Below are 71,250 nucleotides of genomic sequence, written 5' to 3' on the forward strand. Positions count from 1 at the left end.
TATGTAGGTAATTAAAGTTAAATGAGGTCATTAGGATGAGGCCCTAATCCCATAGGACTGGTGCCCTTATAAGAAGTGGAAGAGACACCAGATAACTATTTCTCTCTGTCTCTCTCTGTCTCTCTCTCTCTGTATGCACAGAGAAAAGGCCATGTGAGAACACAGCAATAAGTTCCTATCTGCAAGCCAAGGAGACAGGCCTCACCACAAACCATCCCTGCCACCTTGATCTCCGACTTCCAGCCTCCAGAACTATAAGAAAATGCATTTCTGTGGTTTCAGCCATCCCAGTGTGGTACTCTGTTATGGCAGCCCAAGCAAGCTGACTAAAACAGGTCCCATCCCCACCCTGGGAAAAGGATGGTGGGGCTCTTAAACTTGCCTAAGGAAAGCCGAGGCAGCTCTTGTGCCGGCACTGGGACTGGCCCCGCTGCGGGGGCTGGAGGGAGTGGAGAACGAGGAGGGGGGCGTGCAAGTGAGTCTGCGCCGCGTGATGCGGAAGCTGCATGTGTGGGGAGCCTGCCCTGCCTGCCTTTGCTCCCCAGGGACAGGGGTGTGGCAAGGGGCAGGGTCTGAGATTGGGCTGGGGTGAGGCTGATTCCAGACCATTCCCTTTGGATGTCGGGAGCAAGGCCCGGTGTCTGTCTCTTTCTGCTGAGTGCCAGGACGACGCACACCCCTCCCCCGCCTCCAGCGGGGTCTCTTGGAAACTCTCTCCTTTCAGGATAGCCCCTGCCAGAGCTCCGTAACCCTAGGGAAAGGCCCAAGCTCCCCCCAGGCCCACCTGCCCCCTCCTGGTCACCATCAGGGAGAGAAGCAAGGAAAAGCCCCGTCCAAGAAGCTCCCACAAAAAATGAGAATCACTCACACAGCAAACGGCGCAAGACAGACTCCAGCCAGTGGCGCCCCGGGAGCTGCATCCACCCTCCATCCCACTGGGAGCTACTCCCCGACTCCCCTGTCCTGTAGGGTCCTTGGAGACCCAGCCATGGCGAGGGTGTGGTCAGCGGGGCCTTGGCTCAGGTCCAGCTCTGCCTGGTCGCTGGCAGGGATTCAAGGAGAAATCAAGTCCTCACGGGGTCAGGAAGGGCCTCCAGGCCTGGACCGTAGGGCCCAGCAGGCAGGTCCAGACAGAAGCGGGGGGACGGTGAGCTGCCAGCCTCCCTCACAGCCCTCACGCTGTCCTCCAGAGCCAGGTCCTGTCCTCCGCGGAGCACCAACAAGGAGGGGCCTTTATCCCCGGGGTCTCCAGCCCAGGAGCTGGGAAGGATGAGGTCTCCGGGGAATTGTCCAGGGTTCCAGAAAACCACCAAAGGCTGCTCCCTGTGTCACCGTGGCCAGAGTCCAGGGTCACCCGGGAGTCCTGGAGAGGCAGCCGGAGCAGGCACAGCACGTGAGGATGGGGGCCCAGCCTGCACCCCGGCTTCCCACAGCCGCACCTCTGAGGGGGCCCTTCAAAGACCCCCAGTCTCCCTCCTGTGCCACCAAGACTGAGACAGGGCGGCGTGAGGGCTTCGGATGCTCGTAACGCATGCAGAGGGTGCCCCGTCTTGGCAGGGCTCACATAAGGGGTGTAAAAGCAATAAAGGGGCCCTGGAGCCGGCCCACAGGCTTCACGGGCGGACAAGAAGCAAGCGTCCAGGTGGGCAGAAAGGGCCTTCAGTCCTCGGGAGGCTCGGCTTCCCTTTACAACAGTCCCGCTGAGGGGACCTCGGTACGCCTCTCCCCCAACACACACACGTACACACACAAGCGCGTGCGCGCGCACACACACACGTACACACACACATCCCTCCCAGGACGGGGAGCTCATTCCCTCACAGAGACTGTGATAAAGCACGTTCTTACATGAAGACCTGAGAGGGCGGGACCGCATCTCATGCTGACCTCCGGATCCTCAGCGTCTAGCCGGGAGAAGGCGCTTGGTCCGTGTTTGCGCTGGATAAAGGCATGTGCTGAAATCTCTGACGTGGACCCACCCGCCGTGCTCTTGATTCAGTCCCACCACCTCCACGAGACCACGCACAACGGCCGGAGTGTTTGGGCCAGACCTGGGTACCTGGGCCTGGATGGGGGGAGAATCAGCCTCCAAGAAACGAAGCGCAGCGGAACCCCTCCCTGACACCTACCCGGGCTTACCTGGCAGCGTGCAGCTCCCAGCTCCTACCCCACGCAGACCCTACAGGTCCATCCTGGAAGACAAAAGAGCCAACCACGACACGGGAGAAAAACGCACCCAGGCCCCTCCCCAGCCCGGGCCGGGCCGCGAGTCTCTGCTAACAAGAGGGCCCCGCCCCAGGAGCCAGGGAGGCCGGGCCCAGGCTCCGCGCCCCCTCCCTCCCTCCCTCCCAGCCCAGAACACCCCTGGCTCCCTTCAGCCGCCTCCCTGTTCCCTGCCGGCAGCGGAATGTGACCCCAGAGAAAGGGGAAACAGCTCGAGTGAGACAGGCAAACAGAGCCGGGAATCTGGAGATGTGGTCCCAGCTCTGGCATCCCGTGTAGCCGTGGGAAGTCTGTCCCCCTCTCTCTGAGTTGTGGAGCCCAGCCCGTCTGGACACTCACCCAAAGCACACAGTAATAACCCGTAGTTTGAAGCAGTGGATGGGACATAGGAAGTGCCCTTCTGCTCAGCCTCAGTTATCTTTATGGCCCCGCCCTCATCTCCCATTCTCTCTTCTGATGCCCCAGAAAAAGAAAAGCTTGGGGAGTCAGATGGTGGGCTGGGGCTCTTTGATGACTACCCCAGGTCTCCAGTCCACTAGCAGACCTGGGCCAGGAGAGTCAGGGGCCCTCTTGGCATATTTTCAGAGCTTGCTGTCAGCACCTGGACTTAGGGCATGGGTCCAGACCTGGAGATGTACTCAGACACTTACATGGCGAAACACATGCCATAGGGTCACAGTGCCAAGGTCCCCACTTGACTGCCAGGCAAAGGGGTCCTAGCCAAGTTTTATAAACATGATGACAGAGGGTCAGAACTGAGAAGGGAAGGGCCAGCCCAAATCACCAGGAGTCCCCAGTCTCCTTCTGACACCAGACCTACAGGTGCTCAAGATGAAGTCATTAAACTCGGTTCCTCAGAAGTTCCCGATGGTGGAGTTTGTAAAATTCTAGCCTTGATGCCAAAAGTGGGGTAGGAAAATTACTTTCTGGGGCCCCATAAAGCGGGGACAAGCTCTTTCTTTGTGGCACAGAAGTGAATGAGCCGCAGCACTGATTTCTCCCCCGACTTGGGGATTCGGGGATGCTGTACTTTCCTGTACGGACCAGGAGAGGGCAGGCTGGTAGGCTGTGGGCTGCTAAGTTTGAATACTTATCTGCAAGGCTGCTTCCCAGTGTGGTCCCGAAGAAAGCGGAAATCCCTTTCTTTCTCCTCTATCCCAGGAACCTGCTGCACTCTGTAAAGAGACCCTGCATTGCTCAGAGGAACATTGTTTAAACAAAAACCCTTTCCCCTCACCCTGTGGACCCAGAATCCCTGTTATGAATAAGGCAATAGGGCTTTCAAGGGGAACTTTAGCTCCTGCATCAAGCTGACAGCTGTCTAGGAGGGTATAAAGGGCTCTGAGGTCAAACAAAACATGGGTGAGATTATGGCTTCCAAACCCCACGTACCCGATGTATGACTCAAAGTTAATTATTCTCAAAGGCTTAGCCAGTGCCTGGCACACAGTGCATGTTCCAAAAATTATTTTCCCCAGTTAATGATTTAAACTTGGAGTAAATCTTTGTGTAACACTGATGTCCCAGAAATATGGGCCATGTTTATCCTTCAGGATTATATGTCTCCAGGGGCGGGGGGGTGTATACACCCCACTTAGGAGGCACGGATTAAATTTAAATCCCCTGTCTTAGTGAATGGATAAATAAACTGTAGTACACTCATATAATGAAATCTACTCACCAGTAAAAAGGAACAAACTATTGCTACCCACTATGACAAGGATAAACTTCGAAAATATTATACAGGGTGAAGGAAGCCCGGCCCAAGAGATCACATGCTGTATGAGTCCATTTATATGAAATGTCCAGAAAAGGCAAACCTATACAGACAGAAAGCAGATTACCAGCTGCCAGGGATTAGGAGTTGGCTGGGTTTAACAGTAAGTGGGGGTGAGGGATCTTACTGGGCCAGTGGAAATGTTCTAAAACTGATGTGTAGTGATGGGTACAGAACTTGGTAAATTTACGAAAAAGAAACATTGGATTGCGCACTTGAAATGGGTAAGTTACATGATATGCCTCCATGAAGTTAGACCAAAAAAGGGTGAATTACTGACACAGGTGATAACAGTATGAACCTCAAAAACATTATGCTGAGCAAAAAAAGCCAAGAACAAAAGATTCCCTAACAATGAGACGTTAGAGAAAATGTCAAATCTATAGGCATAGAAAGCAGGTCAGTGGTTTCCTGGGGCAGGGGCTGGGAGGGGATTGGCAGGGGGACATTTTAGGGTGATGAAAATGTTCCATATCTTGGTTGTCGTGGTGGCTACACAGGTGTATACAGTTATCGAAACACATTGATGCTTTAAATGGGTGTATTTTTACTGCACGTAAATTATACCTCAATATAGTTCGCTTTTCAAAACTCACTTAGATGTGATGACAGAGGGCAAGAATCAAGAAGGGTCAGATCGAAGGCCACACAGGGACCTGGTGGTGGGCTCCCAGCATCTCAGCTCTCACTAGCCCAGACAGACTCCACCCCACCCCTACTTCAAGCCAAGGTCGGGGGCCCCATCAGGAAAGCTTCGATCCAGGGATTGGACACCAGAGAATCCTAGAGGTCCCTCCTACTGCTGAAATCCACAAGGTCTCCTGTGCGTGTGGATTTCGTGGTGGACCTGACCACACAGCATGAGGCTGGTCTCCATCACCCCCAGGGGTGCACAGGAGAGGAAGGGTCACCTTGGTTACTCCTGTGATGCTGTTAGGGTCCTGGTGGCCACGTGAATGTGTCTGGTACCACATGGGTGGACAGGGAGATGCCTCCATCTGTCATTGAGAGAGAAAGAAAGAGGGATGGGGGGATAAAGCTGTAGCCATGGGCACATCGGACAATAGATGCCAGGGTCCTGTTCTGAAATCACAGCATTTGCCAAAACTGATCTCCTCGGGTGCAGATCAGAAGTGAAATGAGAAACCAGGAGGTGTCTTGGTGGGGCCCATGCCAACCAAAACATCCAAATGTGTTGGAAAGGACTTAGGCTTTACGGTGTGGCTTCCCATCCTGCTCTGCCACCTCTAGCAAATCCGCTGCTTCCCTGGGCTGGTCTTCTTATCCACGCAATGGGGATAACGATGGTGCCCACCACACAGGGCTGTTGTGAGGATTACATGAGATGATGACTATTATTTATTAGCTTGCATTCTCTTATGATCTCATATTATTATGACTACCGTTGTCCACAGTGCTCATTAATACCATCCATGGATACTCATTTTTTCCCCCTAAAATCTGCGCTGTTCCTGGTAACAGACGACCAGCTGCCAGGGAAACATGCATTTGGTTGCATTTTAGGATCCCTCTGGGTTTGGGGTTGTTTTTTATTTCCCTGACTCTGGAATAAAATAGCTGCTCAGAGGGCTGAGGTATAGGAAAGACGTTGGCCTAAATTGCTTTGGACGAGTGAGTGCTGAGACATAACGGAAGTTCCTGGGAATAAGCGGATGTGCAGGGCGCCTTGCAGGAGACTCGCACAGGAACAGGCTTCTGCGCATGCGCAGAAGGCACCGTTTCACAAAGTATTCAAATACAACCTACACAAAAGAGGAGCTTCAGTATTCACCTCTTCCTCAAGCAAGGGAACCCCGGAACTGCGGGTGGGGGATGCCTTTACCTGACAAAACAATGAGTGGGGTTTTTATTCCCATTTTACAGATGAGGAAACTGAGGTTCAGAGTCCAGTGCCTTGCTCCACGATTACCCATCTAGAAAATGATGCCTCTGGATTCTAACCAGGCCTGTTGAACCCCTAAGGGGCAGAAGGCTCCTGTTCAGATATGGGGGTGGGGGTTAAAGGAGAAAAGACCTGAGGAAGGGATGTGTCAAATGCAAACAATAGTCATCAGTGTTAGTGTTACTGTGAGGGAATCCGTGATGATTGCTAAACCATCTGGGTCAGTTTATTCCAGTGGCTTCTGTAGTCTTGAGGCAACTGATTATGTTCACTTTTAGGAGAGGAGGTGGCGTAGCGTAATAGGTGCACAGACACTTTTCACAGCCATACTAGTTCCAGGTTCAAATCCTGATTCTACAACTAACATGCTGTGTGACCCTGAGTTAGTCACTTCACCTCTCTGAGTCTCAGTTTCCCATCCATAATGCCCAATTCCCAGCCTTATCGTGGGGTCTCCAAGAGGCAGCACCCAGCAAGAGCCTTGGTAAACGGTTAATAAATGGTAGCTGGAGTCAGTTACCATTAATCATCTGCTCCATACCCCTGAGTACAGGATAGCTCAGCCCCTCCCTCCCCTCCATGACTCACCTGGTAGCTTCCAGAGGGGCCCACCTGGCACAACAAGGGAGCAAGGGACACCTGCCTCATCTGATCCAATCAGCCTGGAGAGGGAGGAGGAGACATGTCACCCTCAGCCGGCCTTTGCCTCTGCCCCTGAGTATCGCTGGCTATTGTTCCACGGAGCTCCAGCTGACAGATGAGCCAGGCCTCAGAGACACGGGGAAGGATCCTTTCCAAACAAAGGACTAGCCTGTAAGTTATTCACCAGCCCATTGAACCTGCACAACGGCCCCAATGCCCCAGAAACACTGCTGCTCGAACAGCCTGAGTTTCACCCAGGAGAGGAACCGACAGCCCCGTACAAATAAAAGCAAATAACGAAGTTTTCTCTACAAGATTCAGGGGCGGTAGAAGTGACCTGAGCTGATAGTTGATGCACTCAAGCAGCAATGTCTTTACTGCGTGTCGGGCACTTTGCACATGCTGGTTCAGAGCCTCACAACAGCCTTTTAAAGCAGGGATTATGATTCTCACTTGACAGATGAGGAGACTGAGGCTCAGAGAAAGGAAATTACTTCCTCCTGAAATTGACACCGTGTAGGTGGGGAGGAGGATTCACGCAGAGATCCGTGTAACTGGATGCCTTCTCTTTCTACCACACTGCAATGCATCCAGGAGGGACCAATTCAAAGAGCAGAATCCTGCCCTGGGTGGAAGCAGGGATCAGGTCCAGAGAAAGGATCTTCAACGCAGAGATGTTAAAAACAACTGGCAGGGGGCTTCCCTGGTGGCGCAGTTGTTGAGAGCCCGCCTGCCGATGCAGGGGACACGGGTTCGTGCCCTGTTACGGGAAGATCCCACATGCCGTGGAGCGGCTGCGCCTGTGAGCCAAGGCCGCTGAGCCTGTACGTCCGGAGCCTGTGCTCCGCAACGGGAGAGGCCACAGCAGTGAGAAGCCCGCGTACCGCAAAAAAAAAAAAAAAAAAAACTGGCAGGACCAATAATAAGGAAACACCAACTCGCTTACAATGATTTCTGCCAAGGGCATAAAAACAGAGAAACACCTCTGATGTAACGTTTTAAAAGCAGTATACATAGAGCACAATTTCAATTAGTATCTTCAGGAATAGAAAATATACTGCAGGGGAATATGTGAAAATAGTAAATACAGTAGTTATTCTTGGGTAACGACATTATGGAGTTTTCATCTCTTTTTTTTTCCAGTCGTTTGCAAATCTTCTACAGTTATCATGCATTCTATTAAACTTACTATGGTCATTTTAAAGATCACCAAAAAATTACATTTTTGAATTCATTTTGAATGCCAGCATAGAGAGTGTTTCTTCTAAAGTTCGTGGTACGAAGTTATGCTTCCTTTTGGGGAGCTCCGAAGACTTCACCGCTCTCCTCCCTGAAGGAGTAGAGAGATGGGCCAAAAATGCAGCAAGAAGGATATAGGGTAGATTTCAGAAACTTACTCAGTAGCAACGGTCATTAAATAATAAAATAGGTGGGCAAGGAAGGCATAGGAGATGTTACCCTGAAAATGCTTTCATCGTGAAATTAACCAAACTCAAAGCTAACCACTGCCCAAGTGTCCCCGAGGATACCTTTTTGCCCAGAGTGCTACATGGTTCTGGGCTGGGGTGAGGGGAGAGGTCTGATCCTCTGCACGATGAAGGGGAGGAGGGGATCCGAGTAAACATCCAGATGCCCAGCCCCACCCCAGTCCTGCTGACTCATCCCCCTGGCCACGTGGCCTGGACATCTGCGTATCCGAAGCAACGCCCCTAAAGTCTGAGAACCACTGTCCTCAGGTTTCCCAGTCTGTCAAGAGGAATTACTCATCCCTCCCCTCCCCCACCAGCCCAGGCAATCGCGAAGCTCCCAGGCGCTCCCAAATGGCACTGCGCTTTGGAAGGTAGAGCACCGTAGCCTGAATGAGCGTTTGGCTCTGGGCCTCACTCAGACTGAGGCTGGCACCGAGAAAAACAAAGCCGTTCTCTCCCCACCTCTCCCCGCACTACCACCTTCCCCCTCCCCGCCCCCGCTTCCCGCCGCGGCACTGCAGTGGGGTGTGCGCCCCAGCGATCCCGGAGCAGGGCAGCCACTGGTCTGGAGTCTGGGATGACGGTGAGGAATCTAGGCCCCTGGCCTCCCCTTTCGCTGCAGAGAAGCAATTTCTCTAGCCGAGCCTCCGGTGGGGGAGAGGAGAGATCTGACCCCCTCACTCCTAAATTCCCAGCCTCTCTAGAGAGTGTATTGGGGAGGAATAGGTGGGCAGCTGGTGGGTTCTGAGGTCTCCCCAGACCGTTTTAAGGATGTAACATAGGCTTTAGAGTTGGACATATCTAGATTCAAAATTACTGTCTGTGTGACCTTGGACGTGTAGCTAACCTTCTCCGGAGCTCAATTTCCTCATCTTTAAAATGGGGTTCTTACCATCTCCTGGGACTGTTGTGACAATGCATGCAACCAGCGTGTTGCTGGCATACGGAAAGCTCTCCATAAACTGACGTATTATTATTATCATTGTCAATATCATTATTCTGCTCAATGAAGAGGTTTTCCGACCCTCTCCATCCTTTTGGAAGCTGGACATCTGGAATTTGAGTCCCAGAAGTGGAGCATGGGCAGGTGCTGGGCGGGGGGTCGGGGTGGGGGGTTTGGTGTGAAACAACAGGGACTCAAGAACCCTGCTCCACCACCCCATCCCCCATCTCCAGTTCTGAGACCATTGAGGGTCCCTCCAAGGCTTGGCCAATTCCGGTGGGTGGAAAAGGTCCAGGGGGACCCCTCCTGTTCTGTCTGGTAGCGGGGGGAGGGGAGGGTCTTTGTTCCCCCTCAGATCATGACTGCAAGACTCCCATGGGCACTAGACTCCATTGCGAACCTCCCCACCTCTTCCCCTATGCCCCACCCAGGCCGGAGTCCTGGCTTCATTTGACAACTGCGGGCTGGAGAGGTTCTTCGTCCAACAAATGAGGGGCACTTCAGGCAGTGTTTGCCACCCCTGCACCCTGCCCGGGACCCCAAGCTCGGGGAAGTAGGCTGTTCCCAGCGTGCAGACAAGGACGCTTGGGAAGGGAGGGCTGTTAGAATGGGGCGGCGGCTTACCTCGGGTCCGCGGTCCTGCGGCGCCAGTGCAGAGGGCTCTTTGTGCCCCAGCTCACAGCGCAGAACTGGGGGAGCCCCTGCAAGCGCCTCCCATCGCAAACTCCTCCCCGCCCTCGTCCGCAGCCTCCCTCCCTCTGGTCCCCCGAGCGCAGCCGGCGTCGTCTTTGTAGCTGCTGCAGCGCCCATGAAATTTTAATGCGGGAGCGGCTGGCGGGCGGAGGCGCCCCCCCCCCCCCCCGGCCCTCGCCTCTGCCCTCCTCCCACCTCACCGCGCCTCTGCAACCCCCCCACCCTACCCTTTACTCCCTCCCGGGGGTCGGGGCCGGGGAGGCGGGGTGCGGCCGGGCGTGGGGGGAGCGCACGGCCACCCCCGCGGCCCAAAGGGACGAGCCGGGCAGCGCGCTCTGCCTCCAGCGTCCCAGCCAGCAGCGGTGCCATGGCAACGCTTGCCAGGCTGGACTCGACAGCGGAGCGCGAGCGCGCAGGGATGGAGAGGCGAGCGGCGCATGACTGCGGACACGGGGAGCAAAAGCCTGGAGCCGCGCATAGGACGAAGAGGCTGGTGCCGGAGTACCAGGTGCTTAACCAGCACGACTTGGGTGTATGCCTCTCAATTAACCCTGCACGTGGTTATGGTGGAGTCAAGATCCGAACCCATGTCTGAGACCTCATGGCCCGTGTTCGTGCCACTATACCGCTTGGCCTAACAGCTCCTATAGGTGTGGCTTTTTTTTTCCCCCCAAACTGCCCACTCCTTTGTACCTACTATTTTTCTAGAGTAGCAATGTTAGAAAATGGTCCTAGAGCAGTCGTTCTAGACCGGGTCCTAGACAGGCACCATTACATCACTAGGAATGGAGACACTCAGGCCTCTCCGCAGAGCGACTGGATCAAAAACGCTGGCGTGGCGGGCCCAGAGATCTGTGTTTTAACAAGCCCTCCGGGGGATGCCGATGCTTGAGAACTACTGTGACTAGACAATTCCAGTGGCCTCTACAACCAGGCTATCCTGGGGTTAGATTTCAGCTCTGTCCATGCCCCTTAGCGGATGACCCTAGGCAAGCATCACTCCCTTTCTGAGACTCAGTTTCCTAGTCCACAAAGTAGGGATAATAATGGAGTCCTCCTCATCGGGTTGTGCGGGTTAAATGCAGGAATACATGGTGGGAGGGGTGCTGAGCACAGAGCCTGGCACTTAGCAAGGGCTCAGAACATATTTTTATTCCTATAATACTATGACATCTCCTTTAATGTTCACCCCTCTGTGTATATTATTTATCGTCTCCTCTGCTCCGGAAAGGATATTAAGGCTCAGAGAGGCAACCGGAGCTGCCCAGGTCCCTGGTAAGGGATTCAGGTGGGATTTGAACCCACCATTTCAGGTTCCAAGTTTACTAGCTATTCACTCTACTACACACCTCTTGCTGGGACCCCCAGCTTTGATCTTCAGAAAATCCAGACCCAATTCAACAAACCTATAGCACATTTCCAGTGTGCACAGCCCAAGGCCATTGCAGGAACCACGAAGATCCCGGGGAGGCCAGAGATACTGCCTCCACCCGGACAGACCTGGCAGTCCTGCCAGAGAAGTAAGACTCACGTGGAACAGTAAGAGAACAGGCAAGATGGGGTCTGGTCACAGCATAGCCCGGAGTCCACAGCCAAACTGCTGTCATTACAGGTCTACGACTTTCCCCTCTATCACCAGACCACAAACAAAAAAGGAAATGGGGTTCAGCGTGACAGGTTCTAAATCAACACGAGGGATGCCTAGGGATCACTCCTTTCTTTGTGAAGTATTCCCAAACCACCTAGTTCATAATCAGTTCCCAAATCCTCCTGAGGATCCACCCATCATTTCCAATATCCATTTTGGGGGGAAAAAAATCAAGGCACTTGCCGCTCACAAATTTTCAATGCTTCTCCCGTTCTCTGGGGCTTCTCAGAGATGAACAATAATGATCCTGTGATCCTATTCCCAAGCATCTTCGGTTCTAGGGATATCTTTTCAAGGAGCGCAGTGGGAAGAAGAGAGGAGCAAAAAAATCATCAGAAGCTACTGTGGATTTGCTGCGAAGACACCGTGTCTAATACAGGTGGATTCAGCATGAATCATAAACTGAATGATGAAGGAGAGGGCAGACCCCTTGTCCAGCAGGTACCGAAACCAGTGAGGTGTGGTCCTGCCTGCTGCCCTCTGTCCCTGGGTCTCTAATTTCTTTATCACGGCTAGCTCAAACTGGTTCTCCTGAGGGATTCTGTTGGTCCGTTGCCTTTCCTCTGTCCACCTGCTGAGTACTTTTGCAGTGAACAAAACCTTCCCTTGAATTCTCCATTATCTTGGGAAGGGGAGGGACCCACGGTGGTCTCCGTCATCTTTATGCTCCAGGTACCGCTGCCGCCTCCTCTGGGATCCACGCCTCGTCTGATATCGAGAGCTGGCATCCTTCTTGTCTCTAACCCTCACCTTATCCTGCGGGTAGACCCATGACACGGCAGAGTACATCCCCAACATGGTAGATGTCATTCTCACCACAACTCACCAAGAGCCCCAACCTCCAGGGGACATTTACGGGGCTAACCTGGGCCCCGGGCAACCCACAAGTGGATAAGAGCCTCAGATGGCACCCCAAAGGGAAGTGGCAATGTCTTCTCTTCTGCCTCTCTTGCAAGTGGCTTGAGCTGCTTATAATGGAGTGCCGGTTGCCATGGCAACAGGAAGAGGCGCCACCGTTCTGGAGATCCATTTCAAAATAAAGTTTCCTCCTGTAAGCTGGACCGGGTGGTTACCTCACCTATTCCCATGAGGCTCTGCAAGCCTGCGTAGTCTTGGACTCATTATACCTGCACCCCCCACCCCGCAGCCCAAGATTCCCAAGGGAATTCTGACGCTGGTAACATGTCCAGGAGAGGGGACTCTGGTTTCTCTTTATCCCTAGAACAGCCCCTGGAGACATTCAGGTGGTCCAGGAGTCCAGGGTTCCAGTTACAACTCTGTCATCAGCCTGCCCGGTGCCTCTGAGTAGTCACTTACCCCACTGTGCCTCCTTTCAAAAGAGTTTTTTAATTTTTTGATTTTATTGAAGTATAGTTGATTTACAATGTTGTGTTAATTTTTGCTATACAGCAAAGTGACTCAGTTATAGATCTGTATATTCTTTTTCATATTCTTTTCTGTTTTGGATCATCACAGGATACTGAATATAGTTCCCTGTGCTATACAGCAGGACCTTGTTTCTCCATCCTATATATACTAGTTTGCATCTGCTAATCCCAAACTCCCAATCCATCCCTCCCCCACACCCACCTTGGCAACCACAGTCTGTTCTCTACGTCTGTGAGTCTGTTTCTGTTTCGTAGATAGGTTCATTTGTGTCGGAATTTAGATTCCACGCATAAGTGATATCATATGGTACGTGTCTTCCTCTTTCTGGCTTACTTCGCTTCGTATAATAATCTCTAGGTCCATCCATGTGGCTGCAAATGGCATTATTTCATTCATTTTAATGACTGAGTAGTATTCAACTGTATATATGTACCACATCTTCTTTATCCAGTCATCTGTCAAGGGACATTTAGGTTGTTTCTATGCCTTGGCTATTGTGAATAGTGCTGCTATGAACATAGGGGTGCATGTATCTTTTCGAATTATAGTTTTTTCCGGGTATATGCCCAGGAGTGGGATTGCTGTATCATGTGGCAACTCTATTTTTAGTTTTTTGAGTAACCTCCATATGCTGTTTTCCACAGCGGCTGCACCTAAAAAAAAAAATTAGGTGAATTTCACATAATGTAAAACCAACCACTTGAACACAAGCAGTTCAGTGGCAATTAGCACATTCCCAGTGTTGTGCAGCCACCATCTCTATCCAGTTCCAACACATGTTCATCCCCTCCCAATACTACCCCACACCCGCTAAGCAGTCATGCCCCTCTCCCCTCCCGCCAGGCCCTGGCAACCCTGAATCTGCTTTCCGTCTCTTATGGCTTTACCTATTCTGGTTATTTTCTATAAATGGAATCATATAACATGTGTTCTTTTGATTCCGGCTTATTTCACCAAGCATATTTTTGAGGTTTATCCACATTGTCACACATACCAGCACTGTGTTCCTTGTTATGGATGAATCGTATTCCATCATATGGATACAGGATATGTGTGTCCACCCATCCGTTGATGAACACGCGGGTTATTTCCACCTTTTGGCAACTGTGAATCATGCTGCTGTGAACGTGTGCGGACGAGGATTTGTCTGAGTCCCTCTTTTCAAGTCTTTGGGGTACATGCCTCTCTGTGCTTCATTTCCTTTTATACCCCCCTGACCCTGCACCTGGTCAGGGCATTCTGGAAAGGTGACAAGATGGGCTTCATCACCTTGTTACCTAAACGAATCACACAGACCCCCTCCGCCTCCCCAGCACCACCTCTCTTCCTGGCCACACCGGCCGTACCCTCTAAGGAAGGGCTCTGAGAAAAGCCAGATTTCATCTGCCCTCCAGCCAAGATATTAACCAAGCCTGTGTGCATCCTCGGGGCCTCAGGGGAGCTTCTCTCTGAGGGCTCTTCCCCGAGCCAGCAGCTTCCAGCTCACTCAGATAGAAATTTCATTTTGACTCATCCTCCCTGGGGGGAGGGTAGAGCTCCCTACATTCAGGGGAAGGTGCTTGTACAGCAGAGGAGAGGAGCCTTTGGTGTGGCCCCGAATAGCATATGCTTTTCAACAGTTCCCCCCCCCGTGACCTCTGCCTTCCCTTGTCATCACCTTCAGAAGCAATGAACTTAACCCCTGGCCCACTTACTTGACACTATTCAGAGGGCTTTACCCACATCCCCTGCCCCCGGCATTGTCTGAGGAAATGTCAACATCATCTCCATCAGATAAGGAGAGAGAGGCTCAGAGAGGGGGAGTGATTTACCCAAGGTCAGCCAGCTAGAAAGTGTTGAAGCTGAAATTCAAACTCAGCATTGTTTCCAAAAGCTGCGCTCAGATCTCTGAAAAAACCATCTGCATTCACGCTCACCCGATCCTTCCCCTAGGAAGGATGCAATGGCCCACAGTCAGCTCAGCCCCACCACCTTGCTGGGGTCTGTTTATTGTCCTGCCCTGGGCATGCACAGCAGCGGTTAATATCCGTCCAAGAAGCGCATCATTGGTTCAGGATCATTGCCATGGGCGAGTAGAGTTCATGTTTTCCAGTTTTATCTCTGTCCTACCCCCAGTGGCTGCCTTCCTGTGCAAAGGCCAGCAGTCCCACTAGATAAGGCATGGACAGGAGCATGAGCCTGGACTACCGTAGATACAGACTCCAAGACAAGGATTCAAGTGCGTGTAGTTTATTTGGGAGGTGATCCCAGGAAACACTGAGAGTGGAGTAAAGTAGTGAGACAAGGAAGGGAAAAAAGCCAGACGAGGTGGATTAGCGAGTGCATCACTCTGCTAGGGCTGTAACAGAATGCCACAGGTTAGGGGGCTTCAGCCACAGCCACTATTTTCTCACAGTTCTGGGCTTGCAGACAGCCAGCTTCTCCCTGTGTCCTCACCTGGCCGTTCCTCTGTGTGTACACCCCGGTGTTTCTTCCTCATCTTATAAGAACCCCAGCCCTGTTGGACTAGGGCCCCATCCTCTGACCTCATTTAACCTTCATGACCTCCATAAAGGCCCTGTCTCCAAATACAGTCACATTGGGGTCACATTCAATTCATCCTATGAATTTAGGGAGACATAATTCAGTCCATAACAAGAACCAAGTTGTTGTGGCAACTAGGACACAGTCCTGCTGGGGTCCCTCTAGGAGACTGGGTGGGACATGCCTGAGTTGTCCCACCTGAGGTCCAGGAAACCAGGGTACTTACTCACCAACTCTTACCTGTCATGGTTGAAGGATGCTCCCCAGGCATCAACCCCTTGCCCCCTCCAGGCTGCCCTTGGTGCAGACCAAACACATGCCCTTGGCCAGAGAAAACCGTCAGCAGGGAGTCACAGGGGCCTGCAGTACGAAGCCACTGGTGTGCCTGGGCACAGTGAGTGTCCAGGGGACATCCCATGGGGTCAATGGATCATGCAGACTCCCATCACCCACCGCGGCCCAATGTCACTCAGCAGAGCCCACCCTGGGCTCCAGGAATCCAAGGTCTCCCCAGTTTGAGGAGCTTCCACCCTCTATGTGCCAACCTGGCATAGGATGGTGAGTAACACAGAGTCCTGCCCTCTAGAAGCTCGCAGCCTAGTCAAGGAGAGGGCAGAAGTCACTGTGAGCAAACCATCACGGAAGAAGTTCAGGGAGCTTATGGGAATATACATTAGTGACCCAACTTGTCTTTGAAGTCAAAAGGCCTACTGAGTACCAGACGCTGTACCAGGGACTGAGAATTGAAAGTCACAAGAAGTATAACTATTCTTTTTCAGGACCTTTTCAGTTTCGAGTGGCAGAAATAAGTCCACCACTATAATGGTTTCAGGCACAGCTGGATCCAGGTGTCCAAACAACATTACCAGGCATCCATCTTTCTCCAGCAGTGGGGAGGCACTCACTAAAGACTGCCAGGCTCTCTGCCACTCGGGTCTTTGTCTTATTTCCTTTCTCTGCCTTCCTCTCAGCTCGGTTGGCAGCTAAGACATAGACGCGGGAGTCAGGCAGACTTGAGTTTGAATCTGCCCTTTACTCAGTATGCGACGTCCCTCTGGGTCTCAGTTTCCTCTTCTGTAAAATGGGCATAACACAACCTGTCTTGCAGGGCTTTCCAAAGAATAAGTGATTTGATTACAGAAAACACATGGCATGGTTATGGGATTAGTAAACATCCTCTCTCTCTGTCTGTCTCTCTCTCCCTTTCTCTCCCTTTCTCAGTTGGAAGGACCATTACAGACTATACAAGACTTGGAGTTCTTGGCCCTGGGAAATTATTATAAGTGGGTCTTACAAACACCACAGACACCAACCCTGTCTGCAGAGCGTATAAGTAGCAAGTCCTATCCACAAATCACTTGCTCTTTCACGTGTGTGTGTCCAAGCTGTTGGTTTAACTAAATGCCGGTTGACGTGGACCCCACACCACATTCACGGTCACTTTCTTTATCATCAGCAACCACAGGACCTGAAAGTGTACTCTCAAATTTATGGAGTCCACGATCAGTTTTCCTTTGAGGAAGAGACCACCGGACTGGCGAGGTCCGGGGCCTACTGGTGTCCCGCAGCGTCTTTGTTTACGGCGCCCAGAGCAAGGCCCAGACACCAGGCGGCCTTGCCCCCTCCCTCGCTCCTGTTCTGCGCAGACCTGCCTCTGTCCTCCTCGCTTTGTCCCCGGTGTGTGCGTGCTGTGTGGGCCTGCCTCCTTGCGTGGCTGTGCCCTGTGTCCCTGCTGCTCCTTTGTCTGGGTTTTTGTGTCCAGACAACAGAGAAGGAGGACAGCGTGTGTGCCATTCTCATCCATCCCATCTCGTGATCCATCTGCAAACAGAGCCCCTCCAGACGCCCCGCACCTGCTCCACAGCCGCTCCAGCAGGGGCTGCAGCCAGCCTCTCCTGCTGCTGTGGAGAGCAAGGCGTCGCCTGCAGCCTCCAGCACAGCCGCTGCCGCCCCATCCGCCCCGCCCCTCCATCCGCCCCGCCCCTCCCACCTCAGCTCTTTTGCGGTAAGGGCAGACGCTGGCAGAGCCAGAGATGGGGCCCAGAGGGAACTGGAAAGGGGGAGATGAGCCCGGCAGAGCCTCGCTCGCTCCCAGATGCAGTGCGCCCGCAGCCCCGTCAGTGCATCCTCTTGTCATTTCACCAAGTCCTCTTCACCCCACCAATTGCCACCAGGGTCTCTCCCTCCATCGTCCCCAGCTGGGACCTCCAGCTTCCAGGCCAGCGCCCTCCAATCTGTTCCCCCCACTCCAGCCGGAAGACTCTGGAAATGCAAAGCTGACGTCATCACTCCCCCTGCCCACAGCCCTTCAGGGTCTCAGGATGGAGAGGAAGCTCTTTACCTTTCCCAGCAAGGCCCTGCCTTGGCCGATTCCTGATCATGGCTCCGTGTCCATCCCTCACCAAGCTCCTCCTCCAGCCACGCACCGCCCGGCCGCCCCCAGCCCTGCCCGAGCATCCTTGTCTCCAGTGAAACCTTCTCCAGCCTCCTGGTCAAAGTCAAGGCCATTAGTTACACACACTCCATGACTGACCCACGTCCCGCTCCTTCAGGGCTGATTTCAGTTTGAGATTATACATTCATTTGCTTGTCTGTTGTGTACACGCGCGCGCACACACACACACACACCACGCACACACCGGCTCGCAAGATCCTTCATGGGAGGAACCTGCTGTTTTTCCACCATCGCATCACCAGAGCTTGGCCCAGGGTCTGACTCACAGGTGGCCCTCCATGTACGTTTGTCGGAAGTGCATCTGTGAACCTTGAAGTGTAAATGCTACACTTCTGGAATGCCTCTCAGAAACCATTTTATAGATGGACAAACAGAGACCCAGAGAAGGAAAATGACTTACCCAAGGCCTCTCTTCCAATGCAGCCACGCTAACGGTGTAATCGATGTCCCCAGGGTCCCCAGCTCCTTCTGTCTTCCAAAGATCACACTGTCCTTTAGAAGCCAGTCAAGCAGTTCAAGCACCTGCGCAGAAATGGCTGCAGAAATGCTGTCCCCTTTCCGGAACTGGTCTGGCTCTTGTGCGTTGGTGGTTGTGTCTTCATCTCTTGTTCCAAACACCTGCTCCTGTCGCCTTGAGCCTCTCTTCCTGTTTCCTACCCTTCCTGTAGCCTGTAATCCTCTCCCCACACTCAGGCGCAGTGTGAACCCCATCCTCATTGCTCCCCAGAGCAGAAGCAATGCAAAGCTCTTGGGGAAGAGACTAAGGAAATTCGGGGCAAATATATAACAGTTACTGAGCATTTACTGTGTTCCAGCTCGTGAGTTAAATGCTTTAAGTGCAATGGCTATAGCAGCCCAATGGCACCGGTACTGATATTATCCCCATTTTACAGATAAGGAAATTGAAGCTAAGGGACACAGTTAGAAGGTGTCTGAACCAAGATTCAGCCTCAACAGGCTGCATCCAGCTCCTGCTCTCATGGAGCCTCTTCCCCACCCTGGCCCCATTACACCTTCCTAGGCTCTCAGCGTTCCCCCCACCCCCAAGCCGCCGCTGGTATGGGACCAGAAGCACATACAGTCCTCCCCACCTCCCGTGGCTCCTTCTAACCCAGGCTTCTCACCCCCGCGCAGCCACGCTGCAGCCTTTCTGCAGGAAGAGTACATACTTTATTTATGAGATGTACCTGGACTCTCTGCAAATCAGCTGGGAATGCTGCAGCGTCTTCAGGCAGGAGGCAGAAGGTTCTGGAGGCCAAAAGTCTTCCAGGAGGTAGACAGGGACTGGGCTCAGGGCGCCAGGCTCAGGCAGGGGCACCCAGTAGGTCTACAGAGCACAGAGTGTGTCTGCAGGCAAAGTGATCTGTGCTTTGGATCCCCTTTGCATCCCGGCCTGCCCTAGGCAAGCAGCAGAGAGCCCAGGGCAGGGGGTTGGAGAGATGGGAAATAAGGCAGGCACTAATATTTACCTGGCACCCCAAACCCACACAAAACCCTACAGGGCCGGGATTCTTGTGCCCACTTTACAGGGGAGGAAACTGAGGCTTGCAGAAGGTAGGAAGTGCTTTCTGAATTTTTAATCCTGCTTTTTCATCCCTCTTCCCCACAAAGAGGGGAATTAAGGTGGTTTATAAGGATGCCCTCAGCCCAAGCAGAAAACTAAATATAAAATAAGATAGAAAAATGAGGCTCAGAGAAAGGAATACGGAGTCAGGGATTAAGCTTCTCTTCCAGATGCCTGCCACATGGTAATTTAGTTGCCAGTAGTGGATTGTACATTGGTCTGAGCATCCTGGCAGCCAAGGCAAAGAGGGAATGCAATTCGTTTCAAAGGTGTCCAAGGACTACAAGGAGAAAAAAAAGAGTATAGAGACACAGGCGTGGCAGAGAAACAGAGAAGGAATCTCAGGACCCTAATCAAATCTCAGATTCCAAAATTCCTAGAAATTGCCCCATCGATCCCTATCCCACCACCCCTTTCCCTATCCCATCCGCCCCAGGGCAGAACAATCTCCCGACAGCCCCTTGGAGCGTGTGTTTTTATATGTGACCACCAGGTGGCGGTGCGGCGCAGGTCTTCGGTGGACGTTTGTTAGATCCGGAGGCAGCCTGGTAGGCTGAAGAGGCCGGGAGGTGCCTGAGGGACCTCCACGAGTTGGTACCCAGACTTTGGTTGAACCTCAACGAAGAAATCGGTTTCATACTCGGCAGAGCTAGGCTGCACTGCTTCCCCACAGGGGGAAGGAGGAAGAACCCTGGCCAGAGTGTCAGTCCCCAGTTCGAGTCCCAGCTCTGCTTCCGGTGCTCTGTGCAAAGGAAAACATTAGCTTGCACGTCTCAGCCTCAGTCTTCTCACCGGAGCAAGGGTGTGAATAGTGCCTGTTGGGGGAAGAGGAGACTGAGACCGGGATGGAGAATGATCGTGGTCACTAAGGTCGAGAAGGGCCAGAGGGTAAAAGACCGAAAGCTTCTGAGCTACGGGCGAGAAAAAAAGGGGGCCCACATTCCCCGAAAGAAAAGCCACCAGGGCCCCTTGCTGGGACAAGGAGAGGAAGTGGTCAACTCCTCTCTGTTTCCCCTCTGGTGGGTTTGGAAGAGCCAGGACTTTTTCAAGTGTAAATTACAGAAACCCATCTTAAAATGTCTTAAGAAAAAAAAAACAAATAAAACAAAAAACGGGGAGAAGGTGTTTTTTGGTTCATGTGATGAAGAGCACAGGCGGCATTTGCATAACAGGAGGGTTGGACTCATTCTCTGGCCTCTAGGGTTTTCCCCACCTTGGTTTTGCTTTCAGGGCTGCCTTCAAAGGCAGGTCACAAGCTTACACCTGTAAACTTCACAAGCCCAGAACGTAGAAAGCGTCTCTTTCCGAACGGTTCCAACCAAACTTCCAGAGCAAACTGTCATTGGCTCCCACTGGGTCACGTGCCCATCCCTTGGCCCAATCACGGTGACTGTTACCGGGGTCGCTGGTGTCTTCATCTCTGGAATCAGGTGAGTCAACCTCATTGGATGCGTTGATTCGGAGAGGAGAATGGGCAATTCTCTAAACCGAAACTGGGGTGAAAAGGGCAGACTGCCACCTCAGGGAGGAAAAGGTCATGACCTGCGGGCTTGCCTCCCCGAGGTTTTGTGTCAAGAGAAGAAAGAGCCTCTGCACCTTGAGATATTTCATCTCCATTAGTCTTGTAATTAGGCGACAGGTAAACAGCCCCAGGAAGTAGGGATGGGGGGCGGTCATCACCCACCGAGTGGGCTTGTGCCAGACTCCGCCCCCCATCCCGGGTGCTGTGGCTGGGTGGCGGCTTCCCAAACTCAAGTCCCTCAGCTGGTGAGCTGGGGGCCATGGCCTGCTTGGGGGTTGAGTGGGGGAGGAAATGGTTGAATGCCTGGCCCTGTGCCCAGCTTGATGCAAACCTCAATAGATGCTGTTTCTTTACAAAGGGCTGCGGTGATGAGCTTTGTTACTGTAATCATCATTGCTTTGGTCCTTGTTAGTGATGAATAGGTGTTCCACGCAGCCGCTTATGGCGGGATTTGCAGGAAAAAGCCCAATATCTCCCTCCCTCCCTCCCTCCCTCCCTCCCTCCTTCCCTCCCTCCCTCCCTCCCTCCCTCCCTCTCTCTCTCTCTCTCTCTCTCTCTCTCTCTATCTATCTTCCACTTTCATTCCGGGTGGTTTCTTTGCTTTCTATCTGACCGTTCCCACCATCACCTTTGTCACAGCCTCTTTGCTCGGTAAGACAGTAGTGTGAGGACCCTGTAGACCAGAGAAAGAACCGGAAGGGCGGGGGCGGGTGTGCAGAGCAAGTGAAGAATAAGAAAGAGAAACGGCACACGATGTCCCATCTCATTTTTTACAGCACTTTTTTTCTTCTGGTATTGTCACTTTTTTTTTAATTGAAGTATAGTTGATTTACAATGTTGTGTTAGTTTCAGGTGTACCGCAAAGTGATTTAGTTATACATATATACACATATATGTGTGTGTATATATATATATATATTCTTTTTTTACATTCTTTTTCATTATAGGTTATTACAAGATATTGGATATAGTTACCTGTGCTATACAGTAGGTCCTCGTTGTTTATCTATTTTATATAAGTAGTGTGTACCTGTTCATCCCAAACTTCTAATTTATCCCTCCCCTTTCCCCTTTGCTAACCATAAGTTTGCTTTCTATGTCTCACAGCACTTTCTCAAGTATCAGTTTCCCCTTTATGAGATAAGGAAATTGAGGCTCAGTGAGGCAAAGCACCCTCCCCCCCCACACACACAGAAAAGGTCATCCTGTCTGGAAAACTCAGGATCCAGGATTCAGACTTAGGTGTGTGCAGTCCCAGATGTGTTGCCGTCCTTTGTGCCATGCCACCCACTTGGGGTGGGAGTATCTGGGTGATGAGGCTTTGGACCAGCCACGTGGACAGTGCTTGCTGTGTGGTCTTAGACAAGTCCCTTTCCCTATCTGGGCTAAGAGGACGCTGGTTTGAGATCCGCAGTCCCAGACCCTTTGGTCGGTCATGTTCTCCAAGTGTGGAATTCTGGATGGTGGGTGTTCTGTGCTTACCACTTACTTCTGAACAAATAGCATCAATAATTCAAATTCCCCTTCCTCTATAACCTGGGAGAATTTGTCTCCCAGCAAGGTATGAAAAACAATTTCACGCTCTCTTTCCTTCCCTCCCAAGATCATCCCTGAAAAATTGTCTCTTTATTGCCTGTCTCTCCAGCCGTCATCTCGCATCTGGGGTCCCATTTTTTGTAGTTGCCAGTCTCACTCTTGGCTCTGACTGGGGCTGACTCTTAATAGGGCTGCCATCAAATGCCAATGAGGCTCCCCCTATTCATTCATTCCTTAAGCAAATATTGCCTGCTTTGACCCCAGGAATCCACAGCTTTCCTGTGGTAGATGAGAAGTCCCCTGGTTATTCATACTGAAGTGTGAGGGGCTACTTTCTTAACTATTTTAAAGGAGGACATGAACCTAGCAATCTACTGTTTATAAGTCCCATTCGTGCCTAGTATCTCTTTAATACTTCATGAAACCTTATACAACCCGTAGTGAGCTCAATGCTCATACAGGCTGGGTGGCCTCAGGCAAGTTGCTTGACCTCTCTGAGCCTCAAGTTCTTGATGAGTTTTATAGGGATAATAATAATGTCAAGGAGTTATTGTGAGGTTTAAATTATATCCCATGTGAAAGAAACCAACGCAATATGTATCATCAATGTCACCATCATCATCATTATTATGAGGAAGGCATACCCCAGGTAAGGGGGTTGAGGTGGAGATGGGGGGCTATGAAAGCAAAAAGACAGAGAAAGGTAGACTAATACTAATAACAATACTGAGAATGATACCAACAACTTCCACCAACTTTTCCTGAGAGCTTACCAAGTACCTTGTATATGTTCTGGGCACAGGCATGTGTAATATGTCATTTAACTTTTCACAAACAAAGAGGTGGGTATCGTGTTTCCCCCGGTAACAGATAAGGAAACTGAGGTGACAAGCTGGTAAGCCCAGGATGCAAATCCAGGGCTGTGATGGCCTCTGCCTCAGAGGGTGGTACCAACTCAGAGCTGTCAGGGTCAGAAAGCTGCCCCTGTATGGTGGGTACAGCTTTAGGGGTACAACCTCCCTACATCCAGTGCCTTCTAGGGTCTCAGGGGCTCAGGGTGAAGACACTTCTGTTTGGAAGATGGTGACCAGGCCCAACCTCCATCCTAGGCCTCAGCAAAACCTCAGAATCCACAGTGATTGACTTCAGAACCCTCTCTCTAAATTGTCCTCATCCCTGTGTCTTTCTAATGCCCATTCCCTAGGACTGACCATGAAACCACTTCCAGGATAGTATCCCTGCTCCCACAGCAGCACTTAGCACTTCCACAGTGCCTTTCCTAAAGCCCTGCTGAGTGCCGGGACCTAAACGCCCCCCAAACTAAGTCATACTAGGCTGTGAATGACTATCACAGCTAACTGCCGGTTTTCCCACCTATATTCCTCAGGTCACTCATGATGCAAGATGCTCCGCCAAAAAAATAAAAGATAATAATAGTTGTGTGGTCAAATAAGTTTGGGAAACTCTGAATACTCTATTCTCTCTTCCAGAGAGTCATAATACACATGAAACTCTTGCAAGCTGTGAGAACTCCTGCAGTGTCGACACCAATGGTACCCAAAGCTATAGGACATAATTTTTTTTCAAGGAACAAAGTAACAATATCCCCAAATGACCACTGATAAATCCTAACTGAGGAACCCTGGAGTGTGGGGATAACATCAGTGTCCCTCCAACTAGAATGTAACTCCTTCAAGGGAAGGGATTTGTATCTGATTTGTTCCCTTTTAGATCCTCAGTGCCTGTAATAGTGTTTGGTACATAGTAGATGTTTGATAAAAGTTTGTTGAATGAATAAATGAATGAATGAATGGAGGTGAGTTGGAGAATGTCAGGAGGTCTGTGTTCTAATCCCGACTTTGCCTCTAACTCACTGTATGTCCTTGGGCAAGTCCCCATCCCTCCCTGGTTTCCACTTCCCTACAAGTAAGAAAGGGATGAGGCTACATTACACATTTAGAGTGGGGGCAATAGTGCCCCCAAAGAGGTGAAAATTGGTTCTTGAGGAGCAAACAAACCAAAGAAACCCCCTAAACTTTATTGTTTTTATGTATAAAGCACAGATATACATATTGGACATACACAGATATACATTATATCTGTGGTATTAAGATTCCACAGAGGAGAGGGGTGGCAGTTTGGAAGACAATGTCTAAAAAGACCCCGGAGGGTGGCAATAATGAAAAAAAGCTTGAGAAACACTAGACTTGATCTAGAAGTTTCCTTCTAGGTCTAACAGTCTGTGAATCCCTGATTCTAAGTGAAAGGATTGGTGGGAAATGTCTGAGGGAACAGGGAACAGCAAGAATCAAAAACCTCAGGCAGGAATAAACCTGGTGTTATGGACTGAAGTGTTTCCTCCCAAAATTCACAAGTTGAAGTCCAACAACCCCCAATACCTCAGAATATAAGGGTATTTGGAGAAAAGGTCTTTTAAGAGGTAGTTAAGTTAGGCTTTTAGGGTGGGGCCCTAATCCAAGAGGATGGGGGTCCTTATAAGAAGAGAAAGAAGCACCAGGGGTTGACGCACAGAGGCAAGGCCACGGGAGGACACGGGGAGAAGGTGGCCGTCTGCAAGCCAAGGAGAGAGCTCTTACCAGAAACCAACCCTGATGGCACGTTGGTCTTGAACTTCTAGCCTCCAGAACTGTGAGAAAGTAAATTTCTGTGGTTGAAGCCATCCAATCTGTGCTATTTGGTCTTGGCAAACATAGCTAACGAATACACCTTGGATGTTTAAGGAAGCATCGCTATAGGGACATGAGGTCAGAGAGATCACAGGGGAGGCAAATGATGGCCTGCCTTGTAGGACTAGGAAATGTTTTGTTTTGTTCTTGGAGTGGAATGGGAAGAGTGGGAGGGTTTCGAGCAGGGGAGTGAAGATCTGCCTTACATTTTTAACAGGACCACTCTGGCTGCTGGGCGGAGAACAGGTTGTTCAGAGGCAAAGGTGGGACTAGGGAGACCGAGGAGAGAGGGGAGGATGGCTTGGACCAGGGTGGGAACAATGGGGATGGTGATAAGGGACTGGGTTCTGTTCCATTTTGAAGGTGCAGACATCAGCATTTGCCAGTGGATTGGATTGTGGGTGTGAGAGATTTTGGATTATTCCAAAGGTTTGGCCCAGACAGCTGGAAAAGTGTAGCTTTGGTTTTGGATGGGTTCTGTTTGAGATGTGCATTAGACATCCACTCGGAGGCATCCAGGAGGCAGCTGGTATTCAGGGATGGAGTTCAGAGGAGAGGTCTGAGTAGAGACAAGCTCCAAGGAAGAACTGCCTCCCCATCCCTCTCCCATCATCTGCCCCAGGCCCATTCTTATCTACCCTACACACCTGTGCTTCCCCATCACAGCACGTATCACAGGATACTATAGTCCACTGTAGACTTGTCTGTCTTGCCCATCCAGCTGGATGAGAGAAAGGACTTTGTGTATCTTGTTTACCATTTCCCAGGGCACAGTAGGTCCCAAGCAAATGATTGTTTGAATGAATGGGATGCCACAAAGAGGGGTTAAAAATTACTGAAGTGCAAATGTTCCCAAACACTTCCCTCCCCTTCCTGAGCCAGAGAACGTTATCTTTTCCAGCAGGCTGTTCAGAACCCCACCCCTTCCTGATTCTGTCAGACTTACTTATGACAGAGGAAGATTGTCTAGAAGAATAGCCAAATGGCTTATGATTGTTGAGACAATCTATATGTACAGAACCAGGAGAGAGAGTAAGCAAGGGTGGGGGTGGGGAACGTATGCGTAGATCTTGCCACTCAGGCTGCAAATGGAGTAGGAGTTCATTTAGTTTTAAAAACTTTTCAGGGCTTCCCTGGTGGCGCAGTGGTTGAGAGTCCGCCTGCTGATGCAGGGGACTCGGGTTCGTGCCCCGGTCCGGGAAGATCCCACATGCCGCGGAGCAGCTGGGCCCGTGAGCCATGGCCGCTGAGCCTGTGCGTCCGGAGCCTGTCCTCCGCAACGGGAGAGGCCACAACAGTGAGAGGCCCGCGTACCGAAAAAAAAAAGAAAAAAAAAAACTTTTCAGGTGGAAGATGTTAAATGAGACTCCAGCATAGTATGTGTGAGAAAGAACTGGGGAGAGAGAAAAGGAATGTGAGAAGCTTTAGGGGAGAGAACTGGCTCCCTCCATGCGTGGCTTTAAAAAACACAAGCTTGGGACAATTTATCAGGAAGACAGCAATCATAAATATATGTGCACCTTAATAACAGAGCATCAAGATTCTTGAAGAAAAAAAAAAACAAATCAGGAAGCAAAATTGGACAAAACTAAAGGGAGAGGCGGATAGAGCCAAATCATAGTAGGAGTTACTAACAGCCCTCTCTGAGGGATTGAGGAAAAACTGATTTTTTAAAAATTTGGCAAAAGGATATAGAAAAATTTAACCAACATTGTGAACCAGCTCAACCTAATCAACATTTATAGAACACGATATAGTAAGCCCCCTACATACGAACGAGTTCCGTTCCGAGAGTGTGTTCGTAAGTCCAATTTGTTCGTTAAGTCCAACAAAGTTAGCCTAGGTACCCAGCTAATACAGTCAGCTATATACTGCTGCTTTTACACTTGCTTCTGGACATCCTGGGCTTAAAATAAAGATACTGTACTACTGTACTCTATCCAGTACTGTACAGTAAAGTACACAGAAACACAACCACTTGTAGAGGATGCACGCACGTGACAACGTACGCCAGACATGCGAACTAACTGACGTGACTCGACGTATGAACGCACATTCGCATCTTTGAAAGTTTGCGACTTGAAGGTTTGTACGTAGAGGACTTACTGTAGCTAACAACTGCAGGATTTAAACAGTTTTCAAGTCTATCAAGAATAGACCAGAAGCTGGGCCATAAAATAAGTTTCCGTTCATTAGAATATTGAAATCTTGAGTATGTTCTCTGACCACAATGGACTTGAATAACAAATCAATGACAGTAAACTACCTAGAAAATCCCAATAAAATATCTAGAAAATAAATATTTATATACCACACCTTTAACCCATGGGTCAGAGAAAAAAATCAAGGGAGACTAGAAAATATCAAACTGAATGATAATGGAAACACATCAAATCAAAATTTCTGGGAAGCAGCTAATGTAGTACTTGCAGGGAAATTTATAGCTCTCAACGGCTCTATTGGGGGGAAAGAAAAGAGGGGCCAAAATTAATGACCCAAGAGTCTACCTTTAAAAGCTGGACAAAAGAAGAATAAAGTAAACCCAAAGTAAATAGAAGAAAGGAAATGTTAAGGATGAAAGCAAAGCTCGGCAAAATGAAACACAAATGATAGAGAAGAATCAACAAAGTTAAAGTTGGTTCTTTGAAGGATTAATAAAACTGAAAACCACAGGCTAACCCTAGACTTTTTTTTTTTTAATTACTTTTAGTTTATCGTGCTGACGGTGCGTGGACTTGCCCACATGGGTGCTGGGGTCGAACGGGTTACAGGGGGAGGCAGAGGAGAGAGCATGTAACAGCCTCCAACGCTCGTCTGATCCAGACAAGCACATGTTCACTGCTCAGCGCTGGACCCCCTGCTCACTGCTGGATCCTTCGGATGCTCTGCACCTGGAAGGTCTGGGCATGAGAGCCCCACTCCCGGAAATGCTTGTAGTCGCCTGAGTGGTGATCACACTCCAGCACATACTGAAAACCTCGGTAGCCAGGAAACTGGGAGCCAACCCAGCTGGAAAAGGGAAGAGGCAGACTGTTACCCTGAAGAGGCACCGGCATAGTGATTAAGACAGGGACAAGGGGACCCCATGCTGCAAACACACGCCAGCCATCCTGGACTTCCTTCCCTGGCATTCCTGCCCAGAATGTGCCCTGCTCTCCCCACCACTGGGTCCTTTTGATCACGCTGTTCCCTCTGCCAGTAACACCATTCCAACCCTTCTTTGCCTGGTTAAGTTGGATTTATCCTTCAGGTCTCAGCTCAGTCATCACTTCATCAGGGCGGTCTGACAGTCCCCTATTGAACCTTTGTAGCACTCATGTAATTAGGTAATTAACAGATGATTTGTAAAAATGTCAGGCTCCTCTGCCAACAGGAAGCTCCTGGGTGTAGGGGTGTGTGTGCTGGTTCATCATTATCTAGTGCCTAACATGACACCCAGCACAGAGGAGCTCAATAAATATTTGATGAAGAAAGGGAGGGAGGGAGGAAGGAAGGAAGGAAAGGACAGAGGGATGGATGGAGGGAGAAAGAAGTGGGGAGTCTTATTTTTCCCCCTCCTGCCTTATTCAGGGGTACCTCCAAGGAAAAGGCTATTCTTTCAATTCATTGACCCCTGCATTGTTCAGGACTAGATAAGGATTGGTGTCTCCTTTTCTGAGCTTCCCTTTCCCTTTCTGTAAGAGGGAAGTGGACTCAGGAATCACAAGAGGTCCATCCTACTCTGAAACAAGATCCTCTGGTGCTTCCCGAGAAAACTAAAAAAATAAAGTAACCCTACCTCCCACCTTTGCCCCTGCCGGCCAGGAGCCAAGGGGTACCTCAGAAGGTGACTCTCATCCTATATAACTGAGGATCTCACACCTCAGCCATCCCCTGGGTGAAAAGGGTGGGAAGGGTCAGTGAGTCCTGGGCTTGAAGCTGGATTCAGTTACCTACCTGCTGTTGGATAACTTGCTGTTGGAGCAAGTTGCTTAACCCACATCTGTTTGTTTACTCCTGGCCATCCATCCTCTCCCCTTCTGGTGACAGACCCTGTCACATCCACCCGCCTCAGTCAACGTGGGAAAATCCTCACTCTAGCAATGAGCACGTGACCAGGTCTAGCCAACCAGAGTACCCCATTCCTGTGGGCATGGTGATTGGTTTAGAGTTGAACCTGTGACCCAAGCTGGACCAATGAGAGCCTTTCCTGGAACCTTTCGTGGAATCACTGGGGCTGGCTGGAATATAAGGATGAAGCTGCCATCTTATCTTCACATGAGAGGAGCTTGCCTAAGAATATAGCCACACTGAGGCAGGCAGAGCAAGAGGGGGAGAAAGACAGAGCCCTACTGTCGCAGCTGGATCCAGCTGTGCCTGAAGCTAGTTATAGGGGCCAATAAATAACCTTTGAGCTCAATATCAGTGTGATCTGGGTGTCCACTACTTGCAATCCCAGAAATTTTGCCTGATAGCTCCCTGTGCCTCAGTATCTTCCTCTGGAATGTGGGCATCAGATCCCCAAAGTCCCCAGCATAGTTTTCACAGGAGGTGTCCCCATCCTTCTCAACATCCTCTCTGTCCCTGCCAAGCAGAGCCTTGCATCCACTTACGCCCCTGAGTTGACATGGAAGGAGCCCACTTCATTGCCATCCCAGCCCATGGCCTGGAGGGAGGGGTAGTCATCACTCAGCTCTCCTTTCTTGCCCAGGAAGTTCTCTTGCTCAAAGATGGTCAGCCTCGACTCGCGGTGGTTCTGCAGGTACAGGGAACAGAGTCAGAGCATCAGGTCCTCAGTCGGAAACCCAGGAGCCTCTGCTGGCCCCTATACCCCTGTTCTTGTCTCCAAAATCAGCCTTCCTTGAAACTTTCTGGAAGGACAGTAAGGCAACAGGCACCAGAAACCTTACAAGAGGTGTACTGCTTGTCCTTCCCGAAATTCCTGTTTCAGAAATTTACACAAAGAAGATAATCAAGGAGAAAAGAAGCCTTGTGGATAACAGGAGGGGGCGGGGGAGGGAAGGGAAGGGGGAAGGGAAGAGAAAAAACAACCTGAATACCCGATAACAGAGGATCAGGTACACTGGGATATTGCACTACGGTTAAGAAGGGCGTGGAGATCTGGGTTCAAATCCTGACTCTCCACTTAGCAGCTGACTAAGCTTAATCATCTAAAGAAAAAAAGTATGGGGACTTCCCTGGTGGTGCAGTGGTTAAGAATCCTCCTGCCAATTCAGGGGACACGGGTTCGAGCCCTGGTCCGGGAGGATCCCACATGCCGCGGAGCAACTAAGCCCGTGAGCCACAACTACTGAGCCCGCGTGCCACAACTATTGAAGCCCGCGCGCCTAGAGCCCGTGGTCTGCAACAAGAGAGGCCACCGCAATGAGAAGCCCGCGCACCGCAACGAAGAGCAGCCCCCGTTCGCCGCCAACTACAGAAAGCCCGCGCGCAGCGACAAAGACCCAACGCAGCCAAAAATAAATAAATAAATTTATTTAAAAAAAAACAAACAAAAACACGTCACACAGCATTTCTGAGCCTGTTTCCGCATCTCTAAAATGAAACTAACCACATCTGCTTTTCAGGATTGTTTTGAGAACGAAATGAAACCAGAAGTTGTAAACTGGGTAAAGGTAGGGATTGCATCTGTGAGAGTCCTTCCGAGTCCCCGCATTGGCGCAACGCCTGGGCCGTTTGTGAAACAAATGAACATTCACCAAATGATATACTAGGGCGCTATGGAAAATGATGCCACAGGTGAGATTTAATCATCTGGGAGAGTGATTGTGATATACTTGCAGAGGGAGAAAAGCTGGTTTCCAAGCTTTAGGTTCGTTATGATTCAACTTTTATAACCGAGTGATACGCGTGCATAGATATCTAGACATAGATGGATATACAGATCTAGACATAGATACTGATATCAACACTGCAGATATAATCTGTGGGTAGCATATAAGACCAAGGAAATCTCCAGCACTGATAACAGTGAGCTTTTGTCTCAGAGGTGTGCGTATAAGTGACGTTTATTTTCTTATTCGGCCATATCAGGTTTCCCCCTGAACCTTAAGTGATAAATGTGCGCCGTGTGGTTTAAAATCCATAAAAGTTGTTTTTGAAGGAAAAAAAGTACACCTTTCCAAGCCTCAGTTTTTTCATCTGTAAGATGGGAGTAATAATGCCCACCTCCACCCATACTCTGTAAACAGTAGGAAAAATATAAAATCAAGAACACTGGTAATGAATTAGGAACAAGAAATAGAACGCTTCTCCCTCACTTGCCCTGCCACCTCTGGCACCCAGACTCTCCCACTGTCCCTCAGTCATGAAAAGAAGGACACAGGACACGGAGGAGCTCATATTATGACCAAAGTTGCCATGGGCAGAACGTTTGTGGAGGGCTCCGTCCAGATGCTCTACGTACATCCTTTTACCCCACAACATAGGTACTATGGCCCCATTTCAAGATGAAGAGACTGAGGCCCAGGGGAGGGACCGCCACCTCACACAACTTGAAGCAGTGACGTGAGAATTTGAACTCTGGGACATCTGGTTCCCAAACCCCCACTGGAGGGGCTCAGGCCACCCCAGGCTCAGGCAGTGGCAGGACTCACAGCGCAGGCCACGGGCCGGAAGGAGGTGAGCCTCTCGGCGGGGTAGGACGTGTTGCCACTCCAGGCATCCCAGGACGGGTACTCACCCCGCTCCAGCACATACTGCTGCCCTTGGAAACCGGCGTGCTCAAAACCCACCCACCTGCGGACAGAGGGTAGAGAGTGCAAGAGGTTAAGAGGCCCCCCACCCTGAGTTCTAGACCAGTGGTGGTCACGCAGGGGTGACTCTGTCCCCCAAGGAGGCATGTAACAATGTCTGCAGGCATTTTTGGTCCTCGTGCTGGGAGGAGGGAGCAGAGGGTTTTGCCGCTGGCGTTTAGTGAGTAGAGGCCAGGGATGCTGCTGAATGTCCTCCAAGGCACAGGACAGCCCCCAGCACAGAACTACCCGGCCCCAAACATCCAGCCTGTTGACATGGAGGAGTCCAATCTAGACCTAGTAGCCCACTGCCTCGCTGTGCATACTGTAGGTAGGGGACCGGCTCCGTGCAGGTAGCTGGCACTCTTCCACGTGTCCCTCTAGGCCATGTAGATGAGGCTTGACCACACGCTGACTTAAGCCTTGGCCATCTCATGACTCTCTCTCTCTCTCTTAACAAAACATATCTCATGCTCAGAGCCTCAGTCAGGCAACAATGTTCAATTACAGAATGCTAGTATTATTATTATTTTTTTTACTATATTTAGTTATAGTTACCTTCTACTTTTGGTGAGTGATATTGGCTTTTGATTTGTGCCTAAGAGGGACATTTCAGATGCAACACTGGGTTTTAAAGGTCTGCCCCCACAGGGCTGCCTCATCCAGTGGGAAGGCTCTGTGTGAATGGTGCCCCTTACATTTGAGCAGTCCACAACCTGCACGACCTTACACTGCCATCCTGCACACTCCCCAGCATCTCAGACCCAAGGAAGGCACACCGGTACACTTAGAGCCTGGGAAGATAACACCTAGAACATCTAAAAGTCCCAGCACCCCTCTCTAGATCACTTCCTGTCTCCCCCACCCTGATTCCAATCCCCCTGGACTCACGCTCCACTCAGCACTTTCAAAGATCGCACAGTCTCAAAACCAAGCTCCAGCACACTGGGGCACTCAGCTGTGAACTCATGCCGCCGGCCTTGGAAGCCCTCCTCATCCCACACCACGATCTATGCCGGAGAGAAAAGGTGGAGACGCGCATCAGAGTCCCGTGAGCGGTTAGGGCTTCACCCTAGGAGTCAGGGTGGGGCAGATCAGGTAAAGCAGGGATTGCAAACTCACATGCCTCTAGGGGCCAGGAAAGGAGCGTGAGGGCTGAGGACCCAGGAGCATAGGCCCTGTGGAAGTGGGTGGCGTCTGCTCAGCGCCACCTACTGTTGCCACATGATAATGCAACCAACTGTTAAATTTCCCAAGACAACCCCTATATCTGGACTTTTCTGTGGACCTTCCATGTTTTCAAAGGCTGATGACAAACTCAAAGGTTGGGTTTTTTTTTTTTTCTTCTCTTTTTTAACACAGAGGAAGTCAAAGAAATCATGCCCAGAGACTATGTGCTATTACCAGTTTGCCATCTCTGCCAGAGACAAGGTTGAATTTGGGACCATAAGACACAAGTTCAAATCAAGACCCCAGTGTGTGAACTTGGGCAAAACCCTCTCCCTCTTGGAGCCTTGATTGCATCCTCTGTGAAATGGGCCCTCATTACCGCCCGCCAGGGGTGAGGTGGGGATTCAATGAAGGTGGGGGCGGTGGTCCCCAGGATCTGGGATCGACCTGTGCCCTCCCACTTCCCAGACATCGCCCCCTTCCCATGCCTCTTCCTACCTTCCAGTGTCCCGCTGACTTGGTGCACTGCAGAGACATGTTGCTTGTTTCCTACACAAGAGGAGAACGTGATACGCTTCTGCCCTGACTCTGCTCCCCTCCTTGAGGCTGAAGTCTAGTTTGGGCTGATTGGGCTCCAGATGGGTCCAGATGTGCCTGAGGTTGGGGGCAAAGTGTGGCTTCGGCCTGTCCCTCTCCTACCCTTTCCATCTGTGACCAATACCGTCTGCTTTTCTTCCATCCTACCGCTATCTCAAAACGTACCCATTCTGGGTCCCATTCCTCTAAGCCCTGCTCTGTATTGTTTTATCTGCTCACTATGGGAAATTTTCTGTAGCTGCTGGTGGGCGGATGTTTCACCCCAGGCAAGAACCAAGGTGCTCAGCTTAAGATAGCCTCCCAAAGACAGCATCTGACCCAAAAAGGGAACTCTAATAGTGGAAGCTGAGGCAACAGGATTGCAGGAGTAATTCTGGTTTTAAATGGGGGTTGCAGGTACTGGTCTTGATGTCTGGGTCCTAGTTAGGATGCCTCGGTTAGGATGAGGATGGCATTCAGGATGGCACAGTGATGTCCCCAGGATTGGGGACCTGGGCTCCCCTCCCTCCCAGGATGCTCACCCAGAGCTCAGATCCCACTCCTTCTCCGAGCCTGGGACTTACCGAAATGGACCCAGAGAACATGCCAGACCTGGCACCAGCGGAGGTCAGGCTCTTATAGGCAGGGAGGAGAGAGGGCCCCTGGGGGACAGAGCCCTGACTCAGCAAGCGAGTAACGGGAACAAAAGCCAGCCCTGGCTGGAACTCCAATAGAGAGGTGTCAGCAGCACTGGCTTCGGCTGGGAGGGAAAGGTCAGGTTGCTCCCACTCAGGGATTACCCATGAAGAAGGCAAGAGGAGGAAGGTCCGCCTTAATCAGCTCCATGGGACTCCTGACTGGAGAAGGATAACAAGCGGTAGACACAGAGTCTAAAAACCTCATCCTTCCTAGCTGTGTGACCTGGGGCAGGTCGTTTCCCCTATTTCTTCCTGGAAAATGGGACAAGAATAAACCATATCACAGGACTGGTGTGAGATTATGTAACATGCCTGGAACAGACATTCAACAAATGCCTATACGTTTCCCCCTCCCAGGTCCCTTCCTCTTCCAATGGGAGCAATCAGGGTAGGCTTCATGGTGGAGGTGGCATTGAAGCTAGGCTCTGAAGGGTGAGGAGGATTTGTACAAAGTGAGATGGAAGGAGACGCTTTTGCTGGGCAAAGCTGTAGAGGTAGGAATATGGGGCTGGTGGCCTGATGGTGCTGGAGTTCAGGGACCCTGAAGGAGAGCAGAGGGACACAGGCAGGAAAGGTGGCTGGGCCAGGGCCTCCAGGGCCCACAAAGCTCAGAGAGGAGCCCAGAGGGCTCTGTGGGCAGAATGAAGGAGCTGGTGGGTGTGAACATGCTTTGCAAACTGTACCACACCTGCTGAATATCCAGGGTTTGTAGAATTTGCTTTGTGCGCCCTCTCCCCACACTCCCACCCTCTGAGTTGGCCTAAGAGGGGGCTTTCACAGCATGGGAAAGAGCATGGCTGGAAACCAGATCGCTCTGGGTGACCTGGAGGATGTCCTAGGTCAGCTCATGGCATCTAAAATGGCAATATTAGTTCCCTCCTGAGAGGGTTAAAGGTAGCCCTATCAAACGCATAACTTTAGGGCTTCCCTGGTGGCGCAGTGGTTGAGAGTCCACCTGCCGATGCAGGGGACGCAGGTTCGTGCCCCGGTCCGGGAGGATCCCACATGCCGCAGAGTGAGCCATGGCCGCTGAACCTGCGCGTCTGGAGCCTGTGCTCTGCAATGGGAGAGGCCACGACAGTGGGAGGCCTGCATACCGCAAAAAAAAAAAAAAAAAAAAAAGCATAACTTTAATATTAGTTTGCCATGAAGATTAAAGGCTAAGAATGTAGGCTCTGTAGCCAGACTGCCCGGGGTTGTGTCCCACTCTTGTTGGCTCGGTAACCTTGAGTATGTTACTTAATCTCTCTGAGCCTCAGTTTCCTCATATGTAAAATGGGTATAACAAAGTAAATTGGGTTTAACCTAAGAGATAGGGGTATTGTGAGGGTAAGTGTGAATTACACATGAACAGCACTTGCTGTCCCAGAACTTCGCCTGGGACATAACATTCGTCATGTGTCTCCATCATCACTGTCATCATCACTGCTAATAAAAAAAATTACTATGGACACATCTGCACTCCCATGTTTGTTACAGCATTATTCACAATAGTCAAGAAGTGAAAATAACCTAATTATCCATCAATGGATGAGTGGATAAAGAAGAGGTGGTATCTAGATATAATGGAATATTATTCAGCCTTGAAAAAGAAGGAAATCCTGCCAAAAGAAGAAGGAAGCATGGATAGACCTTGAGGGCATTGTGCTAAGTGAAATAAATCAGACAGAGGAAGACAAATACTGTATGATTTCACTTACATATGGCATCTTAAAAAGACAAAATCAGAGAAGTGGAGAGTAAAATGGTGGCTGCCAGGGGCTGGGAGGTGGGGGAAACAGGGAGATGGTGCTCAAAGGGTATAAACTTCCAGTTATAAGAATAACAAGTTTGGGGACCTAATGTACAACATGGTGATTACAGCTAATACGTATCGTATACTTGAATGTGGCTTAGAGAGCAGATCTTACATGTTTCCCAACAACAAAATAAATAGTAACTATGTGATGGGATGGAGGTAGCAATCATTTTGCAATTTGCAAATGTATCAGATCAACATGTGGCACACCTTACACTTACACTATGTTGTGTGTCATTTATATTTCACTAAAGCTGGGGAACATGATTACCCTTAAACACAGGAGGGCGTCGTTTTTAAGAGCTTGGGTTCAGGAGTTAAAAGGATGTGACTGGGGGCTTCCCTGGTGGCGCAGTGGTTGAGAGTCTGCCTGCCAATGCAGGGGATACGGGTTCGTGCCCCGGTCTGGGAAGATCCCACATGCCGCGGAGCGGCTGGGCCCGTGAGCCATGGACACTAAGCCTGCGCATCCGGAGCCTGTGCTCCGCAACGGGAGAGGCCACAACAGTGAGAGGCCCGCGTACCGCAAAAAAAAAAAAAAAAAAAAAAAAAAGGATGTGACTGGGACTTCCCTGGTGGTCCCGAGGTTCAGACTTCGCCTTCCAATGCAGGGGGTATGGGTTCGATCCCTGATTGGGGAACTAAGATCCCACATGGCTCGTGGCCAAAAACCAAAATAAATAAATAAAACAGAAGCAATATTGTAACAAATTCAATAAAGACTTTTAAAAAAATGGTCCACATCAAAAAAAAAAACTTAAAAAAATAAAAGATGTGAGTCCTAATTCCATTTTACAGATGAGGAAACAAGCTGAGAGAGGGGAAAGGGACTTGCCTCGGTTTCCTCATCGGCAAAGAGGATTGATCTCAGAGTCCCCACCATCACAATGAGGATTATAGGAGCCACGTCAGTCAGATGCTCCCAGTGGAGCCATCAGCATGGGGCCGTGCACCCCCTACCTCTGCCCTCACTGGTTGGCTGGCAGCCCATTACCACAGGGATCATGGAACTGCCCCAGACATCTTGACCCTGAAACCCAGACCTGTGGGTGGCCCCTACCACAGGCATCTTGGCCCCCATTACAGTGGCTGCCCCATCCTGCGGTCGCTGGCCCCCTCCCAGGCCTTGGCCCAGGATGAAAGGCTCAGGGGGAGGCCAGGAAGTGAGGCGGGGGTGGAAGGGCACAAGGCAGAGCTGGCCCCAGGCCACGGTGACCTCCAGGCGCAGCTGGGCTCCGTGGGGAATCTGGGTTCCTGGACCCCCATAGAAGAAGCAAAAACCTATGCAGAATCCCCTCTCCCTGCCCCCCCCCCCCACCACCTGGGGCCAGGGAGTCAGACTGCAGGCTGGTCTGGCCCAGCAGCGCCCCTGGGTCCCTCCAGCCCTGGCTCTACTATGAGTTCGCCCTGTGTGACCTTGTTGAAGTCCATTGTTCTACCCGGGCCTCAACCTCACATCCGTCTCTGTCTGTCTCTCTCCCCATCACCGTCCACCTGCCGCTCTGTAGGTCCATCTCCATCATCTCTCTTTCTCTGTCGCTCTCCACGTCTCCCAATCTGTCTCCCTGTTTCTCTCTCGCAACCTGGTTTCCCTAGCTCCCCCTTACCCGGGCCAGTTCCTGACTCTGACCTCTCTGGACCCTAGTTTTGCTCATCTGGCAAATGGGTACAATGAAAGTGCCAAATAAGGTGGGTTGTCCTGGGACCTGACCAGAGGCAGCGGTGATACGTTTAGCGCTACTCACGGCCCCTTCTTTCCTGTGCAGCACCCCACAGGGACACCTGCGCCACTGATAACTGCAGACACGGAGGCCCTGAGGGATAGAGACTTGCCAAATGCCACACAGTGCAGAGTGGCTGAGCCTGGACTCAAACCCAGGTCCCCTATCTTCTGGGGGCTCCCCTTTTCCCTGCCCCAGGATTGGCAGCCAGCGGGGACCCTGTGGGCCCAGCCCCGGCTGGGGTTTGTGAGAGCGGCACCCGGGCAGGGGCTGGGCAGAGGCGAAGCGATGTGGCTACTGGCCAGGGTTTCTGCTGTGCCTGCCGGGCTCACAATGGGAAGTGCTGCCCTTTGCAGGAACCCGGCAGGGTCAGGCCTCTGAGGCCCCTGACTCTCTGCCTGGGGCCTGCTGAGCCAGCTCCCCCTTTGTGCCACAGACCACAGGGTCTGGTGTCTGCCAGACTATAAAATGGGGGGTCGGGCCCTCGTCACCCACTGCACCAGCCTGCCCTCCTGCCTGCCCTCCAGCAGGAAGTAGCAGGGCCCCAGGTAAGAGGGGACCCACCGCAGCTAAAAGCCCCAGGGGAGGGGAGGGGACAGAACAGAGGCAGAGAGAGGGGGAGGCAGAGAGATCAGGGACAGAAAAGAGTCAGGGAGACGGGGTAATCAGGAGAAAGGCAGAGAGAGAGAGAAAGAGAGAGAGAAAAGATAAAAATAGAGACAGGCAGAGAGAGGAAGAGAGGGAGGGAGGAAAAGAAAGAAGAAAGACAAAGAACAGATAGAGAGAGAGATGCAGAGAGCAAGATACTGGGGAGAGAAACAGAAAGACAGAAGCATAGGCAGAGAGAGAAGTAAAAACAGAAATAAACAGGAAGGCAGCAAGAGGGAGGGGGAGGGGAAAGGGAGGAGGCGGGGGTGGGGGGGGAGAGGAGAGAGAGACTATTGAAGGAATGAGCACATGTCCAGAACGCAAGGAACCCAGCTACCATACGAGGGGAATGTTGATTCATAGACTGACTTGGCCGGGGTCAGGGTGGGGGTAAGCAAGCGCCTGGAAGCCACAGATGTGGCCCAGATGTGTGGCCTTGCCCATCGTGGGCAGAGCACCCCAGAGTCACGACAGTCTTTCTCAGGGGAGACGCAGGGAGGGATCCGCTTGCCCCAACCAGCTCTTTCTTACAGAAAGTGTTCAGGAATCCACTGCCAGAGGGTCTTGATGATCTGCGCCCTCAGGGGGTCCTGGAGCCCCCTGGAAACTGTCTCCAAAATTAAAGGGGGCATTTTTTTTCCCCTGGGGACAAGGACAAGGCGTTCTTCAAACACTCAAAGGCATCCATGACCCCAAAGTAATGAGGAACCACTGGAATTGACCAAAGGCCTCTCCACCCAAAGCCTACACAGCCACAGCCTCCTTTTAGAACCCTGCCATGGGCCAAACACGTCCTCCTGGAGCCTCCTTTACGCCCCAGTCCCAGGCCTGTGTCTGCACCCACACACCCGTTCCCAGGCAGTACCAGAGGCAGCAGTTTGACTGGGAAAGGAGAGAGGAACATGCATTCATGCAATCTCTGAACAGATGTTAGTTGAGCATCTCCTGTGGGCCAGGCGCTGAGCCAGGTGCTGGGGATGGAAGGATGAATCAATCCGAATAAGTAAATGGCAAAGCCCAGTTGCTGGGTGCTTGCACTGAAATTGGAGTCCTACCACTTAGTAGCTGTGTGGCCTTGGGCAGGTCATCCACCACCCCCACCACCCCCACCAGCCTCAGATTGCTCAGAGGAGATAAGAGGTTACGGTGAGGGACGGATGTGTTCATTCATGAATGTAACAGAGCCTGGCCTCCCTTAGGCTTTCCCAAATGGGGCTTCTTGTTATGAATCTGCTGAGGCAAGTTGAGGTTGCCCAAGCCAAGAAGCATGATAAGTGACTCCGGGGAGGGGGGGGGGGCAGAGGAAGGACACAGCAGGGGGACAGCGAGGACACGGCTTGGTGGAGGTACCGGCAGGGTCTGAGGCCTGGAGAAAAGCATAACAGGGATGAGTGGTCCCCAGACAGGAAATCCTTGACGGCAAAGGGAGATGGGGACAGAAAACATTCAGGCTTCTGTTTTAGAAGGAGAAAGACTAGATGAATTCAGAGAAGCCTGAGCACACAGGGTGATGGGGGATGAGAGCCAGGGAGGCAGCTTGGGGGCGCCATCCCTGACTGAACCCAGGCCGAAGGGTTCTTTACAGACTTTTGCAGCTGGGAACCATGTCTCAGCCAGCGGCCAAGGCCTCTGCAACAGCTGCGGTGAACCCAGGGACTGATGGGAAGGGCTCAGCCCCGGGCTCCGGCCCCGCCCAGGCCCCAGCCCAGCGGGTGCCCGCTGCCAAAGGGGACCTGCCTCCCGGGAGCTACAAGGTGAGGACCTGGAGGCGGGGTGGCTGGGCTCCACCCCGCGCTTCCTCTCCCTCCTCCCCTTACCCCTCCCCTCCCTCTTCCTCCCCCTCCTCCGCTCCCCTCCCCGCCAGTCTGCGCAACCGGCTTGCACCTGCTTACATTTTGTCGCATGCAAGAAACAGATGGAGAAGGAGAGAAAGCGGGCTGGCTTAGCAGCAGGAAACGGCTGTCCCAGGAGGTCCTCCAGGGCAGAAGGCCGGCCTCAGACCCTCTTGAAAAGTGTTCCAAGCGGTCGGTCAGGCTGAAAGGGCTCCTGGAAAGCGAGGCATCCGGTCCCTTCGGATTGGGTTGGGTTGGGTTTCAACCTTGGGTGCACAGAACTGGGTCATTTCACCACCCTTGGTTCATGACAGGCTGTCATGCAGTCCACCCCTGGCCAGATTTTATTTATGTCGTCGCTTATTTAATGGTTAATTTCAATTTAATTTTTAATAATACAACACGCACCTGCAAACCCACCACTTGTGTGAAAAGCCAGGACTTGGTAAACATCCTCAATCTAACTTCAAAGTGTTCCCGCCCCACTCCGTTCCCACCTCTCCAGCCGCCTACCCGCCCCCCACCGTCCCGCGAGCCCACCTCCTTCCTCCCCTACGCGAGGCTACTGCCATCCTCACCCCGTCCATCATCTGCTTGCTTGCTTTTCTATGTACTTTGATGCATTGTTCCTTTAAAAGTATATATGTGTATTCTATTTGTTTTTAACTTACTGAAATGAACCATATGTAATCTTTCTGGATTTTTCTTTTTTCTTCCTATGAGATTTCTAATAGTCACTGATACTGTTGTGCGTTGCTGTGGGTCATTCGTTTTGGTTGCTGTGTGATGTTTCCGAGTGTGACCGTCACTCCTGGGTGATTGGTAGCTTTGCTGTCGTGAACGGCTTGGTTAGGGTGTTCTCAGCCATGTCACCTGCAAGAGTTTCTCTTGGGCAGATAAGTGTAGGAGTGGAAGGGCTGGGTCAAGGGTATGTGAACCTCTTTCCCTTTTATAGCTGGAAACTGAGGCTCAAGAGAAGGCATCCACTTGCCTCGGTCCAAGTGAATGGCAGCGTTTTCCCAACTTGGGGCAACAAACAGATAAAAACCAAAATTGGATGCTTAGTGAGAGGAGGGGATTAGCCCACGTTTACACAGGGGCCCCTGCTTCTGGCCTCCCCTATGGTTTGTTGGGTAGACTGGTGAATGTTTCCTGAGCATCAGCTCTGTGGCAGGGGCTGGGGCTTGGAGATAAAGAAATGGATCCACCCCGTTGGTCTTTGGAAGGGTTGAGTGAAAGGGGAGAGGGGTGAGAGATACCCAGAAGCAAAGCAGCAGTGACTGTGTAGTATGTTACTTGTGCTGCTGATGGGATGAGCACAGTGGGGGGGGGGGCACTCAACCAAGCTCACCCAAGGAGAGGGTATCAGGGAGGGCTTCCTGGAGGAGGTGACAACTGAGCCTAGAACAGGACAGGGGACATGAGCTCCAGGATGGGGATATGTGATGAAGAAGGCATCCCAGACAGGAGAAAGAGCACAGATAATGGCCTGGAAGGAAGATCCATCAGTTCCTAAAGATGGTACAGATATTAAGTTCACAGATCTTGGCTCATGGCAAGCTCTCGTGTGATCTGGGCACAGCCTGCTCTTATTTACATAGGTACTTAATGCATATTTGACCTGGAGCCTCTCCCTGCTCACTCTGCCCCCTTGACATGGGGGCTTCTTTCCTGCAGCTGGTGGTCTTTGAGCAGGAGAACTTCCAGGGCCGGCGGGTGGAATTCTCCGGGGAGTGCTTGAACCTGGGAGACCGCGGCTTCGACCGAGTGCGCAGCCTCATTGTCGTCTCAGGACCGTGAGTGTTGGGCAGTGGAAGGGCACTCCCACAGCCCTAGTAAAGTAATAAGAAAACGACCGTAGCTGCCATTTACTGGCCACCCGCTCCACTCCATGCCTATCACCATGCTATCAGAGACACATACAGCCATCCCTCAGTATCCGAGGTGGATTGGTTCCAGGATACGCAGTGGATACCAAAATCCTCGGATGCTCAAGTCCCCGTGGTACAGCCAAACCTCTGTATCCGCAGATGTTGGATGCATGGGTACTGGGGCCAACTGTATATTATTTCCAGTACTTCTTTCAAACCCAAGAGGGAGGAAAGAGAGGTATGATTCTCCTTCCCATTTTACAAGTGAGGAAACTGAGACTCTGAGAGGTGATTTGATTAACATAAGGTCACACTGACAGTAAGTCATGATTCCAGGCTCTAGAGAGATGTTTTTTTCTGCTATAGAAGGAACCCTGCCCATCACTGATAGCAGGAGGAGGCCAAAGAGCCAGGTGTCCATTAGCTGTCCCCTCTCCTGGGCATCAAGCAGCCTTAAAGGTAATACTAAGCATCTGTTGAGTACCCATTAGTGCCAGGCACTGACTGAGGGCTTTACCTAGAGGATCCTACAGTGCTGTATGAGGTAGGGGCGATTCTTATTCCCATTCGACAGATGAGGAAACCGAGGCTCAGAGAGGTTAAGTCCCTTGGCCAAAGTCACCTAGTGGTAAGTGGTAGACCCTGGGTTCAACTCAGGTTGATCAGTTTCATCTCTAGCGCTTTAGTCACCATGCTCCACAGCCTGCCCCTCACTCTCTGGGCTTCTCTGGGCTTTAGTGACCCCCATATAAAACAAGAATCATTGTCCCTTGGACATAGTGGCTGCACCAACTTCAGCCCCTGTGCACTAAGCTCAGGGTGCAGGGCCAGCCCCCGGATAAGACCCACAGGGCCCCCTTGCCTCTTGTCTCTCCAGCAAAAAAGCCCTCAAGGAGTGTGATCAGCCGGTACACACAGCATACAAAGAGCAGAGATAAGCTTTGAGGTCAGACAGGCCTGGGTTTGAGTCCCAGCTCCCCTGTTTGCCTTGTTCAGCGTCCAAGCCTCAGTTTCCTCATCTCTGAAATGGGCAGAGTAATGGTCCTCACTACCCTCCACTAGATTATTCTAAGGTCTGCAGGTGATAACGCAGCATGGGCCTGGCACTTTGGGGGTGCCCAAACATGGCAGGTGGCAGAGGATTATTTACCCACCCTGTTGCCCTGTGAGTTTAGCCAAGTTACCCTGGGCCAGGGTAGGCTGGTAACCTCAGCCCCACCCTCAGACTGCCCAGCTGGGGGCAGAAGCTGCCGGATGTGGCCAGTTTGGGTTTGCAGGCTTTTTTCATTGTCTGTGACTCAAACCCAGAGCATCTCTCCTCAAGCAAAGATGCGGCTGGTCTTTGGTGTGTGCTCTGGGACTGCACCTGATGGGAGAGAAAAGATCCTGTGTTCCAGGGCCCTGGCTCTGTGTCAGGACCAGCAGAGTCATGGGAAAAACAGTGGTGGAAAAAAAAAAATGAGGGGATGAGGTGGGCAGGGGGAGGGGAGGAGAGGTGTGCCCTCACATAGTTGGGGAGGGGAGGCATGCCTGCCTGAAACCTAGGAGGCCTCAACTGACACCGACACCATCATGTGACTTTAGACCAGTGACTTAGCCCCTCTGAGCCTCAGTTTCCATATCTGGGAATTCAGATTTCTGCCCTACCTCTCTCCTTGCTTATAAGACTCAAATGAACCGTAGGAGATGAGAAAAGACACTAAAATAAATATTGACAATTCCTCACTCATGTAACGGGTCCTCACTGGGCATTATGACTCCTGAATAAGACAGTTTCGGGGGAGGGTGGCAGGGTGGCAGGACCACATCAGTGTCTGTCTTTCTATAAGCTCAGATCTCCAGCAGCTTCCCTTCCTCTTTAGTCATGAAAGATATTACTGATTATGCTTTCTCTTTTAAACTCTCATAACCTCCTGACAAGGTAGATACAATCATTTCTTCTCCTTTTCGGAGGCTTAATGAGCTTAAGTGACTTGCCGAAAGCCATACAGAAAATAAATGATGAACTGGGATTAGAACTCAGGTCCATCTGTTTCCAAAGTCTATGTTCTTAACTCCTACAAGGCACCATCTTCCAAGGCTCCCTTCCCATCCACCCATTCATCCATCTGTAGATCAACCCATCCATCCATCTGTCCATTCATTCTCCACCCATTTCTTTATCCCTCTATTTACCCCTCCCTCCATCCATCCATTCTCCATCATGCATCCATCCATCAATACACTCATCCATAGATCCAGCCATCTATCCTTCTATCCACCTGTCCATCCACCTGTCCATCCACTTATCTACTCATCCATTTAAACTCCCTCCCTCCCTCCCTCCCTTCCTTCCTTCCTTCCTTCCTTCCTTCCAGCTTCCTTCCTTCCTCCCTCCCTCCCTCCCTCCCTCTTCTCCTCTACTCTAGACTAGGGAGGACTGAGGCAGATTCACCTCTATTCTGGAAGAATCAGTCTGCATCTTCAATTCTGTCACTCCAGTGTGGGTTGGCACATTCCTCAGACAAGACTTGAGGCTCCTGGGACACATTCTGTTTCAGTCTGTGGTGGTAGCCCATCCCTCCTCCATCTGCCGCATCTCCTTCTGGGTAGAGGAAGGTCCCAGCAGCCCCCAGGGAGATAAGACTAATGTCAGTGACCCCTCAGCCCTCTCATGTTCCCTCAGAACTCCTGAACACATAGAGAGCAAAGTTCGAGAGGCTCCTTAGTCTCAGCCTTCTCATCTATGAAATGGGGATCATCTTATCTCCCCCGGAATCCCTGGTCCCTCTAACACAAGCTCACTGCCATTCTCAATCAGGTGCACTGAGAAAGCCCCCATCTGACATCAAGCTTAGTTAGTCCTTTTAGAGAACTGAACACCTGCATAAGCGCAATCACATTTAATTCTCATAGGTATCTGAGAGGTGAATATTACTATCGTTTCCCTCCCACTGCCCTCATACCGATTACTGTCTTCTGTGTGCCAGGCCAGTCTTTACCAAAAATACAGGTGATTTAAGCACTGTATCAATTTTTCCCTACCCCCATACCTCCAGGACTATTATTTATTTAATATATTTCATTTTAAGTAAACATATATCAAAAGAACCTTTGCATCACTTTTACAAATGGACAGCTGATATCATCTGCTATAGGTAAAAGGTATCCATAAACAAATTTATACAATGAACAAAGTATAATAGCCTGCTCAAGGCTCTGGGCTGGTGACCTGTTCTTCCTTTGCTACTAAGAGAGATTAATAGGTGTTAAAGACACATAAGTATCCAACAAAGACTTTCTCCTAGCTGGAATCCATTTTTTAAAAAATGTCTTCTTGTGTGTTATTTCTCCCAAGTCCTTATAATACTTAAATTATATGTAAATCCTACATCTGGGGAAACATTTTGCTCGTATCATTACATACATTGTCTCATTTAATCCTTCACCAACTTCAAGAAAATAGGCGTATTAGATGAGGAAACCGAGACTCAGAGAAGTGAAGCAACTTCCTGTGGTCACACAGCCAGTCAGTGGCATAGCCTGGGATCAAACCCACCGGCCTTGGGGCTGCCTTGCAAGGGGAAGATCGGAAGGCAAGTGGTGGGAGGGGCTTCTGCTAAGGATTCCTCTCCTCTCTGCCTTTGCCCCTCCTGACTCTCCCCGCCCTCCCCATCTCTCTCATGTCCAGCTGGGTTGCCTTTGAGCAGTCCAACTTCCGGGGGGAGATGTTCATCCTGGAGAAGGGCGAGTACCCGCGATGGGACACGTGGTCCAGCAGCTACCGCAGCGACCGGCTCATGTCCTTCCGGCCCATCAGGATGGTGAGTGGCTCCTGTACTGGGCCTGGGGGATTAGTGCAGCAGGGCAGGAGCAAGCGTGAGGGCTGATGGCCAGGAGAGCAAAGGAGTCAGGTGAGCAAGAAAAATAAAGAAGGAATGGTGGGCAGGGAGGCGCAGCGACCTCTGAGTTGTCCAAGGGCAATGGCTCTTGTGCTCAACAATTCATAAGGCATCCCTGATACACTCATCGTGTGTCCAGCTCCTACTAGGAGCCCAGGGCCAATGGAACCTAGTTTTTTCCTTCTCTGCTGCTGTCAAGAGTGGACTGAACCTCTCAGTTGTTGTCTTCCTTGACTCTCTTTGTGGAATGTTTCTAATTGCCGACTGCACATTAGGCACTCCTGGGGAGCTTCGAAAAATCCCAAGGTCCATCCAAATCATCAGACATGCAGGTTGAAGCTCGTGTAATAGCTGAAAAGAGGGATATTGTAGAAAGGCACCATGAAAGGCACCTTATCCCGATGATAAGACTATATACTGAATCAGCCCTTTTATAATGTTCAACTAGAGTAGGTAGCATAACTTCAAGACTCAAAGCCAAAGTAGGTGGAGTTATCTCCAAGCCAATCACAGGTTTCTTCTAGAATTATGTTGATGGTGATTCATGAACCAGCCACATCTTCACTCACCAATGTTAATGTCTGATGGTAACCAACTTTTGCCATCTGAGATGGGAATTTTCGTGAAGAGTTTTTTTTTTTTTTTTTTTGCAGTACGCGGGCCTCTCACTGTTGTGGCCTCTCCCGTTGCGGAGCACAGGCTCCAGACATGCAGGCTCAGCGGCCATGGCTCACGGGCCCAGCCGCTCCGCGGCATGTGGGATCCTCCCGGACCGGGGCACGAACCCACGTCCCCTGCATCGGCAGGTGGACTCTCAACCACTGCGCCACCGGGGAAGCCCCGTGATGAGTTTTCATGCATGTCCTTTTGAGGCTATCATGTGCCCACAGCCAGCTGTTTTGGCATCACCAAACGTACCTTAATGGATTATCCATGCCGATCATTCCTAGTGTTTTTCTCAAATTGAGGCTGAATTATCAGCCTTAATAATGGACTCTTTGTGAGAATTCGTAGAAATCTCTCCGTCAATCGTCCTTATAAGGCGGTCTATGTCAACGGACCTTGTTTGGAAGAGCGATCAGCTAGGGCATTTCCAGTAGCTTCTAGAACCTTGCTGTCCAATATAATAGCCATATATGGGTATTAAACACTTGAATCTTGGCTAGTCTGAATGGAGGTGTGCAACAGACATGCCAGGCTTTGAATACATAGTAAAAAAGGAGAATAAGAATGTAAAATACCTCATTAATATTGCCATGTTGGCTACATATTGAAATCATCATCATTTAGACACATTTGCTTAAATAAAATATATGATTAGAAAAAAATCCCCGAGGGGGAGGGAAAAATGAGGAGCTTGGGATGAACACACGCACACTTCTGCATATAAGATAGATGACTGACGGGGACCTACTGTATAGCACAGGGAACTCTACCCAATATTCTGTGATAACCTATATGAGAAAAGAATCTAAAAAAGAGTGAATATATGTATGTATAACTGAATACCTGAAATTAACACAACATTGTAAATCAGCTATACTCTAATAAAAGTAAAATTTTAAAACAAAGAAAAAATTCCCGATGCCTGGACCCCGCCCCAGACCAATTAAGTCCACATCTCTGGGGCTAAGTCACAGGCACTGATATCTTTTCATGCCTCCTAGGTAGTCTCTGGGTAGCCAGGGCTGAGAGCCACTGGTCTAATTCCTCCTCTGTATCCCTGCCACCATCCTAACGTGGCCCATCTTCTCTCATACCTGAGTGGCTCCAACTCCCTGCCAGCTGGTTCCCTGACTCCTTTCCAGCCCTCTCTCCTGGGAAGTTAGAGGGATCTCTATCTCAACCATCTTCCACCTACAGTCATTCATTCAACCACAAACACATTGATGTGTTTCTGCCAGGCTGTGTCGTAGGCCCTGGGTATGCAGCTGTGCTTGGGACAGGCAAGGTCCCTGCCCTCGTGGGAGGTATCTACTGAAAACCTCATCACAAAAATGAATCTGTAATGGCAAACAACTGTTGCACGTGCTGCACGGGGGCCATGCAGTGTGCTAGGAGAGGGGAAGAGGAAACCGGAGCTCTGATGTTGGGGAAGAGGGGGTGGGAGGGGTCAGGGGTGATCAGGAGAGACAGCTTGCAAAGGATGGGAACTGAGTCAGCCATTTGAACAGTCTCCCAGGGAACAGGTAGGGCAGAGTTCCCGGAATGAAGATGGAGTGGGTGGGACCAAGGAACTAAAATAGGGCCACTGTGGCTGCAGCAGAGGGAGTGGAAGGGAACAGGGTGCAAGATGGGATGGGAAGAATGAAATGCTTCTCTGGAAGGTTCTGCCCTTCGCTGGCTGTGTGACATTGATCAAGAACCTTGACTTCTCTGAGCCTCTGCATCCCTGATCGTCATAATAAAAATAATAAATTTGCTTGGAGCACTTGGTGTATGTATGCCAGACATCATGCTAGGTGCTCTGTATGGGTTAACTCCAGGAAGTAGAGGCTGACACTCCCTTTTCCCAGATGAGGAGGGCGCTTTGAGGCTGGACAACTGCAATCCTGGGCAAGTCCCATGGTGGCCTGAGCAGACTCCGCTCTCTCTTTCCACACCCAGAAGGCCCTGCTAAGTCACTTCTCTTTGCCCCATTCATACTTCACAGCCCTGACCCAGTCTCTCCTTCCCCAGGACGCCCAGGCGCACAAGCTCTGCCTGTTTGAAGGTGCCAACTTCAAGGGCAACACCATGGAGATTCAGGAGGACGATGTGCCCAGTCTCTGGGTCTACGGCTTCTGTGACCGCGTGGGCAGCGTGAAGGTCACCAGCGGAACGTAAGAATCCCTCCTGTGGGCCCTCATCCCCTGCTTCAAGCTCAGACAGATTCGGACGCCGTTTCCCTTACAGGATGTGACATCAGACATACAGGAAAGGCCCCAGCTCCTCCTAAATTCTCTCTGTGCCAGTGGCTGGGATTCCACAAAGAGAGCTTCATCCCTCTGGGGAGTGGAGTCATTTGTTGACGAACTACATGTCAATGTAAACAGACCTAGCAAGTTGTTCTAAAAAGTGGGAAGATGGAGCGAATAGGGGCTTCTAACTCTGTATTTGGGTTGGAGGAATAATTAAGTGCAAGGGGCAGAGTTGACGTGAGTAGATGAGTCTGGATGTGTCTAGGGAAAGGGAATATTCAGGGAAATTGTAGCCTCTAGGGACATGAGTAGAATGACATCTGAGAGGTGAGACTGTGTAATGAAAGGTCCTTAACCGCATCACTGATGCACTGTGGGACCCGGGTGAGCCACATGCCCTCTCTGTGACTCAGTGTTGCCATCTATACAATGGGCTCAGCAGACTCCTTATTCCAAAGGACTCCTTCTGCTCTGAACTCTCAGGATTTGAAGCTTTCAAAACAGAGCCCCATGTCCCCATGTCCATGAGAACACAGGGAAGGGCCGGATACCTGAAGGAGGTCACTTTATCGATGCCCCTGCCTCCAAACAACCACCCCTGGTCTCCTCTAGGCAAATGTAAGGTGTCTACCTCTCCACCCCAGACTCTTTCTGAGCTCCTGTAACACCGTCAGGGCTCTGACCTTTTTCTTGCTATTTTCTCCTTCCCTGAAACCCAGTATCCCTGCATTCAAGGAATCTGAAATTTACTAAACATTGCCTGTGAGCCAGGCTCTGTGCTCAGCACACTGGGGGAGGCAGAGATGAAGAAGGGCCAGTTCCTGCCTTCAGGGGGCTTACTCAGTCTAGCAGGGAGATGTCAGTACACCTGTGAGATGATGTCCAACAATAATAGGTAAGAGATGGTCCCCACAGGAGGTCAGAGGAGGAAGGAAGGTTTCTGGGACCAGGGTATGTGTGCTGGAGTGGAGGGTGGGTCCGAGGCTTATCTGGCAAGGCTGGAACTTAAGTCAGACTTTGAAAGATGGGCAGGGGCTCTGGGAGAGGCCTGGAAAAACCCTCCCAGCAGAGGCAAGGACAGAATTAGAAATAAATCATGGATAATAACTGGTATTAATTGCTTACTGTGGACCAAGCACTGCACTAACTACCTTCAATGAATAGTTATTGAGTCTTTACAACACACCAATGAGGCAGGTATGTCATCACGCCCACTTCATAGATAGCAAGCTGGTGTTCTGATAAGTCATCTACCTAGTAAATGGCAGAGCTAGGATTTGAACCGATTATATCCGATACCAGAATGTGTGATCCCAACCACTACATGCAAATTCACTTTCATACAAAGGAAACCATTTTTTGAAACAAAGCTCCCCCTTCTTATCTGCCTCATTGCTAACCAGTCCCCAGGCCCTATCTTCACTCCCTTTAATCCTGTTCTCTGAGCTCTGGGTCACCACTTTCAGTGGGATGTGTATTAATCTCCCTACCATGTACATGTAACCCACTTAGTAAGTACTTTAGATGCATTTTCCCATTTGGCCCCCAAACACCCTAATGAACCAGCTCCCATGACCATCCCCACTTTCTAGAGGAGAAAACTGAGATCTGTCAGAGAGGTGAGATCACTGGCCAAAGCCAGCAGGAAGCCAGCAGGAAGGGGCAAAGCCAGGACAGAGGAGGCCCCGGTGAACCCAAGCCCGAACCCTCACAGGTGAGGGATGGAGAGCAGACTGCAGGGATGGATGGATGGATGGAGAACTGACTGGTCAAGGTGGGGGTCCAAGTGCCAGGTAGTGAGGCTAGCCATCTCCATGCTGTCCTTGCTTTCCTACCAGCTGGGTCGGCTATCAGTATCCTGGCTACCGCGGGTACCAGTACCTCCTGGAGCCTGGTGACTTCCGGCACTGGAATGAGTGGGGAGCCTTCCAGCCACAGATGCAGGCTGTGCGCCGCCTGCGTGACAGACAGTGGCACCGTGAAGGCTGCTTCCCCGTGCTGGCCGCTGAGCCCCCCAAGTGAGTCTACACACCACTCTTCTCTCGTGACCCACCCTTCCGGAGACTCATCTTCCCCATGCAAATAAAAGTTCCTGAAGCCAAACTGTCTCCTGGGTCTGTGAACAGATGGATGCCTCAAGGTCCCTTGTCATTGCTGGCATGTGACTTCCTCTGTCTTGATAATTATAATAATAATCAAAACAGTGAGCACTGCTAAGCTCTTTACATTCTCTTAGTGTATCTTTTGGACTACTCTAGGAGGCCAGTATTATATAATTATTCCTATTTAAAAAGTGAGGACATTGAGGCTCAGAGAGGGAAAGTGACTTGCCCAAGGTCACACAGGTGTCAAGTCAAAATCTGAACCCAGGCAGTCTGGTTCCAGAGACGCGCTCTTAAACAAGTCTGTGTTTTCAAATTCTACTCCTTCAGGTACCACTCTCCTGATTTTTGCCTTCTCTGCTTACCACCTGTTTTATTAGTTACTTAATATATTTATTTAAATAAATAATATTGTGTGCTTAAATGCACTGACTTGTAAATAAAATTTGATAACACTACAGGATGTGGAAAACAGGCATCATATGGTATAGATAGAAAGCAGTCATATAAGTAAATACAATTTAAAAAGGCGAAGTATTGAATTCTCAGCAGACACCTCGCTTGCTGAAGGTTTTAGCCTGCATCCCGCTTGCTCTTTGACAAAATGGGTGATTAGCAAGAGTCAGAGAGAGGTCTGAAAGACACGCTTGCCCAAACTGACATGTTTCTCCCTGATTTAATCAAAGAAGAGTAAAAAGAGGCTTATTTCCTTGTATCTGATTTAGTGTTATTTAATCCTGGGTCCAAGTTCCACCTAGAATCATCTCTCCTGCTACAAATGACACATGCCCTGCTCTGGAAATCTCCATCAGGCAGTATTGACTCCTGAGTCAACAAGTAGCATTGATTGATGTTATTAACCATTAATCTATGCAGAAAGCCTAGGGGAGGTGTTGCCATGGATACCTTCCTGGAGGAGGGGATATTTGAAGGGGATCTTGAAGGATGGACTAGGAGCTTGCCTGGTGGCGAATGAGGGAGATGACATCCCAGGCAGAGCAAACAGTATGGTCTCTGCTACCCCATATGGCACCTTTGTGCAAATGATAAAAAGATGCTACTTCCTCAGGACATTTGACGGCCATCTGCCAGAAAGTATTGGAATAAATCTGTGATGTCTACGATGTCATTATGGTACCCTTGTGCAGTGCCCAACCTGCACAGCTGTACTCGGCAGCCGTGGAGCAACATGCGCAAAGGCACAGAGGCTGAGAGAGCTTGTGGTGGGTCCAAGCTTATTAAGGTGGGAGGAGTAGTTTGGTGGTTGTGTGGATGGATGTCAAGGGTGGGAAGGGAATGCTAAGTGTGGCAGAAGAGGAAGCCGGAAAGAAAAGTGGGGCCTCATGACACCCCACTCCGTGGTTTTGCTGAGCTTCAAAGTTGAAGCACCACCTCAGATCTTACCTTCTGAGACATGCATTTTCCATCTTCTTCCCACCCTAGTTCTCCCAACATCCACCCTCCAGTTTGACCAGCATCTTGTGTTAGAAGACAGGCTGTCTTGTCTTGGACCAGAAGATAGGATTCCTGGGTAGGAATCAGGAGATATGGGTGTCAGCCCTGCTCTACTGCTAGAAGCTACCAAGTGTTGGTCAAATCACTTCCACTCCCGGGGACTTATTCTTCTCATCTGTAAAATGACAGCTCCAATGTCCATCCAGCCTCAAGATTCTGATGCTGGGATTCTATGGTTCCAAAGTTCTGTGATCCTCCAAGATTCTGTAATTTATGTCTAAGTGTCCACTATTCTCTGATTCTGGTGTCAGGCTACATAGATTCCCATCCTCGATTCCTAAGGTGTGTGAGGGCAGCTCTAAAATTCTACTGTGGTGGAATCACACAAAACCAACTTTCACATTTCTTCAATGCTAAGACTTCATCGATGGCAAGATGCCCCATGATTTTATGATTTGAGAAAGAAAAAGAGAATTACTATCCACTCAAACATAACACAGCTGCTTTCTGATCACTTAGAATTTTTATTTCGTCCTTATTGAAAGAACTATTTTAAACTTATTTAGACATAACTTTTTCAGTGTGTCAATCTTGTGAGTCCTATAAAAGAAAAACACAATAGGGGACTTCCCTGGTGGTCCAGTGGTTAAGAATCTGCCTTCCAAAGCAGGGGACGCGGGTTCGATCCCTGGTCTGGGAACTAAGATCCCACATGCCGCGGGGCCTGCACGCCGCAACTACTGAGCCCATGTGCCACAACTAGAGAGCCCACGTGTCACAACTACAAAGCCCACGTGTCACAACTACAAAGCCCACGCACTCTGGAGCCCGTGCGCCACAACGAAGAGCCCATGCGCCACAACTAAGACCCAATGCAGCCATAAATAAATAAATAAATATTTAAAAAAAGGAAAACACAATAGACATCCATCAATGAAGTGAGTCCTTAAGTCTTTTGCATTCATAGTCTAGACCTTCCAGATTGCTTTCAACTCAAAGCTGTTGATGTCCTTATTTTCTCACAGGTGTTATATAAAAAAATATGCACATTAGCATTGCTGAAACAATATACACACTTGGCAAAACAAACCAACATAACTTGGAAGAAAATAACAAAGCAATTATTTTATATTTAATTTGTTTTATCCATACATTTATGTAACTTTTGCTACTGAATTTATGAATAAATAAAACACGGTAATAGAAAACAGAGAACAAATAAAAATTACAAGCAAAAATAAGTAACAAAGATAAAAAGAAACAAGTAAAAGAAAAGAACATCTAAAAGGGCCAGGAGTGTGACATGAGAGTTATAAGCCTATTGTTCCTTCCGTGGGTCCTGGTTCCAAAACGTCTCTTGAAATGTGAGCATCTCACCACCTGGAACAGAATTTCAGAGCTTAAATATGTCACATATTTGCCTCAAAACAGAAACTTTCAGTTTCGACTTCATCAAGTGCTCAGCAGAAGTGATGATGGGTACGATGCTGGAGGATAGCAGTAGAGCTGGACTTGATTGAGTGGCCGTGGGTTCTCGGGGGCTTCTCAGCGCTGTTTTGATTCTGCATGAGTTTTGCTGTAAACGCTGGCTTCAGGATGCAATGCCTGGGCAAACTGGGATGTCACCATGTTTCCACGCTAGATCTCAGCTCATGAATCTTTGAGTCTCAGGCCTTTGGGAAAATAAAGGATCTTGGTTACGGAACATCATCTCGCACCCACAGTGACCGGAGGCAGCCCACAGCCTTTTGGGCATAGAGACATGGACACAAGGTCAGCGATGTGTGTGCAAGAGCAGGATGGGGACGGAAGGACCACCTGAGGCGTGATCCCTTTTGTGCCAGCGCTAGATGGTGATGGATACACAGCAACTGAGCTTTGGAAAGAGGGCATGGTGCCAGGGTGCCCTGAGGAGGTTCTAGAGAGATGAGCATATTTTTAGGGCCATGTTGCCATGACAGCCAGTCATCTGGATCAAGAACCCAAGATCAGGGTACTTTATGAAGCCTGGGTACCCAACTAGGAAGGATAACCCCACATCCTTCCAGCAAGAGGAGGGAACCTGCCCCTCTATCCTAGCTTCCTGCCTGCTGCTGGACCACCTCCTTCCCCCACTGTCCTGAGTTTGCATCTCAGCTCTGACATTTACTAGCTCTTGCCCTTGGTCGAGCCCAGTTACCTGATGGAGTTACCATCAGTTACCTCTGTTTCCTCATCTGTAAAACGGGAGTAATGGTAATAAAATCTTGGAGGTTGTTGGAAGGAGTAAATGATTAGCTTGAATGTAATTCTTATAAGGTGCTTAGAGCATAGCAAGCATCTAAATCATCATCGGCATCATCTTCTTGAATGTCAGAGATGGAAAGGGGTTTACAATCCACGTGATTGATTGATTGATTGATTGATTTAGCCACACCGTGCAGCATGCAGGATCTTAGTTCCCTGACCAGGGATCGAACTTGTGCCCCCTGCATTGAGAGCTCAGAGTCTTAACCACTGGACCACCAGGAAGTCCCAGAATCCACTTGCTTTATGCTACATTTATTCTTCCTGCTTTCGATGAATATTGACTGAGGGGCTCCCATATGCCAGGCTTTGTCTAGAAGCTGGGGAGACAGGTTGGGGAAGAGAGAAGAGGCCCCTGACCCAGTTGTTCACAGGGTGGAGGAGCAAAGAGTAATGAGCTCGTTCATCTGCCTTCAACGTCACATCAATTTCCCCGGCTGCCTGGTCCAATGCCCGTCTCATCAGAACATTTGCCAGGGGTGGGGAGGTGGGGTTAGGCTTCCTCAAGGCGGGGACAGCCAGCTTGAGACCTGAGGGGGTTAGCTGAGTTGGGGTGCTGAGAGGAGAGGTGCAACCTAGAAACCAGGCGATCATTCTGGTCCCCTTCTTTAGCGCCGCCGCTGAGATCTGCCAGTTCTGTCTTCCAGACATCTCTGGAGCCCGAACACATCCCTATGTCCCCAGCCCCACCTGGGTTGACCAGCTTCCCCCGGAGAATTTCAACAGCCTCCAAACCAGTCTCCCTGCCTGTCCTCTTCTGCACAATAGCCAGAGGATCTCTGCAGAAAGCAAAGCTGGCACGTCCTTCCCCCGCTGAACGCCTTCCATATCTCTCCACCTCTGCAAGATAAAGTCCTGACTCCTTCTAGCCCACAAAGCCCCGCAGCATCAGCCCCCGCAGACCCCCGCAACCTCCTCTCACCCGCCCCACATCCTGTCCACTCTGCACTTCATGCAGTGCCCCTTGACAAAGGTCCTTCCTGCCAGACCTTTGCACCTGCGGGGCCCTGTGATTAGCACAATCTCCTATGAACCCTCAGCTGTGCTTCAGGCCTCAGTGTAAACACCCCCGGCCCTCCCTCCTTGGACCAGGTTGATCACCCTGTTCCCAACTCCACCATGCTTGTTGGAGGGTCCAGATTACCCCAACTGGATGCAGGACCCTAGACCTCCTGTTACCTGCTGACTCCCAACGCCCAGCACAGGGCGCTCAGGAAATGCATGTTGCTAGAATGTTCTTAAACACATGCCCCATTCAGACCTCTTCCTTTGATCTCCATTTCTCCACCCAGAAAGGGACATTATAAAACATCCAGCAGGGCTACCCCATAGTGAGTCATACAAAGCCTGTGATATGTGCACAATAAACACTATATAACATTGTTCCGTTGTTTCCAGGCCAGTAGCAGCTGGCTGCATGGAAGCAGGCGGTTTCATTTTGTCAGTTCCAGCACTTTGTACAGGGCAGGTACTATTTATTAGACATATAGATGAATGAATTAATGAGCTATGAATAAACACATGGTTGGCCATGGACAAAATACTTCACATCTGTATGTCATCTTTTCCTTATCTGTAAGATGGGGATGATAATAGACCTCTCACAAGGTTATTAAAGGTTTAAGTGTGTAAATATAGAGTGCTTAGAGCAATGCCTAAATAGTATGTAATTATATAGATATACTATAAAGGTAATTATATATATATATATGTGCATTTGCTGTTATGGTGGTAACTACTATAGAAATTTATTTTATTTTTTGTTTTAATTTTTTTAAATTAATTTATTTTTGGCTGTGTTGGGTCTTCGTTGCTGCGCGCGGCATTTCTCTAGTTGCGGCGAGCAGAGGCTACTCTTTGTTGTGGTGCGCAGGCTTCTCATTGCGGTGGCTTCTCTTGTGTGGAGCACGGTGGCTTCTCTTGTTGTAAAGCACGGGCTCTAGGCGTGTGGGCTCAGTAGTTGTGGCTCGCGGGCTCTAGAGCACAGCCTCAGTAGTTGTGGCACATGGGCTTAGTTGCTCCGTGGCATGTGGGATCTTCCGGGACCAGGGCTCGAACCCGTTTCCCCTGCGTTGGCAGGCGGATTCTTAACCACTGCGCCACCAGGGAAGTCCTAGAAATTTATTTTAAATAGGTAATATATACAAATGGTAAAAAAAAAAAAAAAAAAAAAAAAATTCAAAAAGAACAAAGGTTCACAGTGAAAAGTAAGCCTTCATCCTTTCCTCCCCTTCCTTCAGGTATTCAATGCATATGCACATGATGCATAGATAGATCTATTATCTTCCCAGATTTACAGACGCAGAAACAGAGGCACAGAGAGGTTAGACTGAGTTGAGCTCTACCAGCCTGGAGTTTTATTTTATTCTTATCTAACAGGGTTTCTCAACCCTGCACTACTGACATTTTAGGCTGGATGGCTTTTGGTTGGCAGGGTGGAGGGCTGTCCTGATCATTGTACGATGTTTAGCAGCATCCCAGGCCTCTATCCACTAGATTCCAGTAGAAACGTATCCCCTCCAACCCCCCAGCTGTGACAACCCAAAATGTCTTCAGACATTGCCAAATGTCTCCCTGGGAGGTTGGTGGCCCGCAGGGCGAAATCACACCCTCCTTGAGAACCAGTGATGTATATGAATTGTATGATAGCCCTTCCCAGTTTTCCTTTTGTTTTCTACAGACAGTAGCATTAAAACTCTCTGCTCAGGGTCTAGTTTTCTTCTTTTACACCACTTCTTGGCGATCATTCCACTCCCCTGCTTGTAGACAGAGGGAACTTCTCTTAAGCAGAGTAGTAGCAGGGGGTGGGGAAAGCGATGAGCTGCCCGCCCTGTGGGTAAGCCGGCCGGCCGATCAGAGTTTCCGGGGCGGGAAGTCAGCTGCCATGGACGCCCCGCCCCACAGCGCGGTCTGGAGGCGGGACGGGGGGCGCGGGGAGCGGCCGTGGGCGGACCTGGGGGCGGGGCCACGTCCCGGACCGCCCCCGTGCGACGTCACGGCGCCATGGTCCCGCCTCCCCCGGCCGGGGCGGCTGGCGAGCGCTGAGTCGCTGGGCACGCGGGGCTGCCGCTCCGTGCCTCTCGTGGTAGGTGTCTCCGGGGCAGCGAGGGGGGGACCTGGGCTGCAGCTCCCGGCAGGGGGCCGCCTGCGGGTTGGTCTCGGGCGGCGGGGAGCCCTCGGCCCTCGCAGCTTCTTCCCGGGCCCGGCGCAGCTGCTCGGGTTCCGCGGCTGGGTGCTGGTAGGGAGGCGGCGCAGGCGGGCGGGAGGTTCGCGGATTCTCACCCGCCTGGCGCTGCGAGCGCTTTCCCCCGGGTGCGGCGGACACCCGGCCCCCGTGACCGCGATTCTCGCTTCGGACCTTGCGCGGGGGAGACGCTCAGCGTGCGTGTGTTTTGGGGGGGAGGCGGCGTGTCTCCGCTGTCTGAGCCCCGGACCCCTCCCCGGCGCGCCCCACACGCGGGCGCCTGGACGCGCGGGGGACGCGTTGAAGTTAACTTGCAGCCGCCGTGGAGTTACGAGGCGTATCTAAAGTGAAGGGGTTGGGGGTAGGAAATTGCTGCCTGGGGAGGGGGGCGCCGAGAGCATGGGATAGGGGCAGCCCTGGTGAACTTGGGGGTCACCCGCAAGGAGGGGGGGCGGAATTTGACCAGAGGATCCCACCGCCCAGTAACCTCCCCTTCTCAGTGTGCACAGCTGAACGGGAGATGCCTTGTGAAGCTGGGACGTGAGTGGCAGCAAGGGAAAGGGGGCATGGTCACCAAGGTTGGGCACGCCTGACCTGGCAAAGCCTGTTATTATTATGTGGGACAGAGGTCGAGGTCTGGCTCTTCCACTCAAAGGCTGGTCCCCTCGGGAGGAAGGGTGGGAACCATCCGATTGAGTGCAGTAGTTAGAAGGGCTGATCACCTTGTCTACTTCCCCTTTCACAGCCGGGGAAACTGAGGCTCAGAGAGGTCTTGTGCCCACGGCCCTAGGTCCAACAGCTAGGATGTGGCAGAGCTGAAACTCACCCTTATGTGGCAGAGCTGAAACTCACCCTTAGGCCCCCTGACTTCATGCATCTTATAGAGGTGTTGGGGCAGGAGGGCTGGTAAACTCCTACTCATCCTTCAGAAGCCTCCTTGGGCAGCACCTCCTCCTGGAAGCCTTCCCTGGCACTCCCCAGGCATTGTTGGGTGCTTCGTGTTTTGAATCCCACAGATGTATCTGGCCCTTTCCCTCACTTATTAACCTCTTTGCAGGTCTGTCCCCCATTCTGGGCTGTGGGCACCTCTCCCCATATCCCATCTCAAATCCCTTCATTCAGCTGCGTGTCTAGATGGTTAGGCCAAGCTTCTGTGTTTGGACAAATTTTGGTGTGACTCACTCTGGTTTAGTAGTGATGTGGCCTGGGCGAGTCATTCCCCCTCACTCAGCCTCAGTTTCCATGACTGTGAAATCGGGTTTATTGTGTCATTTATAAATGAACCGTTTTAACTCATCGAATCCCAGTTGTATAATATTGATACTATTATTTACTTAATATATATATCACCTTTTTTAAAATCTCATGTAATTTTTTTATAGCAGCCTTATTGCGATGTAACTCATATGCCATACAATTCAGCCTTTTAAAGTATTTAATTTAGTGGTTTTTAGGATTTTCAGAGTTGTGCAGCTGTCACCACTGTCTAATTTTACAACATTTTCATCACCCAAAAGGAAACCCTGGGCCCATCAGTGGTCACTCCCAATCCCCCCACCGCCCCACCCCAGCCCCTGGCAACCACTAATCTACTTTCCACCTCTGTGGATTTGCCTGTGCTGGACATTTCCTATAAATGGAATCATGCACTACGGCCTTTTGTGATTGGTGCTCTTCACTTAGAATGTTTCCAGCATTTGTCCGTATGCTAGTATGCAGTACTTCATTACTATTTTATTTCAGCATTTCATTCTTTTTAGTGGCTGAATAATATTCCATTGTATGGTTATACCACATTTTATTTATCAGTTGTTGGGCATTTGGGTTGTTGCCACTTATGGGGCTGTTACGAGTAGTGCTGCTGTGAGCATTCGTGTACAAGTCTTTGTGTGGCGTATGTTTTCAGTTCTCTGGGGTACAGCCCTAGGAGTGGAATTGGGGGGTCATATGATAATTCTGTGTTCCACCTTTTGAGGAACCGCTAAAACATTTTCCAAAGCAGCTTCACCATTTTATAATCCCAGCAGCAGCAGATGAGGGTTGGGGTATAATCTTAAACAAATTTAGTCTTCAGCGGTCCTAATCTTTGAAATCACTGGCTTTGATGTGCTAGTTAGAAATTAACGTACATGAAATTAATGTACATGAAACTAACACACATGAAATTAAGCTCCCCCTTAGAGTAACTGGGAATGCCTCTGGGACCATCAGTTAGGGAAACAGATCAAGCCTGTGGGCCTCTTAGCCGAGGTACGTGTGCACTGTGTCCCTTCTGTTCCTGAGCGGGACCAGAGGAGGCCATGAGGAACCCAGGGGCTCGCAGTGCCCAACCCAGGACCCAGCACAGGATCTGGTGGTGCCTTTACGGACCTCTGCATGGGATGAAGGTAAAGCGGGGGTGGGGACAGCTCAGACCTTTCCACACCAGGCCAGCGGGGGTCCTTTGACAGCTGAGGCTCCATGTGGAGGCCAGGGAGACCCTTGGCGGGTTTCCTAGACTGCTGCCCTAAGGGAAGGCCTGTCCCTTGGCTCGGAAGTGGGGTCTGGTCCTGCCTATGTTCCACCCGCTACACTATGCTCATTCTGAAGGTGACCTCCGCTGGTGGCCATGTGGTTCCCTTAGATATACCCTAAGTGAGCCACTGCTTATTTCCAGAGCTGCCACCCCTAGGCCTGAGGCCAGCAGTCCTGAGCGACAGATGCCCCACCCGTGACACGCTGGACACACACACACCCCCGTCCCTCCTCTCGGGTGTCGTCCCCCCACCTGGGACGCCCACCTCTTCCCACATGCTCTTTGCCTTCCATGAGGCCAGGCTGCAGGGAAGATCCTTGGTCAGAGGGTGGCAGCATCACAGGATAACAAAGGGGCTTGAAGGTCATCCGTTCTTCACGAGGTTCAACCTGTAGCCTGCTGGTTCGGGAACTTCAACCAGCCTTGGGCTCTGCGTTCCCGGGTGGCAGCCACCGGCCTCCTCCCACCTGGGCAGCCGCCCTTCGGGAGGGCTGTGGAGACCAGGCCTTCTGGTGGCCGCGCCCAGCCCCTCCTGCTTCATTCACTTGTGCATACTGTCACTCTCTTGGCCTTTTAAAGTCCTGATTTCCGGTGCACGAAGAAGGCAGCCTGGGGAAATGGGAACAGGGTTGAGGAGGCTAGTCAAGGGGCTGCCCCTTGCTGGGCCTCAGTGTACCCTGCTGGGGAATGGGCATGGACTGAATGCAGTACCACTTTGGGAATCATAAAGTGTTCAGATGCTTTATCGACGTGACTCTGTGGATCAATTTGTAGCAGGAGTGGCAGGTCAGAAGTGGCTGGTATTGATGACTTGAAAGCTCGGGTGTGGCCTGTGTGGCTTTGATTTGCCCTGTGGCGGCGTGGAAGCTTGTCTGGTTAGCTGGCTCCTGGCCTCCCCACTTACCGCCCGTTCCTACTGCCAGCAAACCCCTTGCTCTCTGCAGACACATCCACCCTGAATGGGGCTGCTCCAGAGAAAGTTCTGGGATGCCTGCCCCTTCCCATGACCCTGCTTGGGTCTCCTCCACCCTGGGCTGCTGCGGCCCGAGGACAATTTGTGGGAATGATTCATTCAGAGCAGCCCGAGAGCTGGGCCAAAAATTGCAGGGAAGGACCGAAGAGGGCAGTGCCCACGTGCCCTGGGGGACGTCTGGGGCTGCCGCCCGGAGAAGCTGCTTGTTATCCTGCATGCTCAGAAGGTGGGCAGCAAGGGCAGGGCAGCTGCCCTGGCTGCCAAGTGAATTTTGCATCAACCAGACTTTTGACCCACGTGGCTGTAGCCAGAAGGTGGGCAGGTGGCCAGAAAGTGGGCTTGGGTGATAGCATCCTCCAGGGCTCAGGCCTGTGTTAGAATCCGGCCAGTCCACTTAGGGGCAATGGGTCTGGGTTCCCTAGCTGCCTTCCTATGCCTCAGTTTTCTCATCTGCAGAATAGAAGCGCAAATGGGACCTACCTCCTGCAGTTGTTGACGGGAGGGATTGGGGATAAAGTATTGGGGTTGGCCAAAATATTCGTTCGGGTTTTTCCGTAACATTTTTTCCCTTAATTTTATTTTATTTATTTATTTTTATTTTTGGCCGCATTGGGTCTTCGTTGCTGCACACAGGCTTTCTCTAGTTGTGGCGAGCGGAGGCTACTCTTCATTGCGGTGCGCAGGCTTCTCATTGCGGTGGCTTCTCTTGTTGCGGAGCTTGGGCTGTAGGCGCACAGGCTTCAGTAGCTGTGGCACTCAGGCTCCGTAGTTGTGGCTCGCGGACTCTATAGCACAGGCTCAGTAATTGTGGTGCATGGGCTTAGTTGCTCTGCGGCATGTGGGATCTTCCCGGACCAGGGCTTGAACCCATGTCCCCTGCATTGGCAGGCGGATTCTTAACCAATGCGCTACCAGGGAAGTCCCTTTCCGTAACAGCTTATGGAAAAACTCAAACGAACTTTTTCGCCAACTTAATACCTACCCTTCTATCGGGCAAAATGCAAGGCCCCAAGGTCAGACAGGATCTTCGGAGACACTTGAACGTGTCCCTTTGTGAGCCTCGACTTCCCCATCTGTCCAGAGGCAATAATGATAAATAAAATGTCAACAGGGCTTACTGGGTGCCAGGCAATGTTCTAGGTACTTTATGTACTTGAACTCATTTAATTCTCCCAGCAGCCCTCTGAGATGTACACGCTGAGGCACAGAGAGGTGAAGTAATTTGCATAAGGTCACCCAGCTAGGAAGTGGGAGAGACAGGGTTTGAATCCAGAGTCTACACTCTTAATTTTCATCTTACCCCCTTCTTGACACCCTGTCTCAATGCCTAGCACACAGAAAACGCTCAGAAAATGTCAGTTGCTATTATTACATTATTATAGAATTATTCTTACATATTATATGATTGTAAACTTATGTTATTAATAATTGTTCATCCCTTTTCCTGCCTCTTTGCCCACATTCTTTCCTGGACGGACAGAACAAGCAGGGTTCTTGGCTTGTGAAGACTAGATTCCTACCCCCCTCCCCAATGTCCCCCCACTCCCCCCACTCTCATGAGCAGTTGGGGGCTGGACAAGAGCTTGGAGGCAACTGAGTCCCAGCTCTGCTTCCACATTGCTGTGTGACATTGGGCAAGGTGCTTTCCCTCTCTGAGACTCAGTTTCCCCACCTGTGAAATGGGCAGGTAGGGCTGTAGCAAGCTGCTAGTCAATGGCTTTGCCCTGCAGGTTGGTTTTTGTGTAGCTCCCACAGTGCTGTATTTTATTTTATTTTAATTAATTTTTATTGGACTGTAGTTGCTTTACAATGTTGTGATAGCTTCTGCTGAACAGCAAAATGAATCAGCCATACATATACATATATCCCCTCCATTTAGGACACTACCAGTGCATTAAGTAGAGTTCCCTGTGCTATACAGTATTAAGTAGAGTTCCCTGTGCTATACAGTATCCCATCAGTTGTCTATTTTATACATAGTATCAATAATGTATATGTGTCAATCCCAATCTAGTGCTGTACTTTTTTTTTTTTTTTTTTTTTTTTTTTGCGGTACGCGGGCCTCTCACTGTTGTGGCCTCTCCCGTTGCAGAGCACAGGCTCCGGACGCGCAGGCCCAGCGGCCATGGCTCACGGGCCTAGCCGCTCCGCGGCATGTGGGATCTTCCCGGACCGGGGCACGAACCCGCGTCGCCTGCATTGGCAGGCGGATTCCCAACCACTGCGCCACCAGGGAAGCCCCTAGTGCTGTATTTTGAAACGAGAAAACATTCAGATATTTTTAGAGAATAATTCCAGTGTCTCACTTCTTATGGAAACTCAAGAGCTTGGGCCAAACTAGAGTGGCCTGAAGCTGGCGTATCAATGGCCTGGGCTGTCCTGGTCGCTCCCCACGGTCCCCTGGCCCCGAGAGCCCCCTGGCCCAGTGCACGCCTTCAGGGCTCTGAGGACACCAGGGACCTGCCTGGGTGTCACTTGAACAAGCAGATCCGTTGCTTTAAAAAATAATATAGGGCGTCCCTGGTGGTGCAGTGGTTAAGAATCTGCCTGCCAATGCAGGGGACACAGGTTCGAGCCCTGGTCCGGGAAGATCCCACATGCCGCAGAGCAACTAAGCCCGTGCACCACAACTACTGAGCCTGCACTCTAGAGCCTGTGAGCCACAACTACTGAAGCCCACGCACTACAGGTACTAAAGCCTGAGCGCCCTAGAGCCCATGCTCCACAACAAGAGAAGCCACCGCGATGAGAAGCGCACACACCGCAATGAAGGGTAGCCGCTGCTCACCACAACTAGAGAAAGCCCACGCGCAGCAACAAAGACCCAACACAGCCAAAATGATTAATTAATTATTTAAAAAAGAAAGTTAAAAAAAATTGATATATATATTTTAAACCACTGGTTTTGATGTTCTCCAAGAGTCTTTCCAGCTCTGCTTTTCTAGGTTATTGGAGGCTGTCTGAGGCCTCTGATACCTCTTCTGCCACTGTAAACCCTCAAGGCTTTTAACACACCCTTGTCCCCATCCCCACACTCCTCAGGTGAGGAGCCCCTGTCTCTGGGCCCCAGGGTCCCGCCTTACCTGGTCCAGGTCCCTGCTTAACCCACAGAGCTATTTGGGGCCGGCTGAGGTCCCTGTGCCATGAGCACTGGCGGGTGTGTGTCTGCGTACCAGCGCATCCACACCAGCTGCACAGCTGCTGGGACACCATCCCATACCCTCTCCCTGTCCTCACAGGGTACCAGGGAGACATTTTTGTTATTGACAACTCCATTTCCTGGAAACTGAGACTAGAGTCACTTTCCCGAGGTCACACAGGCCTGAAGTGACAACACCGGGATTCGAACCCAGATCTGCCCAACTCCACTGGCTTCCCGAGCGAGTCATCCATCCATCCCATCACTGCACGGAGAGCCACGGAGTGATGTCTGCAGTAATTGGCGTGTCCCCTGCACCTGGCCCTGGGCCTGGGTCATACTGGGCACTCAGTAACTTGCTGAATAGGGACATGCTACAGGTTCTCAGCTAGAGGCTGGGTGCAGGATTCAGGAAGCCATCAGGTCCCACTTTTTCCTCAGTGCACCTTCTGGTGGAGACAGCAAACAAGAAAAAGGGTAAATCACATCTCTGACCCGAGGTGCTGAGCTGGGAAATTGGGGACCACACCTCTCAGACTTTTAAACACTTTCACGAATCCCCTAGAGCTCTTGCCAAAGTGTAGATTCTGATTGAGTCGGGTGGGGACAGGGCCTATGACTGCCTTTCTTGCCAGCTCCTAGCGGCTCCAGTGCTGCTTGTCTAAAGACCACACTTGGAGCAGTGACAGCCTATATCAGAGGTCAGGAAACTACAGCCCCTGGGCCAAATCCAGCCCATTTGCTTGTTTGTGTAAGTAAAGTTTTATTGGAACACAGTCACGCTTTTACTTACATTTTGTCTCTGGCTGCTTCCATGCTACAACAGCAGAGTAGAGTAGTTCCAACAGAGACCCTGTGGCCCACAGGACTGAAAATACAACAATTATTGGGCCATTTACAGAAAGTCTGGCAGTCTCAATCTACTCATCTCTTGGGTTCCTTCAAGTAATAATATTTTGTGATTTGGTGACTATAAGGTGGTAATAAAAAGAATGATTGCAGTTAACATTTGAGGGCCTCCAGGGTACTTAGCTCTTTACGGGTAGTTCACTGCTGTATCCATTTTATAGGTGAGAAAACTGAGGTTCGTAGGGATTGGGTCGCTGGCCCAGAGACGGGGGGGCCAGGAGCTGGGTGAGGCCGGTTGGAACCAGGTCAGCTCATTCTTTTTACATGAGAGCTTCTGCCTGGACATTTTTTACGGAGCACAGAGAAGCTTTTGTTTTGATTTCAACCCATCCAGGGGTGCTCAGGTACCTTCATTTCTTTATTTGTCCTTCCCTTGAGTCAACAAATACCCTCGCAGCCCATGCTGGGAGTTGGGGGCCTTGCTGAGTCCTGAGAAGATGTGGGGGATGCCTAGCCCTTCGCCTTGCGGTGCAGATGGCCATGCAGGCTGCTAAGCGCTTTGAGGGACATTGACACAAGGATGGGAGGCAGTCAGGGAAGGCTTCCTGGAGGAGGGGGTATAAATTTACCAATAGGAGTTAGCTGGGTAGAGGAAGGCAGGAAAGGTTTTCTAGGGGAAGGGAACCACAGCCACAAAACTGTGGGCTTTGTAGGTTAGAGTTCATGGCACTGAGATTTTAGTATGTTTGCATGTGTATGTTGGGGGTGGGAGGGTGTTAAAATTGGCCAGGTCAGAGAACCTGGATTTTACCCTGGAGAATGAAAAAGAGTTTTCCTCTCCAAGTCCCCTTCTACCCTCTGATGGCTCCCTGGACAGACAGAGTCTTCACTAGGTACTACCTCCATGTTTCTCTCTAGAGTCCTGTGGATTAACAAAGAGCAGACCCCCACTGGGCCCCCCTGGGGTCCTTGGGCAGGCGGCAGTCTCCAGCTAGAAGGCAGAAGGATCGCTTCCTTTGCGTGTGTTTTTGCAGTTACTTTTTAATTAGAGCGTGTTTTTAATTTAAGCTGGGGGGTAGAGTTTCCTTTGAAAATGTTTTAACGATATTGCATCCATCTAACAAAAAAAGTAGGTGAGAGTAAAGGGGGTTCTGGCTGTAGCCAGCGTCATGAATGAAGGTGGTCTTCAGCAGGTGGGAATTTGGGGAGCCCCGTGGCAGGAGGGGGCCAGAACAGCAGCAGCCTTCCTCTTAATATTCTGCTCTTTCTCTGAAGCCGCAGGGGCCTTGACCTGGGGTGGGGGTGGGGAAGGACTCCGTTGGCCATGGTGGTGCAGGCGCGGGTCCTGGTTCTCGCTGGGCAGCTGGGGTTCCTGTTCCAGGCTACTCCCTCTCCGCGTCTTGCTCCTCCCCCACGCCCTGTGTCTGTCTTCGTCTCTGTTTTTGTTGCTCCCTGTCTGTCTCTCCGATCCCTGTCTCCCTCTTGTTTATGTCTGTCCCCTGACTCTGTCTCCCCTGTCTCTGTCTCCCTTCATCTCTGTCTCTCCTTGTTTCTCTCTCCCCACATCTCTCTCCCACCTCTGTCTCTCCGCATCCCTGGTTCTCCCATCTCTATCCCTGTCTGTCTGTCGTCTCCCTCCCCCACCTGCACTGCTTCCCCTTCTCCCCACACGCACACACCCTAACACCGCTCTTCCTTGTTTTCCCTTCCTCCATCTCCTTCCCACTTCCTTTGGCCGTGAGTGATATCCTGCCTCAGAACCATCAGAGCCCTTGCAGAGCCCGAGGACACGGCCAAGCATCCCCAGTGGAAGTGTGGGAGACTTGGTGTGGGCCACGTCCCCGGTGAAGAGAGGGAGATTAGGAGGTCTGTGGAGGCCATGCCGTAGTCCAGGGTTTGGAATCCAGCCCTGGCCCCGGGCCCTTCGCCCTGCCCAGCTGGCCCCAGGGACGTGGGGGCCCGGGGTGCGGAGAGGAAGCCTGGGTTACAGCAAGAGGGCTGAATGCCGCTTTGGGTTTGATCGAGGATCCTGGCTCCCAGGAGTAGGTGCGAGGCCCGCGGCATGTCGCCTTCGCCCTTCCTTGGGCCACCGAGAGGCTGTGAGCTCCATGGGCAGGCACCAGGCAGTGTGTCCTTGGCTCCCCTTGAGCACACAGTAGGCCAGCAGTGCATATTTAAGGGCTGAGAGTTTGGGGGAGCACAGCCAGATTGGAGGTTGGGTCCAGCCCCTTCCTTTCGCCAATGCAGAAACTGATGTCTAGAGAGTTGAGGTGATTTGCTGAGGATCATGCAGACAGGTTTGGAGCACAGAGCAGAGTCTGGGTCCCCGACCCCCAGCAAGACCGGGAGAGCAGGTGGGTGCTCTGGTGGCCCTCTGTAGGTGTCCTGTGAAAAGCACCTCTTAGGAGGCGGGAGACTCGGGTTTGAGGCCACCTTGCCCTCCTGCTGGGGGACCCTGGGCAAGCTTTTCCTCCCTGGAGGTCCTCTCTGTCTCTACACACCCTCCAGGTGATGATGCACAGTCCTGAGGATTGCAGACGGGGTCGGGTCTCTGGGGTCAGAGGCTGCTGACCTCACAGCGGGTGGACAGCGTGCTTGTTCTCAGCAGGGTCTGTGGCTGCCCTGGCCTTGGGAACCTCAGTCCTCTGGTTATATGTTGCCTGGTCTGCGTCACACGGAGGATGCTGTTGTAATCACAGGCCTATTGTGGGTTCGCTGGGGAAACCCAGAAGGAGAAGACGTAGCTCCCTGTTGCCTGCAGAGGCGATGGGATACTCCTCCTCCCCCGACTCCAGGCCCCGAGATCGGCCCCCGCCCGCCTCTCGCCTCCCCACCCCTTGTGAGAGGGTTCCTGGTAGTGCAGTGCCTTTGAACAAGCAGCAGCACCCCCTGGAGGGCTTGTTCTACACAGCTTGCTGCACCCCATACCCAGAATCCCCCATCCAGCAGGTCTGCAAGGGGCCCGAGAATTTGCATTTCTTACCGGTTCCCAGGTGCTGCAGCTGTCTGGGAACCCAGTTCGAGAACCACCATGGTAGTGCATGCTCTAAAACCAGGCAGTGTAGGCTTAAGACCCTGCTCCACTATCTCCCTGCCTTGAGCTCTCAGGCGAGGACTTACCTCTCTGTGCCTCGGCTTCCTCGTCTGTAAAATGGGATAATAACAGCACCGGTCTCGTAGATTAGCTGTGAGAATTAAATGAGCTAATACGTGTATACTGCCTAGAACAGTGCCCGGGCACAGAGTAAGCGCTATATCCGTGTTTGCTGTTATTACAATTACTGTTGTTGTTATTTTTATTACAATTATAATTTCGCTTCTCCCCCACTCCCACCCCCAGACTTCTGCTTACGGGGAATCCTTTGCCAGTCTCCTAATTTCCAGCGCAAATTCACACCTCCAGGCCTCTGTGATCAAGCTCTGCCCTCCCCCTGGGGTGCTTCCCCTCCCCTCTGCACCTGCTAAAACGCAGCCCATCCTTTTAGACTCAGCACAGATTCCTGCTTGGGCCTCACCACGCCCCCCTCCCCACACACACACCCCCCCACGCCCCAGCCAGAATCCACAGCCTTCTGACTTCCCTGATCACATGACTTACTTCCCTAATCCAGCCCGTCATCCAGTTACTTGGGCATCAGTCTCCCTGGTGACCCACAAGTTCCCTCAGATCCGACTTCTCCAGGCTTTGATGGCACGAGGAAGGTCCCCTTGGAAACGTTACCCCCAAAGTACAGCCTTGATGTGTTTCAAGAAGGCCGGCCCCACCGGCAGCCTCCCAGGTTGCGAGGTGGAGCCCTGTGTTGGATGTGAGATTTCCCTAATTCGTAAGAGTATGAACTTGGCGTCTGAAAGCCCCAGTTCACATCTGAGTTTTACCATTTAGTGCCGTGCCGCCTTGGGTAATTTTCTTAGTTATTTGTACCCTTCACAGCTTCAGTTTAAAGTGACACTATCATCATTGATGTCAGTAGGGTTTTGTGAGGATTCAGTGGGGTCTCATTTATGCAGCGAATATTGAGCACCTTCTGTATGCCAGACCCCGTGCTAGGCACTGGGGGTCCAGCAGTGAGCGAGACACACCATCCCTGCCCTTGGGGTGCTGACGTTTTAGGGGGAAAGACAGATGCACAGGGAGATGTATTAGGGTTCGCCAGAGAAGCAGAACCAATGGGACCTATATAGAGAGACAGATGTATTTTTTTATTTTTGCGGTACGCGGGCCACTCACTGCTGTGGCCTCTCCCGTCGCGGAGCACAGGCTCCGGACGCCCAGGCTCAGAGGCCATGGCTCACGGGTGCAACCGCTCCGCGGCATGTGGGATCTTCCCGGACCGGGGCACGAACCCACATCCCCTGCATCGGCAGGCGGACTCTCAACCACTGCGCCACCAGGGAAGCCCGAGAGATGTATTTTAAGAGGAGATTTATTGCAGGAATTAGCTCACCCATTTATGGGGGCCGAGAAATCCCATGATCTGCCATCCGCAGACTGGAGACTGAGGAACGCCGATGGTGTAACTCAGTCCAAGTCTGAAGGCCCGAGAACCAGGAGCATCTGTGTGTGAGGGCAGGAGATGGATGTCAAGCAGGTGCATCTCCAGCAGAAAAAGAGCAAATTCCTTCCTCCACGTTTTTGTTCTCAGTCGATTGGGCGATTCCCACCCACATTGCTGAGGGCAATCTTTACTCCGTCTAACAATTAAGACGTTAATCCTTTCCAGAAACACCCTCACAGACACACCCGGAATGTTTGACCAGCTATGTGGGCATCCCTTAGGTTGCCCGTACAATTAACAGGTTGACACATACATTTAACCATCACAGGAGAAGTACAGGAATCACAGTGGCATTGTTCCAGGAGGATGTGCTGGGAAGGAGGTGGTCCGTGTGAAGAACTCTGGGCACAGTCTGGCAAATAAGAGGCCCTCAGCAATTGGTCAGCAATTGGTAATTGTGATTATTGCTGTTGTTATTACCGTAATTATTAGAGGAGATGAGAAGGGAAGGGAGGTGTCATAGGAAGAAGGTATAGTGTCAGTGACAGTATAGGGACAAGAAGGCATTTGGTGTCACAATCATGATATTCGTAGCCAGTGTTTACTGATGCCCTAGTGTGTGCCAGGTAGTCCGCTGAGGGCCTCCTAGGGACAGAAGTCATCTCACCCTCCAGGGAGGTGCATTTTTATCCCCATTTTCAGATGAGGGGAATTGGGCCTCTTATCTGGGGAAGTGGAGGGATGAGATTTGAACCCGGCCCTTCTTCGGGGGGCCTGCGGGCTCCATAGGTGAGTGGTGGGAGGTGAAACTGGTGGGGCCGGGGCAGGTGGGGAAGGCTGGACTCTTGCCTTGAACCGAGGTCGTTTAGCATGTCTTCCTGCTGGAGACCCTGGGTGGTCCTGGGCTGCTTGGGGCGGGGAGGTCCACAGCACATCATCTTCTCATCTTATGGTCCAGAAAAACCAGTGTGGGGTAAAGCCCCACACGGATGGGTGAGAAGGGATGGCTCTTCCCTGGCCCGCTTCTGGTGAGGATGGCCAGTGGGTGGCAAGTTCCCCATGGGGCTGGGGGTGTGGCAGGAAGTGGTGGGCACAGCCAGACCCATGGCGGAAAGCCCACATTGTGGAGGGTGAGGACACCCAGGTGTGTGCACCTTTACTGAAAGGATGTGATCGCTTGCTGTCACTGTCTCCCAGCTCTGCTGTCTGGGACCTTCTCCACTTAGGACTAGGGACAGCAGGAGCCCAGATGAAGCGGGTGATGAGGACTCAAGAGGTTTCTCTGTGTCTCCATCCATCCATTTCTCAAATACCTAAATCCCTGTGACTTGCCAGTTTCTGAGCAAACAGCTGCATCGTTATCTTTTTGTGTGTGATGTCATTGACCCCTCACAGTGACCCATGAGGCAGCCATCGAGAGGAGCCCTTATTTGGTGGAAAGATGGGGC

At 51.0% G+C, this 71,250-nt stretch overlaps 2 protein-coding genes across 2 annotated transcripts; one reads left to right on the top strand and one right to left on the bottom strand.

The window, feature by feature from the left end:
• Positions 1-27,835: 27,835 nt before the first annotated feature.
• On the bottom strand, positions 27,836-40,284 carry CRYBA4 (crystallin beta A4; the record flags this gene model as incomplete). The annotated part of the gene is made up of 6 exons (XM_082853339.1): positions 40,212-40,284; positions 33,377-33,427; positions 32,600-32,718; positions 31,571-31,712; positions 29,567-29,709; positions 27,836-27,983 (listed from the first exon to the last, which is right to left on the bottom strand). Exons 1-6 carry the CDS (start codon positions 40,221-40,223, stop codon positions 27,836-27,838), a joined length of 615 nt encoding a protein of 204 aa, XP_082709465.1. The 5' UTR covers positions 40,224-40,284.
• CRYBB1 (crystallin beta B1) lies at positions 39,924-50,842 on the top strand (the record flags this gene model as incomplete). Its single annotated transcript, XM_082853338.1, has 5 exons — positions 39,924-40,073; positions 41,829-41,947; positions 45,693-45,825; positions 48,583-48,725; positions 50,642-50,842. The coding sequence occupies 5 exons, from the start codon at positions 39,924-39,926 to the stop codon at positions 50,823-50,825; spliced, it is 729 nt and encodes a 242-aa protein (XP_082709464.1). The 3' UTR covers positions 50,826-50,842.
• Positions 50,843-71,250: the final 20,408 nt, after the last annotated feature.

This window comes from Leucopleurus acutus (genome assembly GCF_964270905.1).
Source record: "Leucopleurus acutus genome assembly, chromosome: 13".
Classification (NCBI taxonomy): Eukaryota; Metazoa; Chordata; class Mammalia; order Artiodactyla; family Delphinidae; genus Leucopleurus; species Leucopleurus acutus.